This window comes from Corvus brachyrhynchos, unplaced genomic scaffold (genome assembly GCF_000691975.1).
Source record: "Corvus brachyrhynchos isolate BGI_N302 unplaced genomic scaffold, ASM69197v1 scaffold1, whole genome shotgun sequence".
NCBI lineage: Eukaryota > Metazoa > Chordata > Aves > Passeriformes > Corvidae > Corvus > Corvus brachyrhynchos.
In genome coordinates, this window is record NW_008237222.1 from 5,673,623 (window position 1) to 5,745,293 (window position 71,671).

Here is a 71,671-nt window from a genome sequence, read left to right on the forward strand (position 1 = left end):
TACTAGTGGAAAGTTTGTCCATGAAAAACTGTTACTGGTCCTAAGTAGTTATTTAATTTTTAATTTTTTTTTTTTATTAGTAATGATTGGCCTACAAGAGACTTTAAAAACAGCAATGTGAAATTCTTATATTAAGACATGCAAACACAGGCTCTGGATGCACTGAAATGTCTCTCAGTGATTTGCTTAATTTTTCTCAGCAGACTTGCTAAAGAAACATAATTTTGCTCTTAGCTCTAATGCAAACACAGTTTGTGTGCAAAGTCGTTCTGGTCTGATGCATTGTATTTACACTTTCAAGAGACACAGTCATGTTGATTTTTGTCATTGATATTAAAGAAAACTTTTCCCTCCCTCTCCTCTCATGTTTTCACTTGGCTAGGACTGTTAGCATTGCTGAATTTTTGTGAGCAGTTACACAGTGGCTGTTCAATGAGCCGTGCCTAACAAAGGAATAAGGTTTAATTAGCCCAACTTAATCTGACAGTGTGCTGTTGGCACACTATCTGTTTGTACAGCTGACTAATGATGCATGTATGCATACGAAATAAAGATCACTCCTTGAAATTTTTCTTTGCTTCTAGTATTGAGTAATTGAATTTCAAGTTGTCTTCTCCAACAGACTCTGCTTCCCTCTGTACAATTTAAAAACACGTCTCAGTTAAGAAGATTAATATATTCTTCAGTTTGAGTTTGATAAAAGGCTGTTTTCAAGCTACAGATTTCATATTCTTGTTTAATCACAGCAAAAGTTTGGATCACACAAGAAACCAAAATATCTCAAGATATCACAAGAAACCCAATCACACAGTGGACTTTTTATTTGCTGGCTGTCATTTACAAGATAGCAAGGAAGGGAACTGATGTCTGAGTGAGAAAGCATGATGAAAATTTCACATCTCTGCAAAGAAAGCCATCAATATTTGCTACAGAGGTTAACTTTGTGCTAGTTCAGATCTATGAACTCAAAGACCAGAATGAAAACAATGAGGAAAAATAGGGGTTTTAATTGATGTCTTTGAAATAGTTTCTAAAGAATGGAACACCCAAAAAATTCACAGAGTGCCAAAAATAATTCCTCATTTTTGCCCACAGAAATGAGATACAAGACTTAGGTCTCAGTGGTCAGTTCAGTGTTGCCAGACTCCATGAATACTGAAGTGTTTAGAGAGTCTGTTTTCCCCTTAAACTTCTCTTGACCTTTTGTCTTGGGGTGACTTTATGATGTGTATCCCATATCGCTGCCCTATGCCCAGAAATTAATTCCTGTGCCTTTCTATGCCTCTAAACTGAGCCTGAGAGGGGGAAGGAAAAGCTGAGCAAAACTTCTTCAAAGCAGTTTGCAGCTTGTTCAAGGTCACATAGATATAGGGACTTTTTTTTTGCCAGCTGCAGCAGGGGAGTGAGGAAGCACCCGGCTTGCTGCTCCCGGGTGAGTTTCTGGCCAGTTGTTTCAGTTTCTTGTTCTCTGGAGAGAGACTGAGAGTTGAACTCTTTTCCTTCCCTGGAATTTCTGATTTTCTCCCTTTTCTACTGGACTGCTTCAATATCAGAGCACATTCGGAGGACTTTCCACTGGGCACAGAGGGCCTGGCCCTGGGCCAAGCCCCAGCTCCGAGGAGACCAAAGGGAGGACTCTGACACTTTCCCAGGTTTTTTCTCCACAGTGAGAGATTTTTATTATTTAGCATTATTTTCCTTTTCCCATGTGTTTGTTAAATAAATAGTTTTTAGCTCTTTCACTTTCCTTTGAGGAAAATTTATTTTTTTTCCCAAACCTGGTGGGGGAGGGGTGGTGACCTGCCTTCTCTCAGAGGATATATTTCTAAATTTGGCCAAACAGGCACACCTTTCATCATCTTCCCCCAACCAAATTCCACCTCCATCCAAAGCACACGTCACATCCAACTGGACTGCTCCAAAGCACACGTCACATCCAACTGGAGTGCCTTAGAAAGAAAATGGAGCTGGGTTTCTTGGGGGATCAAGGGAAGAATATTTTAAGAAACAGTATCAGTAAGAAGGAAACTAGATAAACATAGATTTTGCTTTTAAATATAGAAATAGAAGATATATCTGACTGTTCTTACTGCCTCTGAACTAGCTGGCTCTTTTAATTTTGCTGTGTTGAATTAAATTAAAATTTATATCTGTGGTGCCTTCATCTTCTTTTCAAGAAACAAGAACTAAAACTCTGTGTGTTTATACCAGCTGTGTTTTTTGACTCCTCTTTTTCTTTATTTCTTTTTAGTAAAGAAACTGAATTATTTTTTAAAGAACCCCCATGTTTTACTATCCAAAAATTGGCCAAAAATTGAGTCATCTCAGATTGGAATAGGTCTCAGTTTCATTTATGATTCATAGCACTGTATTGAATGAATTGGAGCCTGAACTAAAGACTGGGTTTACCCCTATCCTACCAGATGAACAAAAATCAAAAAGAGAGAGCGACCCATCACCTCACTAAGCTTGGCAGGGAGCAGTCCTTGAACAGATAATGGTGTGGAAATTGCTGGCAGTTAGAACAGATATAAATGTCCAGGAAAGAAACTGTTGCAATGCTCTGCAAATGCTACCTGGCTCGGTATAGGGAGAGCCCCTTGTACTCCCAGAAAAAGGAAGAAGAAGCAAGAAGTGATTGTATCATATCAGCTGCCAGCTCCTGCATATGAGCTTGCCTTGAGGAAGCAGTTCAGGAAGCTAGTGCCAAAGACTCAAGGACCTGTGGGAGTCAAAAGCCTAAAGCCTTATGTATGCTCTGAAGTACATAGAAGACTACGCAAATGAAAGTGTCACAAAATGACACAGGAGTGAAAAGTTAACATGAGGGCAGAATCTTTATTCTGAGTGTTTCCAAGTTTTAAAGCCTTAAAGGCCCTGTGTGGCCAGCATATGACATCCAGGCAAACTCTGAACTCCAAGCAAGGGAGAAGCAGCAGTGCAGTTGCACTTGCCTGGGTCTGAGCCTGTGACTAAACATCTAACTGACAGAGGGGAAAAGTTTAGCGTTAAATCTTCTCTCCTACAATCATTTCCTTTTTTCTCTTTCCATTGGCATCACTTTCTGGCTTATTTATGCCAAAAACTGCGAATTAAGTTACAGTCAAGCCTTAGAAGGACTCAAAGTCTACATTGCATGACGGTCTGCCCAGGCAGAGGAGCTAATTAGCCCCAGTGTACTGTCAGGCTGCTCTTGCTTTCCTCCTTTCCTGTGTCATGGCGGCTGCAAGAGGCACCTCAGCTTAAGCCACTGCCTCTCACAGCAAAATGTGGCTGTCTTGGTAAATTCCTTCTTCCTCACACCTACTCCCCATGGACATCTGCCTTTTATTTGGGAAAGAACAGTGCTCTTCAAGACATAACATGTTTCTTCACAGAACCTCCAAGAATATTTCTATTTTCTCACCATTTCACAAGAGTAGCTAATTCCCCAGTCCTTCCTTTGCAGATAGGTAGGTGATGCCTTTTAGCATCACTATCAAACCCACCAGCTAAGAAACTGTACCACGAGTAACAGGCAACATCAGCTCTAATACAAGTCTTAGCTCATATTCACACCACTTGCAAGATTCCCCCTTAGCAAGGTGTCCTCTCTGCCCTTTCTTTTATTGCTTGCACTTCACACAGCATAAGGCAACAGAATGAAAATGTAAAAAAAATCTTGGAGGCTGTAAATAATCTTCTGAGGAAGATTACTTCCTTTTCATCTTTTTTCCAATGCAGGCAGCTAGTGGTTCAGGTTCTTTTAAAGGTATTGTGATAGAAGTCCAAGATGTGCTTGTCAATTAACACATAACAAACATTTGTCCATTTAAACTGGAGAAATCTCATAAGCACTGTCAAAGTCAGCTACTCAGAGTGAATGAGAAATCCAAAGAATGGGTTGGAAAGAAAACAGCCTCAGCTAGAGCATGCTTTGCATATAGAACCACCCACCTCTGATCGATTTGTGAACCTGTTTCTTTCCCGGCCCTGTTTCCCATATGAAATAGCAAAAATGACCAAACCATGTTGTATTTGAAGAAGAGAAATACAACTCTTTTCCAGGCCTTTGCAGGAGCAAAATAACCACAGATATTTTTTGTCTCCTGGCCAAATGACAGAGCACAAGCCAGGAATCTAATATATAGAAGAATTACTGAGTTAATATTATGGCTTTCAATTAAGAAGGCTTGGAAACATTTGAGTGAAAAGCATTCATTTGTTTTGTTCTGATTTTCAGCTTTTGCAGTCTCCTAGTAGCCAGTGCTACAATTAAATATGCCCCATTCCAGAGGCCTGCTTCTGGAAGAGAAGAGACTATCTAGCTTTGTTTCAGCTCCTCTAATACTTCAAGCCTGTTAACTATCTCTTGGAATTCATCTACCTGCCACAACAGGTCACCAACCTGTGCATACTTTGTGCAGGTACCAGTCTTTTCTCCAGTGGAAGCGTCTGGGCATCCATTGCAAGTTACCACCTGTACTGACATCTCCTTCCTTACCAGTCCCATCTGGGTGGAAGCACCTGGCTTCTCAGGGACCGTCTCAGTAGATACACTGGTTTTAGCCCACCTTTACAGCAGAGACCTAGAGCTCTTAGCACTTACCTGAGCTGTGGACCTCCTTGCAGACTGCAGTGCCCTCCCTGCACGCCCTACCCACACCAAATCCTGCACTACATCTGATGTGACACGCCCTGGTTACGCACTCACAGAGCCATTTAAATCTCCTGCAGATGGCCCAGCCACGTCCCCTCCTCATCAGATTCGCTCACAGGAGCTTACAGGTCCTGGCAGGCCCTCAGCTGCTGCTCAGGTGTCCCTGAGCACAGGTGATTCTGCTGCTGGTAACTCATTCTGATATGCCAGGAGTATGCATGGGGCATTTGGGGTTACCAATGCTCTTTGAAGGTTGCAGGAGAGCACTGCCTTGAGGAATATATCTCTCACATGGATTTCCTGAGCCTAGAGATTACTGTGATTAGCAGGTGACAGATGCTGGCTATGAGGAGGTTGGCCATGGCACCTTCATAGCTGCCAAGTTCCTGGTGGCAATAGAAGCCATGTTTTCAGCCCTGATTAATCACAAAGTTAGTTAAAAGCTGAGAAATTCACATAGTATTGCCCAGGAATATCTGTTAATTACTAACTGCGTGGAAATGGCTAGACTATTAGAAAACAAAATTAAAGACGTGACATCATAGAATCATAGAATGGTCTGGGTGAGAAGGGACCTTGAAGATCATCTAGTTCCAAGTCTATGCCATGGGCAGGGACACCTTCCACTACACCAGGTTTTCTCAGGGCCCCATCCAGCCAGGTCATTGACACTACCAGGGATGGGGCATCCACAACTTCTCTGGGCAACCTGTTTCAGTGCCTCACCACCCTCACAGTAAAAAATTCCGTCTTAATACTAATCTAACCTACTTTGTTTCCATTTGAAGTCACTCCCCTTTGTCCTGCTACTCCAGGCCTTGGTAAAAAGTCCCTCTCCATATTTCCTGGAGGATCTCTTCAGGTACTGCAAGGCTGCAATTAGGTCACCCCAAAGCCTTCTTTTCTCCAGGCTGAACAATTCCAATTCTCTCAGCATTTCTTCATAGGAGAGGTGTTCCATCCTTATTTTGTGCATTTAACAGAGTATTAGTAGGCCTTTCCAGCAGAATATGTAATTTGTCTTCAGCCCATGACATTTAAGGCTGTTGCTTCTGTCATGTGCTTTTAGCTTCTTCCTAGCAGGTGCTGTACAACACTGGGAACAATGATAGACCTGTGCACTGGCACTAACCACTGCCTGTTGGAAATGTTATTTTCTTTTATACCTCAAGCATACTATTTCTCTCTCTGCCCCCACAACAATATAAACTTTCCTGCTTTTGCTTGTTCCTTCTTTAATGGTCTTTAACACTGCTCAAAATTGCCTCTGGTTTTCTTCCAGTGTCTGTTAACTTCACATAATTTGTAGATAACAGTTAAATCTATCTCCATCTTGGGTTAGCCTGGGTTTCTGAGCTCCTCATTTATGTTAGTCTTTATTTCACTTCTAGTTCCTAAATATGACAACAAACACAGCTTACTGCTATTTCCACACTGCTTGTTCTCCTTTTCTCCTTATTTCAGGGAGTTGCTCAGTGTGTGCTGCTCCGAAGTTTCTGCCATGTTGGCAATTCTTCTTCTGTGGCTTTTAACCTACGGCAGAAGACTGCTTTCAGCCTTTACAGAGACTGCTTTCAGCCATACCATCCTAGATTTCCCTCAGGGTTCGTACAGGCAGTGCCGAGGCTGCAGCTCGCGCGTGCGCATGGTTGCATGCACTCCCACATCACATCTGTGTGTAGACACCAGTGCAGGCTGCATTAGAAGATGTCCTTTGCAATTTGTCCCTCATGTGGTTCATCTTACCAGCTCCATCCTCCAGCAATGTCCCTGCCCTGAAGTGGCCCATCACACACAGTACTTGCATGCAGCAGCAACTCTCTATTAGATAGGATGAAAGTCATTCCTTGGTTACACTGAGGTTTCTTGGTCACAAAACTCACAGTCAGAGAGCCAACCAAGAAACAAAAATCCATGAAAGGAGAAGCAAAACAGCAGACTGAAACAAGAAACACTGTCTTCAGCAAACCACGACGGCAGTGGGTTTGTGACAACCTTAATGCTGACATTTTTGGGGGGGGGGGGGGGCTGTGTGTGTGCAATACTTCTGTACTTTTTATTTACTACTCAAATTTGCTGCACATTTGCAGTGAGGAGCGTGCTCTGTTTTTTGCCAAAATAGAAAGAAAATCAAGGCAAGACATGTATGGTTCCTATACCGTAGGCATACCGTTCATCACCATGTCATTTTCTGGTCATCCTGTTCTTAAATCAGCTTTAGTTCTGTCTATCCAGTTTCCAACGAGTTAAGCAGCAAGGTTACTTTCAAAGTGAGATGTGGTTGGCAAAATAGAATTTAGGTATTTTTTTCCTACTAACAAACAGAGACTATTGATCTGAGGTCCATAAGGAACAACAAACAGTCTCTTGATATTTGCCGACAGAGTTATTTGTCATTGCAAAGCTGGACTTTGACAATGCATCCTGTGTTAGCCCTGAGATTTGGCAAGAACTTTTAAATGATTTTCTGTAGAATGAATTTACCTGTATAACACCAAGACTAAGTTCTTATATGTTTAGAGGCATGAAGCCAACTACTTGTTACTAAAGAGGGAGCATACTAAATAGTTATAAGTAAGGGACTTTTGTCATTGGTTTATGTGATTTTGAGGAGGACTTTGAAAGTGAATATCAACTGTTACCTGTCTGAAGATAGACATGGAATGCTTTTACTATTCCTTATTGGTATTCTTATGCTACAATTTACTCATATTGATAACATTGATTTAATGTGAAAGAAAATAAAGGTCCCCAAACCAAAAAAAGAATTGTGTTTTAAAAATATTCACCACAGTTTTTAAGTTATATTTTTCACAGACATCTTAAGAAACTAAGGTCTAAAACATTGCCATTTATATTTTTTTCCAACCAGTTTGAGATATTCTGTAAGAAAATATTTAATCAGTCTATAGTTTACATGCTTTCATTGCTTTTCTATATTTTAATAAGATGTGTTAGGGATGTTGATTTAAAAACTAAAGAAAATAAAATAATTTAAACATTTACTGCTTTGTGTTCTAGGGATGTTGATTTAAAAACTAAAGAAAAAATAATAAAATAATTTAAACATTTACTGCTTTGTGTTTCTTTCCTTTCATAACCATGCAACTATCTAGTGTAGCTGGATTCCAGAAACCTTAAGAAAAAGTACAAATATCAATTCCCAGTCAGTTTTTACTCTATAGATATAGAGTAAAATCTATAGCAGTAATCCACTGTTAACATTTAGAACAGTGACTTCTGAAATATTTTCTGCATTTTTATGCATGTTTATGTTAGCTTAAATCAAGTTAACAGTTCCTAGGAAAGCTCTGCTGTTCCTACTGAGGAAATACAAACTTTCTGGAGTTACAATTCTCATTCCTCCTTTTTTCTACCACAGTCTGTCAAGTCTAGCTGGAAAGTGAATACTGAAGGTGGCACCAATCGAAAGAAGTGACAGTGACAACAAATCCATGAAAAGGAAACTGGTGTTATGTCCTGGACTACTCCATCAGACTTTTGCCTGAAGGCATTAGCAACGATAGTTATATTAGTAGGATAAAACAGAACTCTTTTTTCTGCTATGGATTCCTTCCATAGTAGAATTAACATTATCTATAAAGTAAAAGCAGCCTTCTTGTCTCCATGGGGAGGGCTTCCACTGAGGAGGAGTCAGAGGAAGGCAAAGTAAAACAGCTGTACTCATCAGCCATTTACACTGGTGTCTCCTCCAGCATCCCAGTCACTGATCCTGCAGTGTCATGCCATACTTGGTTACAAAACCTAAAGAAATTAATGAAAATTCATTCCAATATTAAAGAAAACTGAATCTAAGAGTAGTCGTCAAGGGTTGGTGGATTAAACAGACAGGACTTACAACCTGCACCTCCTTTTTCCTGTTTCTCCTTTCACATGCACACCCTGTGACTGTACAGCAATACCAACATCAACTGGAGATTTTGGACCAACTGAGTACCCCACAGGAGCACATCAGAAAGGGCTTCTTATAAAACTGGTGAAAAATGACTTGTGTTTCATTAACACTACATACTATACTCAGGTGTGGGTTGTGGAAATCCTAGTAACTTTTGGACAAGGAGAAATAGTTATTGTGTTTTAAGGGGTTAATAATGTTTCTAAGGATAATGGTTGAAAGAGGAGCACTAGCACAGAGGGGTATGCATACTTAAGTGTTTCACTGAATCACAGGAATTTAGCCAGCGGTATGCGTAAGTCTCGTCAATCAGTCATTTTTCCGAGGGTTTACAATCTTCCCAATGAAGAGGACACTGCGGGTGAATTTATCCAGAATCATCAGGAGAAAGGGTCTGTTGAATCTGACTCGAGGCGGGCGAGGAAAATCCCCAGATCTCCAGGTAACCTCCTTCACTGTGGCCCCGGCCGCCTCAGTGCCATTCTCATGAACATTCAACATGGCTCTGTGGACCACCTGCAAAGAACAAAGCAAAACAGCCTCCAGCTGGCAATCCAGCAAGAAGAGAGCAGCCTGCCACCCTCTTCACTTTGTCCAGCCAAAGGGAGCCCTGCCTGGAGCAAGACTGAGCAGCAGCAGCTTCTGGGAAGGTCATCACCAGTTGCTCCCATTCCCACCGCAGCACCAACAGCCATCACACCACTCAAGCCATCCTCCTTCACTTCTTGTGCAGAGAGTAACCCTCAAACTGCAGGCAGCCAAAGAGCACTCAAGATGACTGATGACAAGAAACTCTGGAAGCAAAGAAACCTGGTAATTTAGCCTAGACTCAATTTTGTCTTTGGCAGCTTCATGTATTATTGTGAATTTACCCTGTCATCTAGCTGAAAAAAATAACTTTTCGAGAACACTAGAAGGGCAGGAATAACAGCCTTTTTCCCTCTGTAGGAGGAATTAGAGGAAATTTTACCAAAGCTAATGCACTACATTTAGATAATTTTGTTTAGTAGCCAAAAGAACATTTAATTATATGTATGTCTTCCTCATCCTTCAACCATGTCTTTCTAACCCCTTGTAAGCACATTTGGCTTCAGGTTTATGAAAGACAGGGCTTCCTTCGCCTTCAGACTGACAGCTCTTGATGATTGAGCGATGCTTCAGAGAGACTGGGATAAGATTTTCATGGGATATTAATGTCAGGTTCCTGGGAACAGGCAAATCCTGTGATTGCTTTCACATGCTGACTTACTTTTGAAACCATCAGTCCAGGCTCCTCAGTAATCCCCGACAAATCAGCTTGTTCAGTAAACAGATCGACCATACCCATTTGTTTGATGATCTTTTTCACATCATAGGTACCAGAAATAGAAAATTTTGGAATGTGCAGATGTATTTTTCTGTAACAAAACACAAATAGGGACAAATCATCATCTAGGCAACACTCCTCAATGGCTTCAGTATATTGACACTTGACATTTGTTTTTCTAAATGTTTATAGTCTTCTCTTAGGGTTCAGATAACATTTCTGATCAGGTTAGCTACTTAATGTGTAGGGTTGGAGCAGAAGAAGTCTGTGTTAGCCCCTGCCTCTGCAGTGGGTTTCAAGGAGTGGGGTGTAAGACACAGCTATACCAACTGAGTGGAAAACAAAGCTACTACTGCCAGGTAGGAGGGCTTTTTCAAAAGATTGTAGCTAGCTGACCTAAGGCTGTTCAAATACAGACCAGGGTCTAGGCTACCACAGAAATAGCTGCAGTAATGGTGAATGAATCCACTTTTACAAAGAATGCCCTCAACACCCTAGCACCCAACAGCTACTCCATTGTAGTTTCCCAATGATTATATGACACAATGATCTGTTGACTTCTTCATGGTGCTAAGTAATTTTTGGTTGAACCAGGAACTTAACCTAAGATGAATCCCAAGTTCAATTACCTATTTGTTCACTAGCCGTAGCTCTTTTTCATTTTCATTTTCCAACTAAGAAAAGAGAAGTCCAGCACAGAGGAACCATTAAGTGTATAGAGTTCAGTCAAATAACCTGTCTTCCAGTGTTTTGTCTTGGTGACATAAACACTATTAATCTGTAACATGGTCACCTCTCACCTTAGCAAAAAAAGCTTACCTGTCTTGGAGGGACTTTTCCCATTTAGTTACAGTCCTTTTCAAGAGGGCATCTTCCACCTGCTTCATCTTCCCTTCATCAGGCAAAACAAATAATGCCACAACATCTCCATTGTAAGGTATCTGAACCAGCCAACAGGACAGCTCTTCATCAAAGTAATTTCTGTAGTACCCTTTTCGATACATCATGTCAACTTGCAAAGATGTTTTCTGATCCACAAAAAAATCCTCCTGTTTTGTCTGTGATGTACTGAAGGGTTTCTCCCAATGGGCTTATGACAAAAAGAAAATGTATTCAGTGGAATATAAAGAGGAATGGTCACAGTGAATGTAACAGGACCTAGTCCCACAGCCTTCCTTTCATTAGGGCAAGTATCTTTTTCATGTTACTGCATCCTCAGGTGTTACAACATTGTATCTTTTTTTTAGGTGCTTAAAGACAATTACAGACAGACAATACTGAAAACACTATCTTTCACTAGACATGAGTCTATGATCACATGAAAGAACTTACCAAATTCAACAAAGATATTTGTTTTAAAACTCCATTAAACCAGGTGAGGACATATTTTTACTGGCAACAAATACATGGGTTTATAGCAACACCTTCCAGATACTGAACATGATTTCCTCCCTTTAAAATATTTAAACTACATTTTTTTCTCTTTTCATTCTCTCTAATAAGCATTAGCTTTGCACTCCTTGATATATCTTACCTTTAAAGAAGACATAGTTAACAAGGACCATTGCAGTCAGAGGATCAAGATTTTCCACCAGCTTAACAATTTTCCCATTTGTCTTTTCCTCAATATAACTGTTGATCTGATTCTCAGCGCCAACAGAGTTGTTAAAGTCAGTAGAAAAGACTTCAGATTCATAAAAGCTTTTGACATCATCCAAGAACGTCTGTAGTGGTTTTAGTGTCTCTTCTATAAAAAGGGCATTGCCCAGGCTCAGATGGAATTCACTGTCTGAACGGGTCAGCATGTGGAGGAGTTGGCAAAAACCTTCATGTATTTCCTGCTCCTGAGTCTTTTTCAGGTTAAAGGCAAGCCCTTCCAGAATCTGTGTCAGTGTCACAGCCTTGGCACCAAGTGCCAGCATTGCAAAGGAAGCAGAGATGCTTATGGGTGAAAAGAAGATATTTTTGTCCGTTGCTTCAGATGCGACCAGCTTGTAAAAGGAAAATGCAAAGTCAGCATTGCTGAAAACTAGTTTGACAAAAGTTTTGTTCTTATGTGGAGAAGCTCCTTCCCACTGAGAACTATGTCCTGGATAATATGTCCGTTTAGCATCATCCTGCTTATTTCGATAGCGGGGATGCTGATGATACAGGGCAACAGTATCCAAACCAACCAACAATAAACACAAGGAGATAGTGGGCTTCATTTTCCTTTCAGCTGTTTCTGGAAAAGAAAGAGACATACAGAACATGTCATGGAAACTAATTTGTTCATACTGTGTCCTCCAGTAAAGCAAAATGATGAGCTCAGAAAACACCTATTCTCCAAAATCCCACACAATTATAATTCACATTTCTGATGCATGTCAGTGTTTCCTGGAAAGGATATGCCTCCTGAGTCACTATTTATACATATATAGTCTAGCTCCCTTTCAAAAGAGGTAATTTTAAACTTCTAATAGTGTATTAAATTTAATATTAGCATATTCTTTTAAAATTTATAAATAGCTGGAAGCTTATGACCTTTTCCCCAGAGTAATTGACATGAGTTGGTTTTGTACTCAGTACCGCAGGATGGTTACTGCAGCTCTGTTAGCCTTCCTCAACTTATCAAATATTTAGAGAATTTGATCTGTATTAAACAAAAATGTGATTATAAACATAGATCATACTATCTAGAACCAAAATTACAAAATACTCTTACAGTTTCTTCAAAGATGAAAGACTAGATCACTAATCTTTTTAGTAAAAAAGTCTATAGGCATTTCTTTTGTTTCCAAACCAAATTTTTACTTAATTATGTGAAGTATCTTCTTTACTATCAGTTCTTTCTGGCTTTTGAAATGTATTGACTTTTTTCATAACAGGTATATTTCCTTTTTCCTATGTACAAAGGCACCACTCCCAGGCAACAACATAACCCCCCAAAATGAAGTGTCCAAATGATCCAAGGGAAAACTAAAAGGGTACTTACAGTGCTACAGTCTGGTCTTGTCTGCTCCTTCTTCTCTTCAGTACCATGAAACAGAGTTAAGCAGATCACCCTGTTAATCATTAATTAGTTCAAATAAAAATTGCCAGTGAGGATGCACAACAAGCAGTTACAGTGTCAGATATTTTGGACAATTTGTTGAACCCAGACAAACACTAACAGTGCTGGGTGATGGGGGCAAGAAGGAATGGAGCAGAGACTGTATCTCCTGTTGCTTCCATGCTTGTGGATTGACAGGAGAAACCTGCTGCTGTGTATGTCTGGCAAGAAAGCCACAGCCATACCCTCCATGTCCGGAGCTGAAAGCTGCGACTGGGTGTGAGGGCCATCCCTTGCCTGGGTCTGTCTGAGCCAGCACCACTCATGGTGGACCACAACGTCCCTGCCAGAATGTCTTCTTTGCTTCCTTCTGGAGCCATAACCTCTCTTGCAGGATTTCAAAACAGGGTTTGGATTTAGAAAGTCCTTCTGTCTTACTGTATACTTCAGTCACAACCTTCAACACCATGTTCAATGGTTTTGGGAATTTTCTTATGCAGAGCAGACTGTGTGTGATTGGTGAACAGCCTCTAAGTTTCTTAGGAGAATACCACGGGACATTACCACTCTAGAGAGACATTTACAATCTATACAGTTATTCACTCATTGCTGTTGGCCATCACCTGTGACTGAGTACTTGGGGAACTGGGGAAGAGTTTTCACCTGGCTATAGAACAAACCCACCACTGCTAAGAAGCAACACTGACTGCAAAGAGAAACATGTGGTCAGTGAATATCTTGTTTTCTCAGGTTAATCTTCTGTATCATATGCAACTGAAATGGACACCAGAAGGACACAGAACTGGCTGCCAATTCACCTTTCATCCAGTGCTAAAGAAGACATGCTGGCATCACTGGATGATATTCAGGGTTGAATATAAACAAATCACTAAAAGAAAAACTAAGTCAGAAAATGAACTTTTTTTAACAGATCTGGTTGCCAACATGTCCCTCTCTGAAAGCTCCTAAGCATTTGATTTCTGAGCAGGAGCCCCAGGCTATATCAGATATTGAAATACCCACACGAGGTGTTCAACATCTCTGAATGAGAGCACTGGTGGGGAGATGAGCTTAGGAAGTTGAAGGCAATGCTGGAAAGGGAACTGTACTTTCTTCCCCTCAATCTCAAATCAAGGTTTTTGTCCTGTGTTTGTTTTATATGGCCGCATAGTCAAGCAACCAAACAGGACAAGGCATACCTTCCTCATTTTGAATTCAGCAGTGCTAATCTTTTTGCACACTAACCTAGGGGCTGGAATACCTAATTACTTGATCTGGATACAAGACCCTCAAACCATTCTACTTGAGACAATCAGACCCAAGTCACTCACTTGGCTCATATTCAGGCTGCAAGAGGTTGACAAGAAAGTGACGGGAAAGACAATTCACAGCTTTCCTTCTGAGGATCTTCTGCTTAAAGATCAAATGAAATATAAAACTACTTCTGTGATGTGTAGGTAATTGTGTGTTTAACTGTATGTGTTTTCACCTATCTGTGAAAGACACATATGTAAATACACACATCTCTAAGTATTCATAGTAGTGGAAAAAGATCATCTAGTAAGTGTGATGTGTTAATGTAATAATACATGCACAAGTCTGGCAGACAGGAAACTTGGGTTGCCCTCCGAGAACAATTCAAATAGAAGAAGAAACAAAGGCCCTAGGAATTGTTTTTGAAAATGATAACTGATTGAAGAAGATGTGGAATTGTCATTAATTTTAGTCATTTGAGCAGTGTGTGAGTAGTTCCACTAAAGAGAATCATTACCTTTGTTAAATCAGAACCTGTGGCAATAATAATTTATATGTAATGATTTGAACTAAAAAAAAAAAAAAACAAGAAATGCTATCTCAAATTACTTGAGATATTTTGATAACACAACAATAACCTCAAAACATTTTTAAGAGCTTTGAAGAATTGCACATTTGGTAGATTTTATATGCAACTGTTTTAAACCTTTTTTTTTCTAAAACCTAGTAAAAATGAGGGTGTTCTTTTCCATCCTGATATGAAGTAATATAAAGGGGCATATACTTTTCTGATGACAGATTCTCTGAGAGAGTTAATGTCTCTCAGCCTGAGTATTTACAGCCTAATCAACTTATTTCATCGTCTTACTTTTAATATACTATTTTATCATTTAATTTATATCTGAAAGTGATTCTCAGGTTTACTATATTTTTACATCACTTAATATTAGAATGGAAAAAAAATTCGAATTGCACTTGTTCCTCATGCATGGAGAGCACTTTCTGGGGAGAATGCCAATGTAGTGGAAGTACACAACACGTTGCTTCCTGGAGCCCAAAACAGGGAGTCTGGCCATCTCACCTGGGTAAGCACAGGTCTTTTCCAACCTTTCCTATTGTATTAGCTCAATTTTCCCTCAATAGGAAAAGCCTGAGGGTGGCAGTGTAAGAGATGGTTGAGAGGTCAAGGACTTTTCTTTATTGTGTCTTGTCTTTATCCCATTAGGGTTGGGCCTAAACAGTCTCCACAGAAAGTGCTCTCAGCCCAGGTCTGTCATTCAGGGGAGCACCAGTATGAGATACATGAGGAACAAACACAAGTTGCTTCACCCTTCATCATCCACAGAGCATTTGAAATGCAAAACTTAGTCCCTTCTTCCTTGTGTCAAGAAAAGCATTGACAAAGAAAGATGAACATGCTGCGGAGGAACCCCCTTGCTCTTCCCTGTAAGTTCCCATTTCAAACTCTTCCCCATTCCCCATCTGCCTCCAAACAAGTGCCCTACATTTGCACCTTGGTCCTGCCTTTCCTTGGTCCACCAGCGATCTGGGTTCCCTGAAAGAGGGGTTGCTTAGCAGGGGTTACTCTTGAGGAATATATAACAGACACAGCATGAAATAGAAAAGTAATGTATCTACACAGGATGTTTATGGTTTATAGGCTGCATTGTGGATAAAAATACATCTTTTGACAAAAAGCCATACTGATCATCTGGAATTTGTGTCAGGAACACATGAGGAACAAGTAGCGTGCTGGTACACCTTTGGAATTGCAGCATCACCCTGCAATGTGCCACTCCACATACACTGTCTGTGTGTGCAGAACCATCGCTTTTTACTGGCGTAGAACTTGGCTCCTACATGCTTTGTGTGATGGTCTGTTGTCCTGGCACCAGATGTGGTAATAGAACACAATCTCCCTTTTGCCCAGTCTCTGACACAAATCAGTTTTGCCTTCTTTATGCTCTCTAAGTTGTCTCTTTTCAAGGCTGAAAATCTTTTACCTCCAACAGGAGTTGTTCCAGAGCTTTGATTAACCTGACCATTTCTTCTGAAGATGTAATAGTTCTCATTTATCCTTCTGTTATTATAGGACCATGTTTGGATGGCCCAGAGATTTAGATGATTTGCTATACAATTAGCTCTTTTATCTTTCCCAGTAATTCCTAATATTCAATTTCTAATATTTAATTTGCCTCCTCCCCCACCACTACTGAGCTGATCTGTATATGCAATACCCACCAGAACACCAAAACATCAATCCTATGAACAGCGGTCAGTTCAAGTGCAGCATTTCACCAAACCTGCAGCTAAAACTTAGCAAGAAAATCAGAGTCCATAACAACACAATAACAACCCAGAAAGCTGCTGTTCTTTTGGGTTTGAAAATGAGACAGAATTTGTCATGTCCATTCCATTATTTTACCAGGAGATGGTGGCACAGGGCTCCTTTTCCCATAATCCCCAGAACTCAGGGCTCCGCACATAACAGTTCTACTTGCAGAAAGCAGTAGAGAAGAATCACACTGAAAGGTTGGCTTCTTGCAAGGATCTCAGTCATAGCTGGGATACTGAAATAGTAACATTTTACTAGTAGACTTTGCCCTGTGGACCTTTTTCTTATTTTGAAATGAAGTTGTCTACCCAGAGAAACCTCTTGGTATGAAATTAAACTTAAATTGGTGTCTTACATTCTTTATTTTTGTGTTGCAAATATGGCTTTAATCAAGCACTAAGAAAATCCCTTATGTAGGTATTTTGGAATTACACTTGAAGTTTTTTGCTTGCAAAGCCAGATAGAAAGCATTAGGGCTAAACTTTGCAAAGTGTTATCATTTGTTATTGTACAACAAATTAATATTGTTGGCTTCAGTGAAGAACCAGAAGGAAGATCAACTAGCTGAATGAATATGTTCAATAAAATGAAATTTATTATATGATTCTATTGCTCACATCTCTTTTCTTAAACAAGTCTTTGAGACTCTAAGATTTTAGAATTTTGGGGATTCTGACAGATCACTGAGGTGGTTTACTGCAGTAACTCCCTTCCCATTTTCAAGGGAGGCAAAATAAGACATTATGCGGATCACAGCATGGCAGGTCAGCACAGTTCCATTTCTGTCAATGACTTACATTAACATGCCTTCACAGGACACTTTAGGATCTAGGATGTACGTACACAGGCTTTCTGTCATGGTTGCTGCACCATCGTTCCCAACATGCCAATCTAGGAGTGTACAGAAGTGCTAGAGCGTATTTGCTTCTATGTGATGCCTCTTCTCAGTCACTTTTGGTACCACTGTGAATATGTCAGGGCTATGACACCCAGCACAATCACAGGCATGGGCACGAGGTGGTAACCTTTGGCTGGGCCACTGATGTTGTGGTGAACCATGACCAACGCCAGGGCCAGGTGGATCAAGTGTACCAAAAGGTCCATTGGTTTGATGCTTCTACAGCCCAAAAGCCTTGAGCATTCAAAAGGCCATGAAAAATGTATAAATCTGTGCCTCACCATTGGCCGCAGTCCTCCCCTCCCCTTATTTCTCATATTTCCAGAGAGTTCTATGTTCTTTGGTTGTTAGTTGGTCCCTGTTATTCCTCCCCACCTACCCCTTCTCCCATTTGCTGTAATTCCTTCTCCCTGCCTCAGTAACACCCCCTGGCTGATGTCCCATTGGTTACTGTGTGTTTTCCATGCCCTGATCGTGGGAGTAAATGACTCCCTGCAAGCCACGTGGCTTCAGCTGCTCTCTGTGGATTTTTCCCTGCAGTAAACCCCTTCCTCCACGAAGGAGTCCCTCTGCTTTTTTCCTACCTCCTTGCACGCCTTCAACACCGGTGGGCAAGATGAACCCGAGCAGGTGCTTCGCCGGCCCTCCCACGCCACGGTCGGTCTCCGTCCGTCCTTGCTCAAGGCAGGCAGAAGATTGCTCGGTGCCCAGGACATCGTGCTAGCCCGCATGAGATCGTAGCACACTGAGACACGAAATGTCTTCAAATTTCACCTGTAAGATTTACCCAAGACTCACAGCCCTCACTTGAAAGATAGAGGAACAGAAAATAGATTCTAGTAACTGTCCCTTGAATATGTAAGTTATGGTATGGCTTTTTTGACGGCTAGAGAATCTGCATTTGTGAGAGCAGCAAACCTAACAGCATTCATACACCTTTTAGGACCTATTGCATCTTTCATATCCTCTGTGCACAGATGTTTTCTCCTGCTCTGATGTTCTTTCCTGGCTGCAACCATTGTATGATGACTATAACACTTAGGTTAGGACTATAACACTTAGGTTACGACTCGATAATCTTGGAGGTCTTTTCCATCCTTAATGATTCTATGATTCTGTGATCTTGTTTTATGTTGTTTTTTTCCTTCCAAACTTTTTGTTCATCAGAGCATCTTCCATGTGCTCTGTTTTTCCTATGTGAAACATAGTAAACAATACAGTCACTTTTCCTGATATTTGCCCAGTACAGACAAAGTCTTCTTCAGACCTTCCATATGAGAATCATATTGTTGTTAACAGTTTTCCAACAATAAAGAATACATTATTGTTTAGTAAAGTAATCAATTATAAGAATTTTTATCCATATGGCTTATGGAAAAGAAACTGAATGCAATAAAAAATAAGAGAAATAAGGACTAATTTGTATAAATAAGGTTCATTCACTTGCAGTAAATTTGTCTCCAGCAGCAGGACTGAACTGAAAAGGTACTTTCATCTTTGAAATTCTTTTTTGCAGGAAACCAGCAAAGTAATTTGCAGCAACATCAGTGTTGAGCTGAGTTTGTGTAACCAGGGTGTTAATCATAATCAAGGACATCTACGTGAAATGGATGAATCATAGTTTTCTTTAAAACTGTTAGTCTTAGGAAAGTTAAAACAGTTAGTGTTGGTAGAGGAAAGTACAATTACCAAATTGTTTAAAAATGGATTCACTTTTATACCTGGGACTGGGAACTTAATGAAGGATATTTCCAGGTCAGTCTTTTGTGGCTAAGAGTTTAAAGGGAATGAATGATATCATACACATGCTGTGTTTACATCTAATGAAAGCAGCCCCATGTGGGTAAGGGCAATGTGCAGAGGAATGTAGTATGAATGGGTAAGATTTGAAGGGTGTGCTACAGGACTCAGAGATACATGGCCCGTAGGTGGTCTTCATGCTTTATTTCCTCTTGATAATTTGCACTTGTTCTAATTCCCACTGCAGTGAATATTTAGAGTTTTCAAGTGAAATGTGCACTTAAGAATGTTTGTGTTTCTCTTGCACTTTTTCTGTGATTGGAAATCCCAGTGCCTCTGTGCTTTGGAGATGACTTGAATGCTGAATTAGGGATTAACACTGTTTTGAGTTTTTTCATACCTCCAAAAGGTAAAAAGACTCATGTCAAAGATGAGCAGCTGGGTTCTCAAAATCCCTGTTCAAAACCTACTCTGCCTGGGAACTATCAAAATCATCTGGTTTTTAAGAGCTTTGTGATTCTCTGCTTGAAATTAGTGTGAGTACAAGGAAAATGCCTGCAACTTTTTTTGCACTGAATCTACTGAAATGTTTAGAACAGGGTTGGTTTACAATCTGTGCGAATTCCCATTTCCTTGCAATAATAGCAGTGATCAAGGACTGTGCAGGGGGGGGAGGGTGGATGTGCCCATTTAAGGCATTCCAGAAACCAGGGCTGAGGCTCAAATTGCATAGCTGGGAAAAAGAAAGTCCAAAGTACTGGTAGCATCTGAATAGCAGAACTTATGTTAGCAATTGGTGGTGCTTCTGTAACTATCCAAATGCTCTGTGCCTTTTGACATTAAGTCAGCACCTCTCCTTACTGCTGAAAGGAATACACTGCATTAGCCCTGCAATCCCACTGCTTCATGATTTGTAACAACATTCTACGCGGACTCTGCCATGCGGCAAAGCAAACAGAGGATTACTGACAGAAGATATCCTGCTATCAAGCAGAGTCCCGCCAGACCATAAACAAGGTCAGACAGAACAAACTTACAGTCTCCCACATGGCTCATAGGCTGCCAGGAGAAGTTTGGCACTTGGGTCTACTAGGGCACAGGTAGGCTGCCTTTCAGGGACCCAGCCCTGTGGGTCTACCTTCCCTCACAGGGGTTCTCAGCTGAGTTACACCCTCTCTAGGCAAGTCCTTTTCCTCATAACTTCCTGTAAGTGTGTCACAGACCCACAGCAGGCCATTTATTTTGGATGTTTATGACAGGTGGTGATCTACTTCACTATAAGCTGTATTATCTCCTTCTGCTGACGGTCACTGCAGGCAGTCAGGTGGATTAGGTTATAAAGGTTACAACTGTTAGCTATAAAGAAGGTCTAGTTTTCTTTCAGGGCTTAGTTTGGATCCAGCTGCCCCATAGGTTGAGAGAATGCATGAGTGGTTACTTTAGAGGAATATGGAAGGGTGTTAATAAAAACATCTACAGATGTATGAGAGACACCATGAAATACACGTGTTTGCCACAGATTGAATACACAGTCCCTAAATGAATATTTTAGTTATTTATGCCTATCAGAATCCTTCCTTTTTGCTCTACCTTTACAACGCTAATAGAATGAGGAGGGTTCCCTATCACATATTAAGACAAAAAAAAGCTACAAGGACAAATGATGCAAAGTAGACCAAGATAGGTTTTCTTGGAATTAGGAAAAAATACTCCATCTCCCTACAAAAGCTTTGCAGAATTGTCCAGTTCCTAAAGAATATAATCAGAATTGTGCTGAGAGTAATATCAGTGAGGTCTGTTCAGTGCCCAGGCTCTATAGATCTTCATACTGTGAACTATAGTCATTTTTCTGATTTTGGTGTATGTTTGGCATAAGATTTATTAGTTTTCTGTTCCGGACCCATCGTCTCCTTCTAGAGGGATTTAGGATGATCCTTATTCCTACCCCTCGTCCCTGACACAACTCAGGTCAACCTGCTGGTCTGGAGCATGAAGTTGCTCAGCTGGAGGAAAACTGTTGAGATGCCCCACAGCTTGGTAGATAACTCCCAAACCAGCTTTCAGAGGTATCCCATTTTATACTTTTGCTAGTAGCAGCCATTCTTCACAGCCCAGTATGGAAACTACCAATGAAGCTCTCATCCTGCCATCTCAAAACCAGAGGCCAGGGAGGTAGATGGGGCAGGAAGTTGCTCCGTGTGTGATTTCCCAAAACTTTTGCTCTGTTCTAGCAACCATGGGATTTTTCCTAAGTTCTTTCCCTTTAGCAACAGGCCAAGAACCTGTTTTTCTGACACCACACTCTGATAAAAATCTTGTGGCTCTGATAAAAATCTCACCATCCTACCTTCTAATCAATCCTGGTGCACAGATTAATCAGGATGAGATCTCACGGGAACTGCTCCCAGGTCCTGTTGAGTTTGTAGAGGCACCACAGGGCAGGCAGCCTCACACCACAGCAAGTTATCTCTGATCTTAACTCTGCAAAAGCCTCTGCTTTGCACAGAGGTGTGGTCTCTCCCAGTCCCCTGAGTGATGCCATCTTGCCTCATGAGGAGCAATAGCTCAGGGCTTCCACCGAGTTCTCGCCACTTGGAGCAAAGGGACTCATACAAGGCAGCAATCTCCAAGTCCCCTGAGTCAGAAGCACAGCTCCCCATACCAATCCATTCTACAAAGACCAGTGGGCCACTGTAAAGCACCTCTGTGTGAGGTGGGCCAAGTTTGGGAGAGCAGGTCAGAAGGCCAGAGAGATGTCAGGGGTGGGGAGCTGGTTTGTTGATTTGGGGCTTGCATTACCTTTGCAGTGCTCACAACACACTGACAGGATCACTGTAGAAATGAGAAGTGTGCATTCAGAAGCCTCATCTTCCTAGGGATGGGGACTCAACTCCACTTGCAAAAAATGTTTCCAGGATCAATACGCAATGGCATGAAAGCAGTGCAGTGAGAGAGCAGCTGTCAAAGTAAGCCTCTCCTTGAGGCAGCAGCTGTGCAATAAATGGTTTGCTATAGAGTTTAGCCCCAGTGCTCCACTGCAGTAAGAGTGGGTGATCTACAGACCCACAACAACAAGAAAGTATTTAGGTATTTCTTGAAAACAGGTTTTACCCAAATAGGCACATAAACAGAGAATGTGAAGAATCACAATTTCTGTATGAGAAAAGTTGTACTCATTTAACAGCATTAAAGACATATTTTACATATATCTATGTTAGTAAAATGGAATGAAAGTGTTTGGTTTTTTAAGAGATTTATAGAATGATACAAGAGACTGGAGTAATTCCGTAATTGATACACTAAAATTACATTATGTATTTTATTGATCAGCCACAATAATTATTCATGAATGACATTTGTCACAGACAATTCTTTGACATTTTATGCTATGCCTAATGTCACTGTCTCTTAAAGTGTTTTTGCTGACCTTGCGGAGTGCAAAGAGGCACTCACAGTAAGAGCTACATCTGAATAAGTCTATTTTTTCAGGGATAATTCTCTTTTTTTTGGTCAATGATTTCTTAAGAGTCCTAGGCAAAGAGTTGGAACATATGAGAAAGAACAGGCTGGTTGAGGGTAAACAACAGCCTAGGCAGCAAAGAGTGATGTAAGGAGGAAAAGACTCTGTAGGGACCAGCTCAGGCGAATACTGGAGAAGATATAGTAGAATTACAAGACTTTATCCCTATTGGGATAAAGCTTTTGGTGAATAACCTGGAACTGAAAGCAGGACAAAACTCCTTAACAGAGAGAATTCACTTTTAAATATAACAAAATACTTTAAGAAAAAGTTATCTTCTGTGGAAAATATGGAAAATGTATTAATAAGTTGAATTGTTGTGGTGGTTTGACCCTGGTTAGATGACAAATGCCCACTAAAGTCATTCCATCACTCCTTTCCTCAACTGGACAATGCAGAGAAAATAAAATGAAAGGTTCATGAGTTGAGATGAGGATAGGGAGAGATCACAAACTGATTACTGTCACAGGCAAAATAGACTTGACTTGGAGAAACTATTTGAATTTATTACCAATCAAAATCAGAGCAGGATAATGAGAAGTAAAAAAAAATCTTAAAAACATCTTTGTCCCAGCTCAGGGAGATGGGCAATAGAGGTTATGGTCAGTTCATCACATGTTGTTTCTGCTGCTGCAGGGAGACGAATCTTTGCCCTGCTCCAGTGTGGGGTCCCTCACACAGGAGACAGTCCTCCACAAACTTCTCCAATGTGAGCCCTTCCCATGGACTACAGTTCTCCATGAACTGCTCCAGTGTGGGTCCCTTCCATAGGATGCAGTCCTTCAGGCACAGGCTGCTTCACCATGGGTCCCCCACGGGGTCACAAGTCCAGCCAGCAAACCTGCTCTAGAGTGGGCTTCTCTCTTCATAGGTCTACAGGCCCTGCCAGGAGCCTGCTCCAGGGTGGGCTTCTCATGGGGTCACAACCTTCTTTTGGACATCCACCTCCTCCATGGGCTGCAGGTGGATCTTTGCTTTGGCACATGAAGCACCTCCTCTCCCTGCTTCTTTGCTGACCTGAGCACCTGCAGAGATGTTCATCTCACAGATTCTCACTCTGCATTCCTCTGGCCTCAATTACTTCTGTGAAATAACTTTATTCCTTTCTTAAATATGTTACCACAGAGGTGTTACTATCATTTCTGATTGGCTCACCCTTCAGCAGCAGCAGATCCATCTTGGAGCCTGCTGGCAATGGCTCTGTCAGATACGGGGGAAGCTTCTGGCAACTTCTTAGTGAAGCCACCCCTAAAGGCCCCCCACAGGCCCCCACTACCAAAACCTTGCCATGCAAACCCAATACAATTATTCAGCTGGGGAAAATGTTACATTTAAAAAGTGTCAGTTGATGGTGATATTTTACAATGCTTTTTGCTTATTAATTTGATAAGGAAATTTCTAATTTACATCTGAATATCCCTCAATCAGAGACTAGTAAGTAGCACTAACTAGCCCAAAACTGCAAACACTGTAACAATTATAACTCATGCCCAACATCATTATGCCAGATAACCGAGCAATTACTCCTTAGTAGGATCAACAATTTTCCCCATGAAAAGTGTGATGCCGGTTTGTTTGTCAGAGATCAAAATAATGAAGGGCCTGTTGACTTTGATGGTACGAGAAGTATAGGAAACTCTGGTAAGGATTATGGCAGTGGCTCCTGCAGCTTCAGTTCCAGACTCATCAACTTCCAGCAGGGCCTTGTGAATTGCCTGCATGGAATAGGAGAAAACACTGTGGTTTATACATGGAACTGGAAGCAGAAGTAAAATAAATTCTGTTCTTATGGAATATTTAGGAGAAGAAAGGAGTAATAGATCCAGTAGATGAAAGTTGATTTTATGATAAATCTCCAACAGTTTGAAACAGGAATATTTTCTATGCCAGGACTGAGCAAGCAGGGGCAAAAATTAGCGTGGACACACTGTAAATGCATTCTCACCAGTGCTGAGTAAAGTGGGATAAAAATACCCCACGTGCAAGCTGGTATATTTTCTTAAATGGTTTGGACTTCTACTAGCAACACTTTCTCTTATTTCAAGGTTAATTAAAGACTTCTATTTAAATGCTAATATGGGGCAGTATTTGACATCTTTAGCATTAAATCATAGCTTAAACTGACACAGTCAAATTCTGCTTCTGCAAACTGAAGATTTCCTGAAAACTTTGAGAATAATCAAAAATGAGGTATTAATCAACACAAATATCATAATGAACTCCTCATTTGTAGTTTACTTGACACCATTTCATTAAACTATTATATTCCAGTGCCAAGAAGTCATTTAAAATGTTGTCCAATTTTTCTATATATTTAATAGCCAGCTTTTTAATAACAGTATTAAAGTAATAAAAAAGTGAGCCAGCAGATTCTTTCTGCAAAAAAAGTGCAGTTACTGACCAAGCCCCTACATATCATTGTGAGATTTACATATAACTTCAGTAATATAAAGAGGAAAATAAAATCTTTAAAAATCCCAGACACAAATGATCAAAACAACCAACCACCTTCCCATCACCAGCTCTGTCTACTTACTTGTGAAACCTGGAGATCTTGATTGCCACTAATTCCAGACAGATCAGCATTACCTGAGAACACTTCAGTGATGCCCATTTGCTCAAACAGGGTTTTAACATCGTAAGACCCACTAATAGAAAACTTTGGTAACTGCAGATTTAATCTCCTGTTGGTCAAAGGAAACAGAAGAGCAGTGAGCCCTTGCAGCCTCGTTTCAGCCAGCAGGGTGGATAGCACACAACTCAGCGACACTTGAAAGCATTCTTTTGATTGCGAATTTGTTTGATGGTAGCCTTTGTATTCCTTGAGCAATTCTGGCATCCTGAGAGATGCACCATCTTCTTGTATCTACATTCTCTATTTGATTTTGGGAAAAGGAGCAAATTTCTTCATTGTCGCTCTTTCATCCCAGTGCCACATACGCAGCTAGTAGAGGTTTTGGCTAGAGGGTTACAGAGAGTAAGGAGACTACTAGTGGAAAGCCTAAAGTAAGGGAAAAGGAGGATAAAATCTAAGACACGGTGAAGGAAATGAATCATGTTAACACCATGAAAGAAGAGGAGTCAAAAAGTAGCCAAGCAAGTCTTGAGGCAGCTGTTACAATGCTGTGACCCCTTGTCAGGTCACAGAGCCTGCAGTTTCTTAGTGACTATGCTCTGCTCTGACTCATTTGGAGAATTGCTTAAAACTTCCCTTTATGAAATCAGGACATTATGTCCAGTAGGAGGTGATCTGAAATTGGCATTTTCTCTTAAAAGCAGCGATGTGTCCTCAAATATAGCAATCCATATACCTAGAGTTACCTGGTCACAAGTTTGCTATCCCATTTACAAATAGTTTCCTTGGAGAGAGCATCTTCCACTTGCTTCATCTTTCCATCATCGGGCAGAATAAGCAATGCTCGTGCAGTGCCCTGGTAAGGCAGCTCTACCACCACACAGGAGAGATCCTGGTCATAGTAGCTGTTTGAGATACCATCACGCTGCATCATGTTGACTCTAACAGATGCATTTGTGCTCACAAAAAAATCATCCTCATATGTACGCAAAGGATCAAAAGACTTTTCCCAGGCAGCTAATGGGGAAAAAGAGATGTTGTTGCACTCAAACGTGAAGATCATAAAGAATGACTCATCTATATTAGACCAGAATTAATGTAGGACACTGGAGGTATATTGATGGGAGAAGAGGCTCACTAAATCACTTCAACCTCCTCCATCACACACGGTAAAGCATTTTAGGTGTGCAGTAAGCTCATCATAGTTAGTGTGAGCATGTCATGTCTTGCTGAAGAACAACCAAAGGCTGATGACCATTTGAGAGTCCTTCTTCTACTGTAACCCTGTGTAATGCCTTTTATGCCATTTAAATGCAATCATGTAAGCAATTGGTCACAGGACCTTCTGATGCCTTTTCTGTTAGGCCATGCAAGCTGACTGCACTCAGCCTGGTGGGGAATTCATCAGCAGTTAAAGCGTTTGAGCATATATCACATTTGAGCAAGGCTCCAGAAGCACAGGCCCTCAAGATACTATGTCCCAGGTTTTCATGCAGAGCACCTAGCAGATCTACCATAAAGCTGGGGTCCTTGTGCAAGGATGTCAGTCCACCAAGTCTGACTGTCATGTACAGTCAGCATAGAGATCTTGGACACATCTTTAGTCATTATGGCCTCAGACCAGTGAGACTATGTGGATCCTTGTCTCTGAGGCATCCACTAGTGTGGAACTTCTCTGTCCACAGCTTTCAAGCAAATTGGATCAAAACCAAGAAATCAGTATTTCTCAACAATCAGATACTCTGATCCTGGCCAGATCTAATCTTTACTTCAAAGGTCCTGCATGGTTTAGCTCTTTCCTAAATAGTCATTCTGGTAATAAATCATCAGAAGTTCCCTAAAATTTTATTTTGTATCAAAAAATCTATTGAAATAGTATGTTAAATATCTTACCTTTAAAATAAATATAGTTAACAAGAACCAGTACAGTATTTGGATCAAGATGACCAACTAATTCAGGAATTTTACCCTTGGTTTTCTCCTCTACATATTTATTGATTTGCTTCTTAGCTTCTTCTGGTTTATGAAAATCACTAGGAAAAAAATCTGCTTCATAAAATTGTTTGGTATTTTGTAAAAATGATTCCTGTGGTTCATACCCAGTAGCTGTAAAAAGGGCATTCCCTATATTTAATGTGATATTAACATCAGCACAGTTCAGTACTGACAAAACTTTGTGAAAACTTTCATGTACATCATGTATGCGAGTCTCAGTCAGGTCATCAAAGCCCAGTCCTTCAAAAATCTGAGACAGAGTGGTTGACTTAGCACCAACAGCCAGCATGGCAAAGGCAGTGGAGATGCTCATGGGAGAAAAGAAAACATTTTTATCAGCTTCTTTTGATGTAGCCTGCCTGTAAAATCTAAATACAAAATCGGCATAGTTAGAGCTTTTCTTGTCACAGCTATATGCTAATAAATTTTCTCTTCCATCACGCAGATTAGTATTGTTGACTTCATGGCAAATATCTTCAGGGCAGCAATGGGTTACAGCACAAAGAACAGCAAGGAGTAAACACAGGCACAGGAGACACTTCATCTTCTTTTCAAATTATTCTGTCACAAAATAAACAGTCATTAAATGAGCAGATGGTAATGATTTGCTTGGTAGTAAGAAATAATGAATAGTTTTTTAGCATAAGTGTTACATAGTTCAACTATAAATATCTAATGTACTTAGGATGCTTAAAGTTCTCATGGGCACAATGTCAAATTTATTTAACAAATTCAACCAAATTATAGATTAAAATATCAGGCATAATAAGACCATAATATTTCATGGTAACTGCTCTGAAAAGACAATACTTTTTTCCATTGGCAATGAAAATATAAAGCTACAGTCCATAATAATCTTTATTAACAATGACATTATCTTCCCAAAACACTGTCTCTTATAGGGTACATCTAAACAAACAAATTATTGCGAGGCAAGACAGGGTGTGGGTTTCAAAGACAAATACTCCACAGCATCTGCCCAAACACAATTTGCTAAATGTAAGGAAATATGAGGCAGCTCATTATTCAGTGGAACTGGGGTAAATTCCCTCACTTTCCTCAGGGAAGCAGCTCATGGACAGACAGCTATCATGGATTATCCAGTTCTTGTTAAATTCACATCCCTGTCTGCTTTGTGGTTACTTACTCACATGGCCAGTTACCGGCCACAGCTGCTAAGTGATGGAAGAAGGTCATCTATATGAACTTCAAGGCAAAATTCAAGGCAAAAGCCTGGAGCATCCTGTGTCATGACAGCAGTGCACACAAAGGTGGGCACAATGACATGTGGCAAGCAGCAGGTTTGCATCAGATAATGAGGTGCATGTTTGGAATGAAGGAATCCTCCTTTTGGGGGAGCTGCAACAAGTGCTTGTAACTTCTTAAATGGTGGTTTGCCCCTCACTGTGGGTTAACCTGCATGGGATGTGGGAAGGACCTGGGTCAAAGAGAAAGAGGAGCAGTGATCCCATTTGGAAATCAAAGGACACAGATTAATTCCCTTGGAGATGACAAGTTTCTTCATTATGCTTGTTCTCTTAAAGCTGACATGATATATTTCACACGAGCCCCCTGCTCTCCATAGGAGCTGGGACAAGTCTCTGGTTTACTGAATTCGGTTCCCTGCAGTTCTGGGGAGACATCTCATATAAACCCTCTTCAGAACTGTAACAAGCAATCAATGAAAATAAGCTTTTTGCTCTGGCAGCTTCTGTGTGAAAACATTTCTAGAACTTTTCTACTATCATGGCTCCTCTTCTGGTTTCCAGCCAATACAACCTGTTTGTATTCTTTTCTTTCAGGAATGTATTTTCCCTTGTCCTGCCACAGTAAAATTCTCTTGGTCCTATATTCATTCCTAGATGTGAAAGATGACTGTACATACTATCTAAAGATTTAGAGTTTCTGAGGGCAGCCCAAGTTCAAGGATTCTTAGTGATTAACCAGTTGTTTTGTTTTTGTGTTGATGGTCTTGTTTCCATAACAAACATGTAGATAGCTGTGTGTTCTCATATTTGCTAGGATCTGAGTATGCTGAGTCTGCCTGAGATCAGCCAGGGCCCACTGCAGTGACCCGCAGTAACAAGTGATAACACTAAATTTGAATTTCCTTAAACCAAAAGATGGAGTATGGCCCTAGATAGGCATAAGAGTCAACTATTTGCATCTCTTTTGAGCAGAACTCTGCCTCTTCTTCAGAGACAAAAAAAAAAAAAAAAGGAAAACCCAAACAACACATATGTACTTTGGAAAAAGAGAAGAAATTATATAGTACAAAAGGTGTCTCAAAAGTATTTGATGTTTAATATGTCATAGTCTGTTTTGTTTTAGTTGTTTGAGATATTGCAAACTTACGTGAAAAAGAAAAAAATAATTTTTTCTATCCATGATTACTTCCTATGTCCATACAGAGCTTAATGTAAATTTTAAAGAATTTCTGAAGTAAAGAGTATGGTTTGGAGTTTTTTTCTGCAGCAAGTTTATATTAGGCATGGCTCTGTTTTTAACTTCTGCTGTAACAGATCAGTTAAAAAATTTCTCCTGGTATCATAGCTCTCTACAGAAATCTAAATTAAGTACTTCCATCAAAAACATTGAATATTGTCATCAGGCTTTCCTCACATAATCTTCCCTTTAGAGATGAAAATCACAGTAATTTCAACATTTTGAGATTAGAAAATTTCTGACACCAATATTTTTATTAACATTTCAAAGCTGAAAAAATTGGAGGGGCTTTGTTAAATCTGGAAGTACTTTTTATGCAAAATGGAAGTTCAGAAAATAATTCTCTTCCAGAACACATATTAGTTTGTCTATGGGAATAAAAGGGGCGATTAAATTTAAATTGTGACCTTCCACCCACCCCCTACACTCACCCCAGTCCTAATTAGAGAACCTGGCCTTAGCAATTCAATTGTTGCTTTATAAATTAAGTCACCAGAAGAGTTTTTAAATTGGACCTGGTTGTTCAGTCACTAGTGGGATTATTGTAATTTTAAAATTTTAAGTCACTGTGAAGGCTGTTTCCAACCTGAAAGGTGGTTACATCAGTATTCTCTTTTAACAAGTACTTAATAAGTCCCCATGACTTCAAAGGGTTTTTTAGTTTGATTTCAGTCTAAGCATATTCCCCCAGAACAGCAGGTCCCACTGGTCCCTTGAACGTCTGCTTGGTTAATATTTCATTGCAACATCCAGAACCAAATCACAAGCAGACAAATGAAATTAACCTAATATTAAAATTCCACTGACTGCAGAAAGCATTATTTGCAAGTCTGTAAGAAAAATGCATGTGTAGTACTTACAAAACCAGAAGCCCTGTTGCATTCAGCTGACCATGGTGTTCCCCACGCTGTTACTTATACTGCTACATCATCTTCTGCTTAAGTAGAGATGTTAAACATTACACAGACCTGATAAAAATTAGAGCCAACCAGAAAAAAGGAGGAAACAAAGCAAATATTGATGAAACAGGGTTCGCAAGCATCATCTCTGTTACTCAGCCAAAGAAGCTGATGATCTTCAGCCATTTTGATAGCAGCTGTGACATCCTCTCTGTTGCCTCTGCCCGTGCGGAGGAGCTTAAGTGCAAACGTTATGTGATTAGGACCCTACTGGAAACCGGGAGGTTGTGCCTGGAATCACTGGAAACAGATGCTAACTCTCAATGCCAGAAGTCAGGCTTTCTGTGCCGTGAAGCACACATGGAGCTCACAGCCACATATCACATCAGCTTGGTGCTCTTCCAAAATCTATCCAGAGACAAATCTGCATGATCCTCAGCCTGTATATGGATGACAAAGTAATTGCCTGTACCTTCTCACTCTGTAGCTTAATACCACTGAGAGGGTATATGATAGATACATTTCCATGATGGGTTTTCCACCCTGGCTGATGTGGTCCCTTCATCTATCTCAGTTCTGTGTGCATCTCAGTTACTGCCTCGGGCAGGTGGCGGGAATACAAGTAGCAGGCTGTTTACTCCCACGTGTTTGCATACTGCATGTGTGCACCCACTTCTCATTCTCCTTGCCCTCTCACACACTTTTAAATTGTTCAAAGGAAAACAAGAGCTGCTTCTGTCTTAACTTTTCCCAATAGGAATGAAATGCTGATGGATCAAGATGACTGAATTTTTCCAGTTAACAACAAAGACCGTGATTGAGTGGTGACATGAAAGACATTTCCCCATTAGTGATGACTCTTTTCTTTGTACTTGTTTACTCACATGTGTAATTTTGTTGTTATAAACATAGATAAACATGGAGACAGAACATAGATAAATGTTGTCTGGACACTCCCCTTCTTTGTTTTCCTCTATATTTCTCCCCCTCTCCCCCTTCCCCCCTTCCCTTTTTACTTGTTCCATCTAACTTCGGCTGTAAACGTCACAAACACAGAGATTATTTTACTAATCAAAGCCCAGGTGAATAACAGGTCATTGTGGTCAAGGGCAAACTGTGTTACAAAATGGTTATAAGCCTCTTGTTTTCTCTTTCATTTGTGTGCCTTGTAATTACTGTTTTGTTTTTAATAATGTTAAGCTAACCTTTAACAAGGCATTTCCTTATTATTTCACTATAGCAGCAGAAATAAGGTGCTACAGCAGCTTGAAACTAAACTGAGGAGCAGACAGACACACGCATGCCCGGTTTTTCCACACACTGCCATGAGCCATTACAGTCCCACCTCCCTACTGACCACAGTTTCAACTCTAAGTCATGAAACCATGTCAACCAGCTTCATACTAATCATTTATCTACAGAGCTAGATCTTTTCCTATCCTATTTATTTTTTATAGGAATAAAAGTACAGAATATGGAAATAACCAAACAGATGTGGTTTTTTCCTTCTGATAAAATCACTACGAAGTCTACATTGCCCGAGTCCATGTTACTGTTGTATAGTTCATGCAGATCAGTTTCTATACCACACCCCAGATCACATTTTGACATCTTTAGAAGAAATAGAGCCATATATATATTTCAATTTCATGTATTTGCTAACATCTTGCAAACATCTTATTGACAGTTTGTTTTGTTTTGAGTAGAACATTCCAAAGCAGGTTTAAAGAGTTCTTAATTAACCAGTAGCTGGTATATTCAATGACAAGAGAACCACTCAACTTTCTTGTTATCCTTCTTGTTCTTGTTATCCTTCTACACCTTAGGTAAGGAAATTAGAGTTTTTGTGTCAATTTAGCAACAATAAAAGCTCTTCTGGGATTATGGCTCATAGACACACAAGTTACTTCAAATATCAAAAAAATTTTATACCTATAAACCTATTATGTCATATCTTACACAAAGACTTTTTAGTGTAAAGAATATAGACCACAAGTATATTGACAGAGCAGCAATAAGAAGGAAATGGAGTATGGAATTAGGAAGGAAATGGACATTGCCTTCCCCTCCATTTCCTTGCTGATAGTCTTATGTAATAGTCATTGGGAAGGATCAGGCATTCAGAGTGCAGGGAAAATTGCTAAGATTGGGGATGTATGCATGTCTGGTGAACTATGTTTTTTCTAGTAGGATGAGCTATATAATGAAGAATAAAGGCACAATCTGCTCACGGGGTCATGCCATGCTTTCAATACTTCTTGAAGAATCTCCTCCACTGTCTTGTCAGAAAGACAAAATTCAGTAGTTTGGAAAGGGACTGTGAAATTAGGATGAAATATAGTGTATATGTAGTGAGGAAAACATGCACAAGGAGGAGTAAGTTCTGCTCACAATATGTTTTTTCATTTGAATTAACATCATTCATATGAACTAAGTAGATAACAAGGACGAGAATTTTAAAAAAATTACCAACGGCAATGACCAATAGTGAACATTCATCATAATTCTTCAGCTGGAAAACCAATTCCAGTTGCAAATTATACACAAAATGTAGCAGGTGTGTTACATGTATGGTGCACCAATAACAACTGAACAACTGAACCCCCTATTGCTGCTTCAGTGTGTGCAGGTTGGTGGGTATGACACAGGAACCACAGCCTCCTATAAAAGGGGCAGGAGAGTAGGCAGGTTGCTCCTTAATAACATTAGAAACCTTTATTTAGGCTCCAGAATCTTTCAAAAGAAAGCCAATTTTTCATTATTTCTGCATGCAACAGCTTTACCATGGATTTTCTTTTCAGAATACTTATGTAAGACTAATATTAATAATGAAAGAGCTACCAAGGTTTTAATATCTGGATGATTTCTATCTGGGATATTGTGAAAAAATAGTATGCATTCTACTTTCTTTTCCTTCTAACCACCAAGATAGATGACAAAATAATCTTATTGACCATAAAGATCTCCAATAATATCTTTCACTGGCCAAGTACTGCTCAGGATACTGGACTGATTTCAGGTTGGGATGGACCGCCTAATGAGGGAACTGCTGGACTGAAAATTCGGGATAGATGGCTATTTCTGTTGAGCAGCTTAGTTTTAACCTTGGGAATATCACTAACACTAATAGGCTTCAGTTTTCTCATCTGTAAGATAAAAAAGGCACATCTAACTTCCTCACTGAGATTAGATGGTGTGAAAATAGAAAATTACTTTTAAAGGTCTTAAGCATTGTTTTAGTTCTTTATTGAGTTTAAGGAAGACAGGATACCTGCCTTGGTAACAGTGATACACAATTTGAAAATCTGTGGTCTGTAGAATGCAGCTTTATACAACTTCAAAGTGAAGTTTGAAAGTTTCCTCAATTGCAAGCTTCCATAAAAAGTCCTCTGGACTTTACAGAAAGTGTCTTCTTTCCTGGTATGCTTAGCACTTGTATTCAAGGGGTGGTAGTTACTGAGGTGCATTAAAGCATGGGGACAGGTGATTAAGCACACCCAAGTATTGCAAGTATTACTAACCAGTATGCACCACATGACACTGCACATGCCAATCCTTATACCAGACATTTTTCTTTCATGTCTAGAAAATGCAAATATCTGTTGCCAGCACCTACAGCATAAGAATCTTATACAGGAAAATAGAGAAGGATAAGACCACTGTGCTCGCTGAAATTTTTTTCACCTTTCCGTTTGACCCAAGCATCATGCCAGCAGGGATTGTTTCACCTGAACCTCTTAATCTATTACCCATCCAGTATTGTGCTTTTAAAATCATATCGCTTACCTATGGTAAGGCACCTAACTCCTGCTCTGACTATGTAAGCTAAGAGAGGAAGGATGGTCAGTCCTAGTGGGTAGCTGTAAGCAGCCCAGAAGATAGGTTTCTGCAATGTGAACCTCTGACTGAGTTGGGAAGGGAAGCAGAAACTCCCAAGTCCCAACCCAATGCTTTGTAACTACTGGTCTGTCCTTCTTTCCTAATAATGTTCTTGCGTTAAAGAAAGAAAGGAATTAATCAATTAATTATGGGTTTCCAACAGCAATATAGTACTTAAAATTTTAATAAATGTGTGTCTATACAACATGAAAATATAGTTAACAAGAACCATCCCAATGAGTAATTCAAGACTTAAGCAACTAACATTATTCTGAAAGCCTTCATTAAAAAGTTCTTCACCTTCCCATTTGGTCCATTGACCCTGCTATCTGGGACCATCTCATTTGAATTCTTTACCTCCTGTGTACTCCTGAGTGATACTGAATCAAATTTCTACCTTTAATAATGCAGCTGATCAAGTAAGGCTGATCAAAGTGGATTGAAGTAAACACTAATGACATTATTGTGTGACTCAGAAGCTCAGCTGTCCAAGCACACCATATGGATTTTGGCTAACACTCAAAAAAAGGATGCAGAAAGTGGTCTTGCAAGCCACAGAGTCAATTTGTCTTGTTTATTACACCTTGTCAGTCTCCCTACTCATACAGAACAGCTCTGCTGAAAATGAGGCTACAAACACAGGAATTCACCAGGGAACAAGTGCAGAAGGGAGGCGGGTCTCAATTTTATTTTGAATTGATATCGAGTAGATTAAATTTTTCTGTGGCCACTGCTTTTAACCATGTTGGGAGAAGATTTACACCAACTCCAAGTAGCTTTTAAAAATCATACTCTAGATCAATATGCAGACAAATTAAACAAAGCCATTTTTCTATGTAATCAACCACAAGCATCTCAAATCTGTTACTTTTAACAGCAAAACTGATGGAAATGTGACAAAACTTCCCTAATCCAAACCTGACAATACCCTGTCTAGTGTTGTCTCCTATATACTAATATCTCCTCTGACATTCTTTTCCTGCCTTTCCTCACATCACACACAGGGTCACCTGCAGAGCACTCTCATCTTGGCACACCATTCCTCTACCCCTGCTCCCTCCATTAGCTTGGAGAGAAATGGCAAATAGACCCTGTTGAAGAATTATAGAGAAAGGCATTCCCAAAGGAGACACAGCAAGACCCTTCATTGAAACTCAGCCTTTGGGGACCAGGGAAAGCCCAGACCGATTTTCACAGAATACCCAGGCGTCTTCTTGCATAGAGCAGCAGAGCATTATGACACTCCTAGGGATGGGGTCAGCAAGAATGGGGCTCAGCTGTAGAGAGCAAAAAGGTTAATCAGGTCACAAGAGCTTCTAGGTGATGATGTCCTGCTCTTAGGTTCATTGATCATCCAGTGAGAGTATTTTTTTTCCTTGATGTTGCAATGTTTTTAAATTAATGCCTTTGGTAGAACTTAGGTGGGTGGGGATTATGAAAACCAGTTTGAACCAGTCTCTGGCCTTTGTGACTGCTCCGACTCTCCAACTAATGATGATTGAATTAATCTCTTAACAAACACGTTTGTTTTTCTAATTCGCCTCCACACACATAATTAATATAGCTCCAAACCCAACACCCAAATATTACAGCAGAGATGGCACTTAGTCTTCCCTGATCTCCGGAAATCTCTGAACTATTGGGATCCTTCCTGAAGTAACTTCTGAAGCACAGTGAATAGGGTCTTCTCACCAGAAACAGAATCCTGGAAGCCAAGACTATGTCTAAGAGGATTCACTGTCTACAAAGGAGGAAATTATCTACCAGCATTCTCTAAACATTTCCGTTCACAGTTTAGTGTAAAAGTAATTATTTTTATTACTGCTCTGTAGGCATTCAGTGGCCAGCCAAAGCTAAGAAGTCCCTAAATCCTTTGGGCTGGAGGTCCCTATTTATCTTTGATGGTAGTAGGGTTATATACAAGCTATAATTTCAGTGTTCTGCTTGCTCGTTCTACTACTTACAACCTGCTTCACAAATGCACAATGCTTTCCACACCTGAGAAACTTTCCTAGATTGCACAAGTACCCAGATTCTTCCTGTAACTGTTAATGTTCCACTTAAAAATCCTTTCTCGGAAAAACTTCTTGGAAGTTTTCTGAGAGAGTAATTTCCATGTGAGAAAGCAAAGTCAGAGAAACCTTAACATTTTCATGGATATTTGACTTTGTCAGTGTTTTGAAAGAGAAATGATGAAAATTTTCCGTGCTAATTTTTATTTTATAAGATAATATGAAGTGATCGTTTTTTCTGTTATTTAACAATAAAATGGAAAACAAAATTCAAAACAATTTTTAGTCAATTTACTGAGAATTTAAATTTTTATCACAACTTGTGGAAAATTCAATGTATTGAAATTTCTCTTGGGAGAGAAAGGCGATTTATTTTATGTGAAGATAATACAAATAAGGGACTATGGACATTATTTAAAGTCAACTGTAGAAAAGTTTGACTGGAAAGAAAACAATTGTTTACAAGAAAGTTTCGATCGTGCACTCAGTTCTTCAAGTCAGGATGGAAAATCCTCTGCATCAGTTGTAGAGGACCCGAGGAATGAGGATATCATTATTTTGCCACTCATAGTTTTATTCTTATTTGCCTTTTATTGTGAACTAAAAACAGATTTATCATATACTCTAAGGTAATAGATGTCAAGGAAAAACAGTTTAGAACTGGTATACTGAGAGCTAATTCACATTAAAAAGTAAATTTTATTCAAGTTTGCTATGAATCTTACGGGAAAAACCAACAACCAATGAGATTTCCTGTTTAAAAAAATATACATACATTTGATGGAGAAATAAAAGAACAAGACACAGAAACATTAAATAAGGGATATAATAGATCTGGTTAGAATCTTTGTGAAGGTTCACTGGTAAATAGCAAGACATTCATGTGGTTGTAAGAAGTATAATTAATGGTTGTAAAAAGACCAAAACTGCAAATATGAAGGCAAATGTAAATTCACCTACTTCAACCAATCAAAGTGATGAAAAGACCCTTTAAAACTCTCAAAAAAACCCACACTTCTTTTTTTTATATAATGAATGCTCCTAAACTACTGAATCATATAAGTTGACTTAGATTTTTAGTAATTTCCTACTGAACCGTTGAGCTGAGACAAGTGTTGCTGTTAACTGAGGAAATAAAAATGCCCTAAAAGGTCTTGGACTCGCTCGGGCAAAGTAAAAGGAAAAAAACCCACTTAGGCTTTGGCTGTAAGTAGAGCCTATAGATGCACAGTAGAATACATATATAGTGTATATATACACATAACCCATCCTATAAGCCACATAAAATGGGTACCTTCAGCTTAGACTAAAGATTCATGTAGTTCAGTATCCAGCATGCCTTGTGGGCATATCATGGAACAGGGGCACATGGAGGTTTCCTTTCTCTCTCTCCCTTTCTCTGCATCTCCCACTGTTTGGTTTCCTTTTTCCTTGTCACTGAGCACAGGAAAGACATATTCAGGGGCCTATCCAGCATCACTGCAAAATCGCTGTCCTGAGTGGCATCATGCCAAGTATAAACCAAGGGCTTTTTTCCTTGTGTTCTTTGTCTCGTATTTAGTGACAGTGATTCTCCTCTGATCAGCCAGCCACTGCGTACTGTGGGAGCCTTCCCAATGAACAAGGTGAAACCATGAGCAAAATGTGTCATGCCACAATTTATTAAAGTCCCACATCATCTCTGACTTCTCTGAATAATGCACACCTGAACTCATTGCTTATAAAGGTTATTCCCTCCCTGCTAGTGTACGATTGTTTTTAGCTCCTGTCCTGAGGAACCTTATAAGTTTTCGGAAGTATGTAACATATACCAACCCAACCATTATAATACGTGGACATATCAACTCTTTCAAAGAATTCTTTGGCAAAGGATTCTGGCTACTGCTGTAAAAGACAATAAAATGTTTCTATAAATACATTAGCAATAAGCAGCTAAAGAGAATCTCCATCCTTTATTGGATGCAAGAGGGAAGATTGTGACAATGGATGAAGAAAAGGCTGAGATTCTGAGTGCCTTCTTTGCCCCAGTTGTTAATATTCATACCAGTTGTTCGCAGGGTACCCAGACCCCTGAGCTGCAAGGCAGGCACAGGGGAAGAATGAAGCCCCTATAATCCAAGAGTCAGCAACCTCTTGCACCACTTAGACACACACAAGGGTACTGAGGGAGCTGGTGGAAGAGCTCACCAAACCACTTTCAATCATTTCAGCAGTTCTGGCTCTCAAGGGAGGTCCCAGACAAATGGAGGTTGGCAAATGTGCTGCCCATCTACAGAAAGGGCCAGAAGGAGGATCTGGGGCATTACAGGACAGTCAGCCTGACCTCATTGCCAGGGAAGGTTATGGAGCAGATCCTCCTGAGTGCCATGACATGGAGAGGACAACTGGGTGATCAGGCCTGGCCAGCACGGGTTTATGAAAGGCAGGTCCTGCTTGACTGACCTGACCTCCTTCTCTGACAAGGTGACCAGCTGAGTGAATGAGGAATGGCTGTGGATGTTGTGTACCTGGAATTTAGTAAAGCCTTTGAAACTGTGTCCCAAAGCATCAAGTCAAAACAACCACCTGCAAAGCTACAGGCTGGGGGCAGAGTGGCTGGAAAGCTGCCTGATGGAAAAGGACCTGGGGATGCCATTTGACAGCAGTTGAACATGAGCCAGCTGTGCCCAGGTGGCCAAGAAGGCCAGTGGCATCCTGGCATTCTGTGTCAGCAATAGTATGGCCACCAGGCCCAGGGAAGTGATTGTCCCCCTGTGCTTGGCACTGGTGAGGCTGCACCTTGAATCTTGCATTCAGTTCTGGGCCCCTCATGACAAGAAAGACATTGAGGGGCTGGAGCATGTCCAGAGAAGGGCAAAGGAGCCAGTGAAGGGTCTAGAGAGTCATATGGGGAGTGGCTGAGGGGGCTGGGGTGTTTAGCTTGGAGAAAAGAAGGCTGAGGGGGGACCTTATCACTCTCTGCAACACTAAAAGGAGGAAGGAAGGTGTAGCCAGGTGGGGTCAGTTTCTTATCCTAAGTTACAAGCGATAGGACAAGAGAAATGGCCTCAAGTTGCTCTGGTGGGGGGGTTTAAATTGAGTATTAGGAAAAAATTCTTCATGGAAAGGGTTGTCAAACATGGGAAAAGGCTACCCAGGGAAGCGATTGAGTCACGACCCCTGGTAGTATTTTGAAGATGTGTGGATGTGTCACTTAGTGACAGGGTTGGACTTGACAGTCCTAGATTAAGGGCTAGAGTTGATCCTTAAGGGTCTTTTCCAAACTAGAAGATTCTATGTTAAGATTCTATGTCTCTATGACAGTCATGTTTGTTATTCAATATTTTGTCATACTTAGTCATAGAACTACAAATTCAGCAGTTTCACAAAAACTGAATTTGAACTAACTGTTCTGCACTTCAGATGCTCACCTGCATACTTTTGAAAAAATTGAACATTGAACTTGTCACTTCCTATTACTGTGGTATGGAGACAATTTAACTGTTGCATCAGTGTGGAAAGCTTAACATTTTCCTTGAGACAGATAAGTGCTCTTGCACACATACTAAACAATCAGAGTAATATGTTGTTACTTGTTCTTTGACTACACTTTTTCCCCCTGAATACTCTTCTATTGTTAGTTCAACTTGGAATAGGGGTTTAAGCCCAACCACTGCAAAGGAAGGACATGTGCAATGGATTGAACTTTTCTGTTTTGCCAGTGCCCCCCTTGAACATTTCTTTTACACTTCGAACATCTACTGGCCCCTCAGGCTCTTTGAAATAATCTTTCTGAAAAAGAGTATATTATTTTGTGGCATGACTTCTGCAAGTTTCTTTCCCTCAAAGTTGTCCTTGTCCTTTCTAATTACAGTTTTAAATTTAATGCTCTGGGATTGTTCTTTTTGGCAAGGGGGCATTCCTTGATCTGATAATGACTTCTATTTCTGAAATGTTTCTTTTTAATTCTAGTTTAGTTTTCTGTGTGAATGTGCTTTTTTCCCCCCCCTTTTCAAGTTAGGGTTTCTTGGATTTACTTCCAAATGCATTGTTGTACATTTTTACAGGAAAGCGAGCTGCAAGATCTGGTTATGTCAGAAAACTATCTGTGACCTAGGAAAATCTGCAGTGCCTTTAGATTGGTGTGGATTACAAATATCTGTAAGAAACTGTAGAAAAGTACCCTGTCTTGGTTTGCTGTGGACCCAGTGATATAGGCAAATTTAGTACATCTCATTTTCAGTTTGGAAAATACAAAATTTATTATTGCCTTATTTGAATGCCATAGAGATGAGTTTTTTTCACTGGGATTTTAACTTGGAAGTGGGTTCCTCCTCAGAAAGCTGACAGCTTCCAAGCACTTTTCTTGTTTCCCTGCTGTAATCTATTAAAACCCAAAAAGGTACGATACAGATGGCCTGTAGTTTTTTATGGAATAACAGAAACTACAACTCAAAACACATGCCAAGACTGATAAAGTAGCTATTAGAGGGAGTCAAGAGAGAGCTTTTTAGAAGAGAGCTGAGAAGAAGCTACACAGAAGCTACACACCTGATCAAGTAGAAGCAGCACACTTTCTAAAGGCTTTGAAATAAACATCTTTGCATGAAATGAATGCCCAGCCTTCCCAAAAGGTTCTCTGCCTAGCAGAGATAACTTACTGTTTATTGCTCAGGCTAAAGGCAGAGGACTTTCTGAAACTCCTTACTGGCATTACTGTGCCAATCTAATGTATATGAGCAGTAAATTAATAATTATTTGTTGACACACTAAAAAAAAAGGTGTTTGAACCATACTTAAGTCTTAACTCTGAATTATAGAAGTAACATAGCAAAATTAGAAACTTTTTAATGTCATGTTTATTCATTGTTGTTGTTCTACCATAGTATATTTGTCTGCATATTTCAAGGCTGTACAAAGACTGGTGTAAGTGCTTAATATCTATTAACAGACTAACCCACTTTAGTCAATAATTTACCCCTCCTGCAACCAGAGATCAGATATATACCAGGAATGTGAGCAAAGAAATAAAATAATGATAGATATTGTAAAAACCAGAAGAAAAAAAATAGATAAGAAAGTGAACAAAGAAATAAAATAAGCATGTTCATTATGAGTGTGACTGATTATAGTGTCTCTTAATAGTGAAAACAGCTCTTTATAATATTGTGGCTATACTAACCATGAAGCGGATGAGAAAAGGAGTACCAATGTTGTATTACTGGACAGTCTGGACACAGAAGGGGTTATATCAAGAGACATGGCAAGTGCCACTGATGGGATATGGGTGTTATTGGTAGGGTGCTTGATCCTACAAACAATACTGGAATGGCGCTTACTAACATGGGTAATCTCCAACGTGAAGGCCAGTGGCATCCTGGCATTCTGTGTCAGCAATAGTATGGCCACCAGGCCCAGGGAAGTGATTGTCCCCCTGTGCTTGGCACTGGTGAGGCTGCACCTTGAATCTTGCATTCAGTTCTGGGCCCCTCATGACAAGAAAGACATTATCACTCTCTGCAACACTAAAAGGAGGAAGGAAGGTGTAGCCAGGTGGGGTCAGTTTCTTATCCTAAGTTACAAGCGATAGGACAAGAGAAATGGCCTCAAGTTGCTCTGGTGGGGGGGTTTAAATTGAGTATTAGGAAAAAATTCTTCATGGAAAGGGTTGTCAAACATGGGAAAAGGCTACCCAGGGAAGCGATTGAGTCACGACCCCTGGTAGTATTTTGAAGATGTGTGGATGTGTCACTTAGTGACAGGGTTGGACTTGACAGTCCTAGATTAAGGGCTAGAGTTGATCCTTAAGGGTCTTTTCCAAACTAGAAGATTCTATGTTTCTATGACAGTCATGTTTGTTATTCAATATTTTGTCATACTTATTCATAGAACTACAAATTCAGCAGTTTCACAAAAACTGAATTTGAACTAACTGTTCTGCACTTCAGATGCTCACCTGCATACTTTTGAAAAAATTGAACATTGAACTTGTCACTTCCTATTACTGTGGTATGGAGACAATTTAACTGTTGCATCAGTGTGGAAAGCTTAACATTTTCCTTGAGACAGATAAGTGCTCTTGCACACATACTAAACAATCAGAGTAATATGTTGTTACTTGTTCTTTGACTACACTTTTTCCCCCTGAATACTCTTCTATTGTTAGTTCAACTTGGAATAGGGGTTTAAGCCCAACCACTGCAAAGGAAGGACATGTGCAATGGATTGAACTTTTCTGTTTTGCCAGTGCCCCCCTTGAACATTTCTTTTACACTTCGAACATCTACTGGCCCCTCAGGCTCTTTGAAATAATCTTTCTGAAAAAGAGTATATTATTTTGTGGCATGACTTCTGCAAGTTTCTTTCCCTCAAAGTTGTCCTTGTCCTTTCTAATTACAGTTTTAAATTTAATGCTCTGGGATTGTTCTTTTTGGCAAGGGGGCATTCCTTGATCTGATAATGACTTCTATTTCTGAAATGTTTCTTTTTAATTCTAGTTTAGTTTTCTGTGTGAATGTGCTTTTTTCCCCCCCCTTTTCAAGTTAGGGTTTCTTGGATTTACTTCCAAATGCACTGTTGTACATTTTTACAGGAAAGCGAGCTGCAAGATCTGGTTATGTCAGAAAACTATCTGTGACCTAGGAAAATCTGCAGTGCCTTTAGATTGGTGTGGATTACAAATATCTGTAAGAAACTGTAGAAAAGTACCCTGTCTTGGTTTGCTGTGGACCCAGTGATATAGGCAAATTTAGTACATCTCATTTTCAGTTTGGAAAATACAAAATTTATTATTGCCTTATTTGAATGCCATAGAGATGAGTTTTTTTCACTGGGATTTTAACTTGGAAGTGGGTTCCTCCTCAGAAAGCTGACAGCTTCCAAGCACTTTTCTTGTTTCCCTGCTGTAATCTATTAAAACCCAAAAAGGTACGATACAGATGGCCTGTAGTTTTTTATGGAATAACAGAAACTACAACTCAAAACACATGCCAAGACTGATAAAGTAGCTATTAGAGGGAGTCAAGAGAGAGCTTTTTAGAAGAGAGCTGAGAAGAAGCTACACAGAAGCTACACACCTGATCAAGTAGAAGCAGCACACTTTCTAAAGGCTTTGAAATAAACATCTTTGCATGAAATGAATGCCCAGCCTTCCCAAAAGGTTCTCTGCCTAGCAGAGATAACTTACTGTTTATTGCTCAGGCTAAAGGCAGAGGACTTTCTGAAACTCCTTACTGGCATTACTGTGCCAATCTAATGTATATGAGCAGTAAATTAATAATTATTTGTTGACACACTAAAAAAAAAGGTGTTTGAACCATACTTAAGTCTTAACTCTGAATTATAGAAGTAACATAGCAAAATTAGAAACTTTTTAATGTCATGTTTATTCATTGTTGTTGTTCTACCATAGTATATTTGTCTGCATATTTCAAGGCTGTACAAAGACTGGTGTAAGTGCTTAATATCTATTAACAGACTAACCCACTTTAGTCAATAATTTACCCCTCCTGCAACCAGAGATCAGATATATACCAGGAATGTGAGCAAAGAAATAAAATAATGATAGATATTGTAAAAACCAGAAGAAAAAAAATAGATAAGAAAGTGAACAAAGAAATAAAATAAGCATGTTCATTATGAGTGTGACTGATTATAGTGTCTCTTAATAGTGAAAACAGCTCTTTATAATATTGTGGCTATACTAACCATGAAGCGGATGAGAAAAGGAGTACCAATGTTGTATTACTGGACAGTCTGGACACAGAAGGGGTTATATCAAGAGACATGGCAAGTGCCCCTGATGGGATATGGGTGTTATTGGTAGGGTGCTTGATCCTACAAACAATACTGGAATGGCGCTTACTAACATGGGTAATCTCCAACGTGCAGAGAGTAATGGTGCAGACACTGGCACCAGGGGGAGATTGCTTGTGCTTCCTGCTGCCTGGGAACTTCTAGAAGCTACTTTAGGTGCAGGCATAAGCTAGAAGCAGTCTTCTGGCTTCTCTGAGCTATATTGATTCACAATGGTTGGCTCCAGGGTACCAAACTGCAGAGATCAGATCTACCTCTTCTTTTCTTAGATCAAATTCTTAGAACCTTTAAAGTTTGCCATGGAATGAGTCTAGACTGTAGATTTCACAGAAATGGTAGGCAGGGGAGTATATATCTGCAGGGGAAAAACACACCTTCTTTGAGACCCCTTTGCAGCAGCCAAGTTGGGACAACAGCTGGCAGGCAAGGGTGTAAGAGACTCACGGGACAACAATGGTACTATGCAAGGTAATAAGCATTATGCATGTTAAGGTCTATGCTAGTTATGAACTTCATGTTGGTAGGAGAATGGACACAAATAGTAAAGTGACATAACTTATACCTATTTGTCAGTCAACATGAAAAAAATAGGAGAGAAGGCAGCCATGAGGGAAGAAGCAGACATACACAACCCTCTCCACCCACATGCTCCTCATCTTCCCTGCTAGAGGATGTATCAATGCTGTCAGTATCACACAGGCCTATTTTGTCCCAGAGCGAACGACAGTTCTGCATGAATGCAACCTTCTTAAAAAAAAAAAAAAGCAGCAAGGCCTAACCAAACATGCAACTATGACAACTTAAATTGATGAAGAATCTCATCTACAAAAAACAGTGAATAACATCAGTTAAGAGGTGGAGAGCCTCTCTGTAGCCATGCCATACTCATCAGGTCTAATACTTGATTTAAGAGTGGTCATCACCACATAGCTAACTTGTACATTAACTTAATCTTTTTTCAGAGGATTCACGATTTTTCCCATGAAGAGCAGAGTGTTTTCCATAATTATGGCCATTACGAAGGGCCTGTCGAATTTAACCATAACTGGAACGGACATAGGCACTATTTCCATGCCTGTTGCAGCTGCTGCTTCGGTGCCAGTCTCATCCACCTTTACCACAGCCTTATGAATAGCCTGTGAAGAAACAGACATTTTACAAATCAAGGGAGTACAAAACTAGTCATCTAAATAAGAATGAGAGTTAAAAGTGCCTGAAGAAGTTACTGGTAATGACACCATGATGATTTTTTGCCTTTTCTTTTATACCCCTTTTAGATACCTCTTTATAGCTTTTGTATTCTTAGTGTTTTTTGGCCTACATTCTTAGACTTCTTTTGTGAAGCTAGGAGACTAAACATTTTAGAAGCTTCGTAGTTAGGGATCAGTGTGCCCCAGACCCCAAGGTCCTCTCCAGAACACATTCTGTAAACTAAGAGAGAACCATCCAGGGGAAGGTTCCTTGAGGAGGGGGGCTCATTCAAGCCTCTGAGTGGGGAATTTTTGATAGATATGCTAATTAGTAAGACCTATAATGTTATACCAGATCTTCTGGGGGTGGGCACTGTGGTGTGCATTTCAACGCATTCCACCTGGACGTGGTGCACCTAAGGATCCTTAAAATATATACACTGGTAAAATCCCTTTTTCCCTTCTAACCATGTTTGATTCTTGATTTTAAGACCAGGAAAAGGCATCAGTAAGAAATAAGCATCAGATGGACAGGTGTGAGTCCACTGCTTAAAGACAGCAAAGTTAGGGGGGAAAAAAAATTTAGCAAGCTACATGCAGCACAGTTTTCTATGCCCAGAGAGGAAACCTTGCACTCCAGTGGAGGGGCATGTCCCTGCCAGTGAAAATATTTGCTTTGTTTCTTTTCTTATTCCTTGCATCCAACTCATGGAGATCTGTACAGCTAGACCAAATGTTAACAGAGTAAGATCATATTTAACTGTGTATTTGAAGTTCATATTAGTTGAAGAAATAGCATGCAGATTAGCCCATTGAATAGAAATTTGAAATTATGTTTCCTATGTTTCTTCATGTTTTGGGAAAAATGGGGGCAAAGATGAAGGGCCAGAAATGGAGGGTTAAAGCAGAGAAACAAAAAAGTTTTACCTTTCAATATCAAGACACTGACAGATCCTGAATCACTAATGTCCACTTGAGGTCATGAGGGCAGTTGTTTTCTTCATTAGACAGTTAAGTTTGCACTGATTGTCAGCTTTAAACTCTAGGTTTATTGAAGCATGACCTATCTGTAGCTTTTGCCTAGACCTGGCAGTTATTGTTCATATGCTTGAAGCCAAATGTTTGCAATAACTGCATTTTCCTTTCCCCCAAACAGTTTAAAAGCAAGCAGTGTTTTTCCTGTCCCCTTACCTCCATAAAATACAAGCAGTGATACACCCTACAGCTCTCTACTTGCACACAAGCAGGCTAAAGAAGTCAGACACAAACAGAGGCGGCCATGCAGTGACTGTAACAACACCCTGCAGGAGGGTACCAAGGTGTGGATAGATGATGATTTGGTCATATCTATTTTATAAGGTTGCCCCATGCAGGTCAAAATAACCTAGATTGAAAATTACAGACTTGCAAATTGCTCCAACCCGATTGCACACACAGTGCAAGTAACGTGGACAAAATACTCTGTATGCCAACAACTGCCTTTTCATGTGAAGCAAAGCCTCTTTATATGAGTTTTGCACCATGAATAGCTGTACAGAAGTGATGCAAGTATCTGTAACCATGACCCCATAAAACTAAAAGCAGTATGACTTACCTGGGAAATTCTGTGCTGGGGCTGCCCAGTGATCCCAGAGAGGTCAGCCTTATCAGTGAATAGATCCATAATGCCCATTTTATATAAGGTATCTTTTAGGTCATATGTCCCATAAAGCGTGAATTTCGGAAGATATAAATTTACTGAGCTGCCAGAAAAGAAGTGCAAGAATATGGTGAAACATTTGGTCAGTTATCACAGAATAACATAGACTCACAAGAGACAAATTGATTTTGCTTTCTCCCTGAAGACATTTTGCCTGCAGGCCCTCTCTTGCCTACATAGGAGATGTACATTTTCAGAAGTTAGTGATCTTAGTGCAATCTGCTGGAAGCATCTTAGTCATGAGCCATTACTGAGGATGCAGAGGATTCACCTTGTGAACAAGAGATTCCTTTAGGTGTCTCAAGCTGAGCACAAAAAAACTGAACACATTCAAGTTAACTGGTTACTTTTGGGGAAAAATATTGGCCTTGTGTATTTATCATATAAAACAGGACAGAGAATACAAAACTATATCCACTGAAGAAGCAGGACAATTGTAAGCAGTGATAGAAGGCATGGCAAAATAAAATACAAAAGCACATTTACAGGATGTAGTTAGTCAATAGATAATTATTTTTCTGTGTCAAGCCCAGTGTCTGACTTACTCAATTTTAAGTGACTAGATTGCTGCTTTCCATAAATTAACCAAAGCTCTATGCTTCTGACTCATTTCTTCCTTGTTTTTCCCATAAGTGTCTAGCAATTACTTTTCAGAAGTAAAGCCCAACATTTACAGCTAGAAACAGCATAATGAGACACAGGTTAGTGATAGTGCTGACATTAGGTTCTATTTTCTGGTGAGAAACCAGGGCAACTCTTCAGGGCTCTAGGTCAGGGAGATGTGGAGCACTTAATGAAGCTAGCCAAAGAGAAAGTCATCCAGTGGGCAGGTGGGAAGGAAAAGGCCCATACTTCCAGCATTGCACCTGCATCTAATGCAACTGTGGCTGTATCCAGAAACAAGAGTGCTGGTGGATTGATAACAGGTTGCTGATCTCTTACTTCTCTCTGATTTCTGTCTGTGCTGATTGCTGTCCTGAATGAGGATGCAGCTATCACTGAATCATCTGCCTTCCTATTTCCTAAAGACACTCCTTCAGAACCCCCCACTTGCTTCCAATGTAGCGGAAAGGGAAAGCCACAGACAGACAGTAGCAATGCAACCAGCTAAGGGAAGCAAACAGCGGGATACACTTTCCAGAAGTGAAAGTGATGTTTTCTCTACAGTTCAGCCATTTAAAAGATCTCAGCTGTCTGTACTGGTGACACTTCAGCACTATCCTTTTTGTCAGCCAACAGTAATGAAAGATGTCCTTCACAATACTTCTGCCACTAATAACAACGTCAGTTTGCAGGCAAAGAAGTGACAAACATAGGTAGTCCACAGCCTTTAAATTATTCCATAGAATACTTTCCTTTATTAAGACCTCCCAGAGACTCCAAATAATAGCAGATGCAATTAATTGCTTTAAAAACTAGAGGGGAAAGGAGGAGTTTGTGTCATTATTTTGTAGGAGACTTATTATGGTGAAAAACAGGAAGGAGCATGAAACAAACTTGTCTTTGACAGTGATTCTTTTTCATATTGTAAGATGGAGAGAAGGAATACAAATCCCTCCAGTTGTATTTAGTATTCATCTTGATGATTGTAAAGGCAATTCTTTGGCAAAAATTATTCATAAGGATCTTGATTCGTCATCTTATTTGTCCTGTAGTCACAAACCACATAGCTACTCCCAGAAGTTTCAAAACTGTAAAGGTGCACAGAGAATGACACAGTTCTTCCTGGTTTTGTTGTTGTTGTTTTTTACCCCCATATGAAAAAGAAGTTAGATTCCTTTAAAAATATTTAACAGTGAATCAGAGTTTTGGGTTCCTGCATTCAGACGTAATTTTTGTCTTGAGAAGGGACCATCTAAAACATGATTTTCAAATGTCTATGTGTGAAGGTCACTAATGTGACACATCAAACTCATGAATGAATACAAGGGCTTGATACTGTAAAGGTGTTGTACCTATGCTTATACACATATTTTAAGAAAGACTATTGCCATACACAACACTGAATGTAAGGACTCAAATTTTTGAAAGCATATACACTTTCTGCCTTCTAGTCCCAAAGCTACCTTGAATTGAGTGTAGCTTACTGCAATTTTGCCTTCCTAAGTCCACAGAGAGCCTGGATAAATGGCTCTGCTCTATACCCTTATCATTGATCTTTGCCCTCACAACTGCAGAATGGAAGTTGTTATTTCAGCATTAACTGTACAATTACTGTTAATTTTAATAGGCAGAAATTAAGAAAGAGACAAGAAAAAAGGCTGGAGGGGTAGGCATTTACTTGTAAATAGGAGAAGGCAGAAGACCTCCCCACAAAAAAGTGAGATGAGGTCTAAGTCCAAAAACTTGGGCCTATTGAGGGTTGAAGATGGAAAAAAAATGCAGAAATAGCAAAAGTCCTAATCTGTGAAGGTTTTCAGTGTGTGCAGTACCGAATGTGAAAACACAGTAAAGAGCCAGATTCAACTTTGGTCAGGGGATTTCTTCTGTAGATTAAAGCAGAACTAAAAATGACATACTGACCCTGTGTTATACCCCAGCTCCTTTGTTTCCTTGCCTACCATCTGAACCAAGAACTGCAGAATTTTACCTTTTTGTGACTAATGTCCTCCACCTCAACATACGTTCGCAAGACAATCTTTTCTCCAGCTTACTCATTCTTCCTCTATCAGGCAGAATAAAAAATGCTGAAGCACCTCCTTTGTAATCCATTTGCACCACAGTGGAAGACAGCTGCTCATCATAGCCGTGCTTGAACAGGCCCATTCCAAACATCATCGGGACTTCAACAGCCTTGTTTCCATCCACAAAAAATTTGCTCATTTTAGTGTATTTTGGATCAAAAGGTTTTTCCCATTCAGCTTGAAATATAAGAGAAAAAGTTACAGGATATTTTGAGGACATGAAATCATAGGACATATTAACACAGGACACATTCTTAGATGACAGAAACTGGTACAGTTGGATCAGCTTCAAAGACAAACCGATTTGCAATGATCACAATCTTACTAAATACGCAGAATAATTCAATAGCAACACATAGTAGGTAGAATGTGAAGTAAAAACACTCCCTCGGATCTTACAGCAGGCTGCAAAATCCTTCATTTAGATGAGTTATCAAGGGTTCTACCTTGCACTTTTCCTCCATGATAACAGGGTTTTTTTATATGTAAAGCCCTCATATAATGCAGCCTTTATCTAAGCTCAAAAGAAGATTCTCTCTTAGGAACCAAAGACAGGCTTGTAAAGGGTGGCACGAGGGATGAATTCCCCAGAGAAATTAAGGGATTTGAGTTACTTGCAGAGAAGTGTTGATACCTCACATTAGCTGATGATGTATAGAGTCATAAAGAACTTAATTTTACCAGACTGCTGAGTTAAAAGACAAAACAGCAACAGCAGAAACCTTTTCCGCTGTCATCTTCACCATATTAAACTTTCAAAGGTTTCTCACTTAGTCATGGTCAAACAAACTGTCTACATTGAAACTCTGAAAGATTCTTATCCCTAGTAGAGAGGAATTTCTAAGCCAAATTTCAGGTATTCACATCATACGTTTAAGAGGCTGAGCAAATTTTTTAAAAGGGGGAAAATTGTGGTGTTTTGGAAGGGTTTCTTTGTTTTTATTTTAATTTTTAAGAAATCTTGCTCTTCTGTAGTAAATTTTGCCTTCTAGAGCAAAACCAATGTATTATCAAATGTAGTGGGCAAAAGTAGAGCAGCGATGCTAAGTAAGATAAGTGGCATCAAGAAAACAATGGAACAAGATGCAACCCCTTTTGACTTCTGATTTCTATTTGAACATTGATTACTATGCAGCTTGTTACAAATGAAATAATTATCATCTGCTGTTTCCACCATCTGACATAGCCTGCACTATTAAATAGCTTTTGAAAAAGTGAAATGAGACTTTAGTGCATGTCTTGGTCTCTGAAAGCATACATTGACAACTGCAATACTCTGAACAGGGAAAAGTTGCTACTTTTATATACTTCATACACTTTTATATACTTCATTAATAGTGACTTCTATCATCAGATAGATTACACACAGGACTTTTACATTTTTATGCTTAAGGGGGGAAAAAAGCACAATAACAGGAGTGACACCAGTCCTGAAATTTTAAACAACATTTATCTAGTGATCAACTCAGGGAAAACTAACTGATTTCAAAAAAAACTTTGTTTGAAAACTAAGTAGGATGTTAGGACCACTAGTCTGGGCTTCAGGAGAGCAAACTTTAGCCTCTTCAGAGATCTGCTTGGGATAAACCCATGGAGGGAAGAGGGCTCCAAGAAAGCTTGTTTGTCACAACCATCTCAAACAGCACTACAGGCTGGGGGCAGAGTGGCTGGAAAGTGGCCCTGTGGAAAAGCAGCTGGGGTGCTGGTTGACAGCAGCTGAACATGAGCCAGCTGTGCCCATGTGGCCAAGAAGGCCAAGAATGGCACCTGGCATTCTGTGTCAGCAATAGTGTGGCCAGCAGGACCAAGGCAGTGATTTTCCCCCTGTACTTGGCACTGGTGTTGCCACACCTCGAATCCTGTGTTCAGTTCTGGGCCCCTGATGACAAGAAAGACATTGAGGGGCTGGAGCATGTCCAGAGAAGGGCAATGGAGCTGGGGAAGGGTCTAGAGAGTCAGTCATATGAGGACCAGCTGAGGGAGATGGGGTTTTTTAAGCAGGAGAAATGGAGGCTGAGGGGGGAACCTCATTGCTCTCTACAGCTGCCTGAAAGGAGGCTGTAGCCAGGTCAGGGTCAGGCTCTTCTCCTGGGCAACAAGTGACCAGATAAGAGGAAATGGCCTCAGACTGTTCCAGGGGCAGTTCAGATTGGACACCAGGAAGAATTTCTGCACTGAAAGCATTGTCAAACATTTTAACAGGCTGACCAGGGATATGGTAGATTCATGGTCACTGGACATGTTCAAGAAATGACTGGACTTGTCACTTAGTGCTATAGTTTATTTGACATGGTGGTATTCAGTCAAAGGTTGGACTCAAATATATTGGAGGTCTTTTCCAACCTTCTATGATTCTATTAATATTCAAGGATGACCTCCACCAAGCACAGGAGTGATCCATCCTAACAAAGAAGAAGTCAGGTAAAAATGACAGGAGGCCTGTGTGGACGAGCAAGGAGCTCCTCGGTGAACTCAAACACAGACAGGTAGCCTACAGAGGGTGGAAGCAAGGACAGGTAACCTGGGAGGTATAAAAAGAGATTTTCTGAGCCTCCAGGGATTAGGTTAGAAAAATTAAAGGTGTGATAGAATTAAATCTGGCCAGGGACATCGAGGGCAACAAGAAAAGCTTCTATAGGTATGACAGTGATAAAAGGAAGACTAGGGAAAACATGAAACCCCTCCAGAAGAAAATGGGAAACCTGGTTACTCAGAATATGGAGAAGGTTGAGGTACCTGATGAAATTTTTTGCCTCAGTCTTTACTGGCAAGTGCAGGGACTGGGAGAATGAAAAACTGTCCACTGTAGAAGAAGATCAGGTTCAAGACCATAAAGAGAACCTGAAGATGAACGTGTTAATGGACCTGATGAAATGCATCTGCAGATCCTGAGAGAAATAGATGAAACAGCTAAACCCCTATCCATCATATTTGAGAAGTTACAGCAGTCCGGTGAAATTCCCACTGACTGAAAAAGAGATATGAGAGCTCTTATTTTTAAAAAGTGAAGAAAAAGAAGAGCTAGGAAACTATCAGGCTTTCTCACCTCTTTCAGTGGCAAGCTCATGCAGCAGATCCTCCTGGGAACTATGCTAAGACACATGGAAAATTAGGAAGTGATTGGTGACAGACAACCTGACTTCCCTAAGGGTAAACTGTGCTAAAGGAAGAGTAATTGATGTCATCTACCTGGAGCTGCGCAAAGCATTTCACACTGTCCCGCGTGACATCCTTGACTCTAAACTGGAGAAATGGGTGTGACAGATGGTCTACTCGGTGGATAAGGAATTGTCTGGATGGTTGCATTTGAAGGGTTGAAGACAATGGCTTGTTGTCCAAGAGGAGATCAGAGATAACCGGTGCTCCTCGGGGGTTGATGTTAGGACTAGTGCTGTTCAATATCTTTATTGGTGACACGAACAGCAGAATTGAGTGCACCCTCAGCAAGTTTGCCATTGACACCAAGATGGCATCATTTTGTTGATATGCTGTAAGGAAAGGATGCCCTCCAGAGGGAAGGGATGCCATCCAGGGAGAGTGAGACAGTCTTGAGAGGTGGCCGCATTAGAACATCATGAAGTTCAACAAGGCCAAGTTCAAGGTCCTGCATGTGGGTTGGGACAATACCACGCGCGAATGCAAGCTGGACAAATAGTGGACTGAGCTGAAAGCAGACCTGAGGAGAAGGACTTGGTGCTGGTGGTTGATGAAGATCTCAACATGGCCCAGCAATGTGTGCTCGCAGCCCAGAAAGCCAAACACATCCTGATCTGCATCAAAAAAAGTGAGGCCAGCCGGTCAAGGGAGAGGATTCTCCACCTCTGCTTCACTCTGGCGAGATCCCATCTGGAGTACTGCATTCAGCTCTGGGGTGACCAATAAAAAAAGGACGTGCACCTGTTGGAGTAACTCCAGATGAGGGCCATCAAAATGATCAGAGGGCTGGAGCACCTCTCCTGTGAAGGCAGGCTGAGAGAGTTGGGGTTGTTCAGCCTGGGAAGAGAAGGTTCCAGGGAGATCTTAGAGCCCCTTCCAGTACCTAAGGGAGGCCTATAGATGTGGAAAGACTTTTTATACAGGCAGATAGTGATAGGACAAAGGGGAATGACGGTAAACAGAAAGGGGGCAAATTTAAATTTAGATTAGATTTAAGGAATAAATCCTTCACTATGAGGGTGGTGAGGCTGGAACAGAGAAATTGTAGATGTCCCATCCCTGGCAGTGATCAAGGCCAGGCTGGACAGTTCTTTGAGCACTCTGATGTAGTAGAAGGTATCCCTGCCCATCTCAGGGAGGTTGGAACTAGATGATTATTAAAGTCCCAAACCATGACTATCAGTTAACACACATATTAGACAGATATGATATTCATTAATATTTTCCTCCTATTTCAAAGGGACTCTTATTCCTGTTTTCACCTCTGTCATAGGTGGCTACCTTCTAGGCACCTTCCTTCAAGAGTTTCACAGTGCTCAAGTGGCAAAATGAAATTTGAAGTATTCTTTATTGTTGCCAGCTTGACTAAGGCATGAAAAGGGACTGGTGTATAATAGTGGAATAACATGTCCAGTAGCTCAGAGTCAGGAAAATATTGCCAGACTTTTGTCCTTGGAGAAGGACTTCTGTACTATGCTAGACCACAAAAAAAGCCACCAGTACTGTGCAAGAAGTTTGTAATGCACAAGAAGTGGACAAGCACCTAAAAGTATAGACCAGTTATACAGCTAACTGAGGTTTAAAAATCCTCTCCAGATTAATCCCAGCTCTAGATCGTTAACCTACTCTTGATTTCAAGATTAAAATTGTTATTATATTATTGCTATTAATGCTATTCTTTAATCCATTTGCTTTAAAATTGGAGATCTTAAACTGAAACTCCACCACCTTTGGAGGAATTAGGAAATCTTTGCAGTAGTAAACTGAACATCTAATAAAAAACCCCAACAACTCTTATTGTTAGAACATGTAAAAGTAACCTGTAATACAAAGTTATTTTAATACAAGGTTTCTCAGGTGTGTGTCTCCATTGTGCTACTAAATGTATTGCTCATTCTTCAAACACCTTTCAGTAAAAGAAAAATAGACAGGTTTTTTCCTGTTTTGAAAGATGAACCTGATGCTTAATAAAAGCCTAAATAAAAACACTATTTGAAACAAAGAAGTGTGTTTTCAAGAGAACTAAGAAACATCAGTCATCTGTATTTCAATTAGCTCCATTAAGCTGTGGCCAAATCATCAGGCATTAATGCAAGGAGCAGAGACACAGATGGAAAGCAAAACAAAACAGAAATATAGTTCTTAATTATTTTCAGGGGAAGCCTCATATTGGAAAGTACAAGCATCCAGGTTAACAGTTCTAAAAGGATAACATTTCTTTAAAAAATTATCTAATATGCCATCTCCCCTTCAATGAAAAGCTTGATGATATTTTTATCAGGTAAATTACAGAATATTATTTTCCTGACTACAAATACTTTGCTTTCAGCATGTAATCAGTAAGAAAGAGAAAGTTTGAAATAAGATGCAATATCTGTTAATAGACCACTGATTGAGCCTTACAGCCTTGATCATCCTCTTCTCATTAGATCAGAAGTCTGAAAAGCTCTGGGAAGATCTGTAGACTGTATCTAAGCAGACTGCACAAGTTAATTAAGAAAAACAAGCTTATTGTGAATAGGCTTGTATTTGATACTGGTGGGTCCATCTCTTCACTGGAAAATATTAGAATCTGCAAATTAAAAAAAAAAGGTTGAAACCTATGTCTCTAGGCACACCAGGACTACAGACATGCGATCGGCAAAGGCATAGTTAGTAAAAAAATAAGGAGAACATGAGTGTGAAACTAAAGCTATTGTTGCATGTTTAGTTTTGAATACATAAATATACACAGTAACAGCAAAGCTGTAGATGAAACATATTTTCTATTTGATAAGATGACAAGTTTTCCTTTTATAAAATTCTTTGCATTTAACTCTGAACTAGTTGAACAAAAGTAACAGCTGGATTGAAATTCACAGAAATGAATTTCAACCAAGCATTTAAGAAAGTGTTTGAATCCCACTAGATTGTATAGGATTAGATGCTTTACTGCCTAGAAATGCCTTCCTCAACATATAGCTCACTTAATCTTCTGAAGGAAAGAAGGTTATATATTAAAAGATATGGGAAAATTTGCCATACATTTTGCTACAAGTTATCAGTGTCAAGTAGAACCTAACCTCCAATAGCTTTGTTTCTAATTAAATATAAGTGAGGACCAAAAGGAAAACAAGGTATGAGCCCATCTGCAAAGCCATATTGCAAAAACAGGTGAAGTCCAAGACTGACCTGAGGAAATAATTTATGGAATAGAAGAATATGATATGTATATCTTACCGTTAAAATAAATATAGCTAATAAGGAGAATTTCAGTAAGTGGATCAAGGTTATTTATAAGGTCCTTGATTTTCCCATTGGTTCTTCTTGCTACATATTCATTGATCTTTAGCTGGGCTTGATCAGACTTCTTGAAGTTCATTGGATAAGCTTCTCCTTCATAGAAGGTTCTGAGATTACTTAAAAATTTTTCTTGTGGCTTCAGTCGATCAAGCACAAACAGAACATTTCCCATATTCAACTGTAACCCCCCATTCCTTCTGTTTACCATTTGCATGAGTTGATGATAACCTTCATGTATGTCATTTTCAGAAATCTCACGAGGGTTAAAGCTAAGGACCCTAAGAATCTGGGTCAGGGTGTCTGATCTGGCACCCAGAGTCAGCATTGCAAAGGCAGTAGAGATGCTCAAAGGAGAGAAGAAAACATTCCCATTGTTTTCACGAGAAGAAATCTCTTTGTAGAAACAACATGCAAATCGACAAACACTGTTCTTTACACTCTGCAATGGCATGTTTCGGTTTCCTCGTCCTCTTTGATTCTGGTTTCTTACCCCTTGTTGATAGGGCTCATAGCAATAACTGTTGGAATGGATTCCAACAAGTAAAAGACACAGGAAAAGCAACTTCTTCATATTTTTGTGATTCTGTAAGAGAAGAAAAATTACATTTGGTTTACAAATCTTTTCACCTTGTGTTTAGCACTACGTCAATCCCTTCACTATACAGAGTTAGCTTGGCACTAGTGACTCTGAGATGTTTAAATTGAGGGAAACAAGCTTTCTATTTCAAGGAAGCAGACTCTGGAAAATTACTCAACGTGCTGAAGAGGTTATGAAATAATAAAAATTAAAGTCCAAGAGGGATGAGGTAATTCCAAAGATGCCCTCATTAAAGTTAAGCTACAATTCATTTTAAACTGGTTTTTTTCCAATATTCTGTTTTCAATGTGGCTTTAAGTGATAAAAGAGTCAAAAATACAGGTCTATAGAGCAGAAAGTAAGGGAGCCAGTCAAGAATAACCAGTTAAATTTGGAAATTTAACAGTTGAAAAATCAAAGCAGAAAAAAGGCACAATAGTCCTCTTCTGTGAAAGTTAAAACATAACATTTTTGAATGGACTGCATGTAAACACATATGCAGGCACTTAAGAGAAAGCAAAAGCACTTGTTAATAAGGAAGTCATGAACATTTACGGTGATTTCATAAAGCTTGAGCAATTGAGCACAAATAAAGGAAAAAAACAACTTCCACAAAAATAACAAAAGAAAGAAACAGAAATTAGGATGTTACCAAGACCCTGGAAATACAGTGTTGCCTATTAAGAAAGGGAAAATGCACATATACATAGAGCAACAAAAGGAAATAAGTGTGCCTGCTGCCTGCAAAGGCATGTCCAGCCCAGTGACCGAATCAAATCGCCTAAAAATAAAATTTAAAAAAATTAAAAAAAAAAAAAAAAAAAAAATTAGAGAAACTCTAGAGCAATCACAGTTTTTATCATCAGAAAGATAGAAAAGAGTGATTTGGCAGAGAAGCCTGCATTGGTTGAAAGTGAAGATGAGTGAGTAAATTCTGGAGGACCAAAGATACTAAAAAATACAGATAGAACAGGAAAGCCTTTTCCAGAGCAGCATGGAAACCATTCATTCCACATCTGTGGCAATACTTTTACCTCTAGAAATTAATACTGTATCACAATTGGTTCAGTAACTTCTGTCAATAGAGAGAAGTAAAGATGTGGAATAGCTGGAAATCCAAAACATCCTCTTGTGGTATGTGACCATTTTACCTATAGAACCTTTTATAAAACAAAGTTTGCTCTAGGGGAAAAATATCTAAGGTTTTTTACTTGCACTGAGAAATGCAGACTCTGCCTTGTAAAAGCTTTGAATCCTTATCAGCTCCCACCATGATCCCACATTTCTGTTCTCCACTATCCATCATCTTGCTTCTCCCAAACCCAGTGAACTCAGAATGCTGATCTCTGCTTTAATAATAGATGCTCTAAATATTCCTTAATTCACACTCTGAATATATGGTCATAGAAATACTGTTATGGCTAGGAAGGGCCTGAACCACATGACAAACCACTTTCAGATTGCACTTTCATATCTAGAACACATTTATATTTAAGCTCTGATTTTTTTGTGACTTGTCCCACCATCACTCTAATTCTTTTAGCCACAGTTTCTTTTTTTTTTCAAATTCTCTAGATGCTTTAGAGAGCAATCCTTAAGTCCCCACTTCCATTTCATTTCACGCCCTACATTTGTTATTATCATCAATTTACTTAATTTAAAACACTTAGAAATGAGTGTTTTTCCTAAGGAGAGTTATGCCTTATGGATATGGCAATATCACAGAGGAGTTACCTTTTATATTTTAAAAAAAACAGCATCATAATTAAACAATACAAGAAGCTTTAAACCAAAACTTGAATATGAACAAGATAATTTCTCAATTGATTATTTGAAAATTTTTGTCCTGAATATAGTTTTTGACAATTTTTCCACATTAAAAAAACCAAAAACGTTACTTACAGTGAATTCAAAAGGGTTCTGTTGTATTCACCACGTCTGCACAGGTCCCTGCTCAGTTGTTTATGCTGCTGAACACAAAGCACGGTATCCTCTAGTAAAGGTTAAGATCATCTAAGGGCTGTGACTCACACATTATAATTCTAGAGATTAGTATGATGTCAAAACTAGTTTTACTGGACACTTAACTTTACTGAATATGTTTCACACGTGACTTCTTATTATTCATGACTATCTGATCACTCTGGTTAGATTCAAACCCATTTTCCTCAAACTGAATCTACTGTTTCTTAATATCAGACATTCATATACATCTCAAGTGCCTGAATCTACTATTTTATGAACAAGTCAAGTAGTACAAGAAGAAGTAACTACAGAGAAATATTTTGAATATAATTTGCATAATTTCCAGAATTTCCAATAGCATTGCTGCCACTAAGGCAGGAGGACAAGGCTTGATGTACCATGACAATCAGAATTTTTGTGATCTAGCCTGGTTTGTCTCCTGCTTATCCATGGCTGGGATTGATTGCCTCCAGGTGAAGCCAGTGATGATTCTAATGGGTGCAGGGCTTAAAAGGCTGTTGTGCTGCAGTAGTAAGTGCTGTCATATGTGTACCTGGCTGTCCGCTCCCAGATGGGGCATCCACTGGCAGCAAGAGCTGTGATATTGACTCCTGGGTGACTTGTATGGCTCTGTGCCCAGAGAAGAAGAATGCAGCTGGGATGCCATTGAATGCAGGTGATCCCAGTTACAAGCATGGCCCGGGGACAGGGGGTGGAAACCTAGGAACACGGGTGTTAAATAGAGCAAGTCTTTAGATCAGCTTACTATCTTATGATCTGGGATGTGGGGAGCAATCCCCTCTGATCGTGTGCCAAGTTCAGCTGGGTCAGATCAGACAGCCTGCTATTCTGTGCTAAGCTTTACTCCTGGGTACAGAATGACCGAAGCGTCGTAGAAGGGAACTCTGGGGACCACACAGTTCAAACCCTTGCTCAAACCAGGACATATACAGAGTTGCTCAGGATGGTCTCCTGCTGGGTTTTGACTACCTCAACAATCGAGACTCCACAAGCTCTCTGAGCAATCTCTCTATTGCAGTGTTTGACAACACTGACACTAAAACAGGTTTTCTCTACATTTAAATAGAATTTCTTGTATTTTAATTTGTGCTCATTGCTTCTTGTCTTGTCACTAGATGCTACTGAGCAGAGGCTATCTCTCTCTTTACTCATCTCATCAAAAATTGGGTGGTTATACATACTCTTGAGACCCACACAGGTCTTTTTTTTCTCTGGGCTAAACATTTCTAGCTCTCTTAGCCTCTCCTCATATGTAAGATGCTGCAATTCTTCAATGACAATTCTGGCACTTCAATGGAATCATTCTGGTATGTCCATGTCCTCCTTGCACTGTGGAGCCCAGCAGTGGTTGCAGCTCTCCAGATGTATATAGCAGGGATGAGTAGAGAGAAAGGATTACTTGTGGTGACCTGCTGGCAATGCTCTTCTTAATGCAGCTCAAGTACATACTCATAGAATAATGGAATGGTTTGAGTTGGAAGGGACCTCAAAGATCATCTAGTTCCAACCCCCTTGCCGTGGGCAAGGACACCTTCCAGTAGACCAGGTGGGTCAAAGCCCAACCCAACCCCACCGGGAGCACTTCCAGGGATGGGGCTCCCACAGCTTCTGTGGGCAACCTTTTTCTGACCAGTCTCATAGTGAATAATTTCTTCCTTATGTCTGACCTAAATCTACTCTCCTTTGTTTAAAGCCTTGTCCTATCATGACAAATCTTTGTAAAAAGCCCCTCTGCAGCTCTCCTGTAGGATCCTTTTAGGTATTAGAAGGCCACAATATGGTCACCATGGAGCCATCTCAACCTCAACTCTTCCAGCTTGTCTTCACAGGAGAGTTGCCCCAGTCCTCTGACAATCTTTGTGGACAGGTTCTCTTCTGGACAGATCCACATCCTTCTTATCCTGGGGACCCCAGAGCTGGATGCAGCACTCCAGGTGGGATCTCAGAAGAGTAGAACAGAAGGACAGAATCCCCTCCCTTGCCCTACTGACCACGCTGCTTTGCATGCAACCCAGGGCACAGTTGGCTTTCTGGGCTCCTAGTGCACATTGCCAGGTCATGTTCAGGCTCTCATCCACCAGCACCCCAAAGTCTTTCTCAGGAGGGCTGCTCTTGATCTATTCATCCCCCAGCCTGTGTTGATACTGAGGGTTGCCCTGACATGGGTGCAGCACCTTGAACTTGGTCTTGTTAAACCTCATGAGGTTCCCATGGGCCCATTGCTTGAGCTTGCCCAGGTCCCTTTGGATGGCATCCATCCTTCAGGCGTGGCAACCGTGCCACTCAGCTTGGTGGTGTTGTCTGCATTCCCTGCAAGAGCTTACTGATGGCTCCTGGTCAACTTGGAGCCTCTGATCCCTGTGCACAGCATCTCACTTTCTAAAACTAGGGTAATATTTTCTCTCATTTTCCCTTCAAAATGCAACCATTTCCAGGGAGGGACCAACCTGACTATACACAAATAGAGTGCTGATCTCAATGCTGTTTCTAAGGACAATTGAAATACTAACCACAAAAATAATTCAGCAATATTTTCTGTGAGGCAAAGATACAACCAGTGAAAGCGTTGATGATTATGACCTATCAAGGAGCTCAACAGATTGCAAAAACCCCTCTTAAACAAGTTGCTTATGAGGTAAAACCTGAGAAATAGGCGGCTTTTAGGCAGGATACAGGACTCACACATAGTGTGTTCTTCACACACACCACTTACCTGAAGGAGTACTTGAGATATTATTTTCACTGCTTCTTGTATAAATGAGAGCCAAGAATCTTGCTTAGAGCTGGCTTTTAATAATGGGCTGCAGTTTTCATGGTATATAAAAACTGAATTCTGATGAAGAAGGAAGCCCAATTAAATACAGACGCCATGCTAATGACAAGGTGACGGATGAATGACTAAGATAGATTTGAACACACCCAGGCCACACCTCAGGACACTTGCAGGAGAAAGCCTGCTGCTGAACATGGGAAAGCTACCCTATGATTGGAAAGAAAGCAGAGAAAATCAACACAGTTTCAATTTCCATGAATAATGTGAATGTCTGGACACTGAGAAGAAAGTCCAAATTTTTCTTTCATATGTTTCCAGTTTCAAGCCATGACAGGAAGGAAGGTAAATGAAAGGGTAACAGGTCTAGACCCAGCTGTATAATATCTGTATTTGATGAAAAATCTTCAACAACCATAAACAAGGACTTATATTGTAATTATAAGCAGAATATTGATTTACAAATAGTTTAGCCTTTTTTTGAGTTTTGAAGATTGGACTATTTCTATGTTGCATGTGTTGAAGATATGATATGGATAGTGAACAGGGAATTTTCTCACTTACATTGGGGACTTTTCTAAAGTTTCCACAGCTCTTACACTACTAACACTGAACTGTTCATAGGTATTTAAGCCCCAGCTGGCAAAATTTAATGTAAATACATCTGCTTTGGGCCAAGAAATTGAAAGAAGTTTATTTGTGTAAGGTTCCTCTCTCTGCTATAGTAACCACTGATGGTACAAACAGGGTGTTCTACTGCATGAACACCTCAGAGACTCTCCTTAGCCTGTGCTAAACCCCAGATGCCAGGTGTGTATATACCTTCAAAGAGACAGAGGAATTTCTTAATTTGTTGTCTCATTGAAACTAAAGTACTTCCTCATAACCATAATTAAAAGGGAGGCAACAGAGACTGGAAAACAAATTTATATTAAGTTGTTATTTTCTGAACCTAGCAATACTTTCTCCTGAAACCGTAATAGGGGAGAGTGTGCAGCCTATGTAAACTGTAGGGTGTGATCAATGTGATTTAGGGCATCTGTTTCCTTATAATACTGTAAATATGATCTTTTATAAACAGTTCAGGTCTTGAGGAATCTCAAAAATTATTGTCTATTAAGTAGAGCACTGTTAGAGATGACCTACAGAGATAGTAAGCACTGCAAGACCTCTCCATTTAGTTACGGAACTTTTCACAGTTCTTTTAGTCCCAGGATTTCCTACCTACTATTACACTGCACAACAAGCAGGTTGAAGAATTCACCAAACTATTAAAGTTTGGGATAGCTTGGAGCTGGCTGGCATGCCCACAATTTCTGTTCCCACAACTATCTGAAGCATTCCTCCACCTGAGAGCCTCACCCTGACAGCATTTGTTTGGACAAGATTCTCACAGGCCCACAGTGTTTGAGTTAAATAGAACAGATTTGCTTATTTTAAGCTCCCTTAAAAAGACATTATAGGGGAACATAAACTCAAATAATTGTCAATCACCATCCCCAACACTCCAAAGGCTGAAGTGTTCTCTTCCTTCAATGTCTTTTTTTTTTCCCCAAGATCTTTCTCAATCTCTCAATCCTCTCTTTCATCACTCAACAAAACAGAGAATATGTTGTCCCCAGAATTCTGGTCAATGGTTCCATAACTTCCAGTCTTTCCCTTCTCCTTAGGCAGCAGATTAAAAGTCACATTTTGTCTACATTCGCTCTTCAAGGACCTGTGCTATATAAATGAATAAACACACTTTACTCTTCAGCATTTCCTGGATACACTTAGTGATACCTCACCTACTATGGGAAATCCATGGCTGTATGTAAATACATGCAACACTCTTGTAACTCCACAGCAAGCTTTTCTTGAATTAGGTCACTATTTGCAAACCCAGCAGTCGTTTGTCAGAAAATAAAATACTTTATTTAAGGAACAAGGCCAAAGTCGCTGTGACTTGGCAGCTCTTCTCTCTCCTGCCCAGATCCCCACCTTTCTTTCCATGAAGAGGATATAGGGAAGGATCCCACCCAACTTCTGTTTCTTCTTCTGCAGAGGATTCAACAGAGCCATACAGTATAGAAACATAGAATCATAGAGTCATAGAATGGTTTGGGTTGGAAGAAATCTCAAAGATCATCTAGTTGCAGCCCTCCTGCCATGGACAGGGGCACCTTTCACTACACCAGATTGCTCAGAGCCCCATCCAACCTGGCCTTGAATACTTTCAGGGATGGGGCATCCACAACTTCTCTGAGCAACAGGTTTCAGTGCTTCACCACCCTCACAGTAAAGAATTTCTTCCTAGTACCTAATCCAAATCCACTCTCTTTTAGTTTGAATTGGTTTACTTATTGCTTCTCCTCAAAGCCCAGGGATTTATTTCTCCCATGAAATTAGCTGCTTTTCTCCTCAGCAAATCCTTTGGTTAAATACAACTGTCCTGCTCCAAAAAAAAACCTCCAAAAAATCCCTTCATTTTCCTCTTCCCAAGAGGTCTGTGAAACGCTGTCCCACAATTAATATCTTTGGCAATTTCAATGGCTTGCTCTTGCAAATTTTCTTTGATTTACCTTTGGTGACATTTTACAGCTTTTAAGTTTATGTCTGCTAAGAAAAATTGCGTGTTATTTTTTCTTCCTAGTTTAAACAATCTCATTGTCCTGTAGACAGACACTAAGGCTGTTGGCTTTCTAGTGTCAGTCCTTACTCCAGCTCTTGACATTTTAAGTAAATGTGGAGGCAAAAATACTGCAGAGAAATCCCCTACATTCAAAGTGAGATGGCCACCAAGAGAAAAGTCCCTATATTAAATTAATAAACCATACATAGACAATCATTTCAAGAATACCTTAATTCCTTTTTCTTACTTCCTCTCTCCAGCTTTGACTTCCCTTTTGAATGGCTTTCTCAAAATAAACAAAACTAAAGAGTTTTTTGTCCTTCACAGATACTCAGACTGGTGGAAATTCCAAAGTTTTCAATTACATTAGAAACATGCACCTGAAAAAAGTGCTTACTCAGGCACCAGACACTAGCAATAAATCTCAAGGCATCTCATGTCAAAGAAACATCAACAGCTGTTTTTTAAAGAACGTGCAGACAACATGTTCTTTACAGCATTGCTCTGTCAGCACAAAAAAACCAGAAACCAAGGAAGAGGATGACAGTCATCATAAGAGGTCCTTTTTTTTTTTTTTTTTGTGAGGGGCACGATCAAGTGCTGAAGGGCTTGGTTAAATGTTATCTGAATACCATTAAGTATCAATTATCTAATTACTTTGGAATCAGGTGTAAGAATTTAGTTACCAACTATTTCTCTTGCAGTGTACTTGAAGTTGTTTGATCCATTAGCACTTGCCATGGGGGCAGGTGGGAAACATAAGAGATTAATCTGGACTTCAGCATCATACTTCCTGGAACTACTTCTACTAGACATGCAGTGACACCTCAGAGATTACCAGCTGATGAGGGCAATTAAGAAGCTGTGCCTCACAAAGCAAGTACTGCTTTCCATGTAGGACTGAAACATGAAAAGGAGACTTTTTACTGTGGGATCAAAGGGAAAATAAAACTAAGAAAACATCTGTGAGAAAGAAGGGCTGAATCTTCCCACTTGGGAATTAACCCTAGATAGCCATGTTGTGCAACAGATCACTTCTTGATGCCAGAACTGAAAGCAAGACAACTGGGGCAGTGAAATGCTGAGAGGTGCAGGCCTCTAGACTTCAGGCTAATTATCATGGTGTGGCTGTGCTACTGCTCAAACGTGGTGATTGAGCTCTACACAGCATGCTGGTTGCTCCCTTAGAAGTCCCTGCAAACAGCTATTTTACAGAGTAAACATACTCTGGGAAGTAAGCAAATCTAACTCATGATGCCTTGTGTGACAGCCAGCCCAGGGCAATGCAGACCTTACAATATGAAGAAAGAAGCAGAAATGTAATTGATTATATGACTTTGGAAGAATTTACAAACCACAGCAGCTGTATTAGCATAGTAAGGTCCTCGTCCTTTCTGACTTCTAATGCAAAAGATTTTTTTGTAGAAGCACTACACAGTGTTGCACCAGGAGATGAATTACTGATAATTAGAAAACAGAGAGGTCTTTGCTTGTTGTAAATTGGATCCTGGTGCATAGACCCATTTGATGATTAAAACTCTAAAATTGCAACTAAAAAACTTTGGGGAGTGGAAATCACACAAGTGAAATTCAATAAACTGATGCACAGGGAAGAAATATGTGAATTACATGTATAGATAAATAAATTGAGGAGAAAAAGTGTATTCCTTCCTGAAAGCAGGGTCTGTAAAAATACGTTATACCCTTGATCTTCAGTCTCAGGGCAATGAACTCATTGGAAAGGGAAATGAAACAAAACAACTGAGCAAAAGCTTGAGCATGTGTCCTTGAGCGAAACACTCCATGGAATGCAGATTATATCTGAGAGTTGACCTCTCGATAGGACATACTTTGGACTTAAGTGAACATACGTCTTAGCAAGGCACACTTTACACTTCACAAGAAGCAGCTTCTTCCCTTTGAAAGGATCCATTTGAACATTTAATCACACTTGTTGAAAAAATAATGTGGGTTTTTTTCCCAAAGTATTATTGTCACTCCTGTGAAATAGCCTTAGGATGAAATATTACAGCTACACGTGGTTGTGGTACTGGTCCATTACACCAACTGTATCAGGAGTTATGCTATTTCCAGCTGTGCTTTTTCAACTATTTGCCATTGTAGTCAGAAGACTGAACTCCATTATATCAGCTCAGACAGACTGAAAAGTTTAATTCTCATCTGGACTTTGCACTGTTTAGCAATCAGCAAGCAAACGAGCAAAATGGGATTTGTCAGGTGCAGATATTTAATTTAGCAGAAAACAAACAATCTGAATACTTTTAATGTCTTTAAGCTGTAGCCAAGGAAACATTAGTCCTCTAAAGAAATAAAATTGTTTATTTGGGATGTTGAGTGCATCCCTCACTTCAAGATCATGATGAAAATCACACTTAGAAATTAATGATCATAATGAGCACATGTTCAGTGGTACATGGAGATCATAATTGAAGGACACACATATATGCTGAGGTTTAAACAACAACCCCAAATTCTGAAAGAAAAAGAAAAACTATATAGGATTTGCTGCTCTGCCTAAAAATGTTTCTGTTAGGCAATGTTGACAGTAGCAAAGAAAATGAGCTCTAGGACAATAAACAATAGGAATAAATAGTAATGATATTGGAAGAGGGAGCTACATGTCCAGAAGACAAAGGACCTCAAAGGTGCACTGAACTTGGCTAGTCAGGTAACTAGTAAACTCTTTCTGGGTGACTGGATCTGTTTGCAGCATGGCTAATATGTCTGAGGGGGGAAGAATAGGTCTAGTGATGAAAATTGTACTTATAATAGTCCAACTCAGTGGACACAGAAAATGTGGGGTAACACCAAACAAGTAATGTGAGTTATAACTGTGGTACTAAATGAAACGGGAATTACCTTCATCATAATTGCCATGTAACAAACACTAGATGATGTATGTCCCAAATGATTCAGCTCAATTATTTAAAAAATGCTTTTTTTTTTACAGTTATCTGTGAATATCTTCATAGATTAAATATGCCTTTAAACCTGTTTGGAAGCAGAGAGATTATAACTGCATTGACACTGGGCATGGGAAAGCTGAGTGAGTGACTTAGGATGCTCAGTAGAGACATGATCAGCAGCACAGCATGGCTGCTGTGCTTCCCACCACACTGCTGGGAGGAGGACTCAGTATCCTTACTCTGGACATATCCATTGCTCCACAAACAGTATTTCAGATCTATGCATAGGCACCACTTTTTCTTGCTGGGCACTTTCCTCTGTCACCTCCCCTATGTGCCAAGTGTGTTCCTGAGCACATGGGAATATGTGGGATTACCAGAAAGGTGAATGGGCTAGGAAAATTCTGAAATATCAGAAGGGGAGAGACATACCTTCTAGAGAAAGAGAACAGTAAGAAAATATAGTAAATTTGTTTTCCTCAGGTCACAGTAAGACTGAAACCTCCCACAGACACGTGCCCCTTCTTCTCCTTCAATCAATGTATAAGCCAGTCATTGAAGAATGTATATATTTTAGATCTATGTATATATGTATTTTAAAAGTTGCTTAATAATGGGCTGTGGCCCATTGAAAGGAAAGGAAAAATGCAACAGTTGCTCAAGAGCTGTTAAGTGAAGAGACACTTCAACAGCTACTAAAGCAGGAGGAGCTTTGGCAAATGCAGAACAGAAAAAGAAATAAAGAAAATTGCATTTTGGACTCATCTGGTGGTGGCTGCTGCTTCCTGGAGACGTTCTCATTCAAGCAACCTGCTGACAGTAAGTGCCCTCCCTCATCCCAGATTTCAGCAGGCTCTGGACTGGGTCCCTGCTGCAGCTCCTCCTGCACTCCCCCTGGCTGCCTGGCTGTCTGCAGGGCAAACTGCAGGATCCCAAACGCTTTGCAGGATACCAAAAAGATGTTGAGATTTTACAATTTGCCTCAGCTGTTCACAGCCTGAAAGCCTGCAAGGCTGCATCACCTCTACTTTTGCTGCTGAAGGACAAAATCAAAGGCAAGTTCGTTGAAGTCAGCAGTGAAAACACCTATTGTTACTGTTCTCGAGCCTTTTCAAGGGAATCAAGTTGCAATCTCAGGAGTTTCCATCATGTAACACAAGTTTTATTTACAGTTTTGCCCATTGCAATAGTTTCCAGAGCCTATGGGATTTAGAACAGGTTACTGCAAGATAAGCAAGGCAGGAAGTTTGTAGGCACCAGCTACTCTCCGATAAGCTCTGATAAGTATACATGCTCAAGTCCTGCCGTAAAAATGCACTAATCTCCTTTTCTTTCATTTTGGTGCAGGTTACCTTTCATTTATTGCAGGATAACAGTGGTCACTCATACAAATATAAATATGACAGATTCCAATGAAGCAGATCCCATACTCCAGTGCAAACAGTGCAACACAGAAAAAAAGCAGACGGCAGATCCTGTTTTTGTGGTGAGATCAGTTCCAAGATTACTGTATTAGTTTTTACAGGCTCCTTGAGGAAATGGGCTGTATATTACATATAAAAAGGTATGGCTGTGCTATTCTTCACATCATGTCATTATTAATATGTATTTCTAAATAACTCCAAATACTAAAAGACACATTTTGTTCTTGTCCTCTGCCAGTTTTAAGGTACTTATCCAATGGTTTTGGAAGCTTAAATGGATTCCCTTCATACTTCCTCTAAAAATACCCTTCCATTTTTTGCGCTTTTTAAAAAGAAAACCTGAGCTTGCCAAAAAACACATTCTCCAGATAGAGCAGCCATTGTCAGCAGTCTCTGCAGTTTGGCTCAACATGACAAATGTTGGTGGTAAGGTATAATGCAAGAATGTAATAATGTTTTCAGAGCCTATGTCCCATTTTCAAATGTGAATGAAGTTTTAAATGTCAGATTTTCAAAGGTATTTAGCATACAAAGAAATTTAAGTTTTCATCAGCATATATGCAGGCTTGTAACCAATTTGAGCCATTAGAAGCAAAGAACTGCTATTTTTATATGCATAAACATTTTCAATACCCCATTCCCTGAAAACTACAGTTCTAATGCTTTCAAAAAATGGATTCACAAACATGAAAATATTTTAATTGAGATTTTTCTTTCTATTTTTCAGAAGTAAAGGAGAAAAAAATAAAAGAGAAAGGAAATCTGAAGTTACAAGTACAGTTCAGTAATTAGGTACCCACAGATGATAGGGTTTAAGGATTAAGCCATAGTTACAGATATTTCAGCACTAACAATGGGTTTGATTGGATTTCTTTTACTATATTATATAATTTCTGCTGTCCTGTTTCACAAACCAAATAATATTGGGCAAGTGTAATAAATATATGCTAAGGGGAAACAAAGTGAAACCACTGAAAAGCTGAGTGGCAACAAGTTAGAGTGAACAACAGAAAAATAAGGTAAAAGAAGGAGGGGAGAAATAGAAAAAACAAGGGTCTTTTGAAAAATAGAGTTAAATATGTTAGCTAATTCACACAGTCCATTTTATATCTCTACAAAAGAACTTAAAACCATTCATAGTCCTGTTATTTTCTTTCTTAAAATCTAATGCAGAACTTTGAAGAAGGAGATAAAAAATCAACCTCTGTTTTAGATGAAGTTTCTCCAAATCTCTCATTAATTCATGAAGTATAATAATAACTGCATTCCTTGTCTTCTTGCAATAACTGAATAACTCAATGTCTCTAAAACATGTAGAAAAATATTTTAGTAAAATGTGAACATAAAATACTATTTGTCTAAAATCTCTTCCTAAAATTCTTGTGGACATTTCACCCCACGAGGGAGTTTCACAATAACAAATATGCTACACTACACGCAAATGCAAATAGACTTTGCCTCTTACTAAGACGATACTGAGTTCTGGGTTGCCAGTAATACCCTTCTAAGCTCCCTTTCTCTTTGTTGCAACCCATGGCAAGAGTGTACCACACAAACAAGTTGCTAAGAGATAACACTGATTGTGAAATTACAGTACATAGCAGCAACTTCTCTCAGATGCCCATGTGATTCCAGCCCCACTGAGGATAATGCAGTTTGCACCTCAACAGATGGGTGGCAAAGACCTTACATACACCATAAAGAGAAGCCATTGGGTGGAGTAGGTAACATGCTGTAAATCCACACCCTCACTTGCTTTGTGGTAATTTGTCCATGAAGGTATCCTTTGGGTTGCCTGGAGATGGATGTTCTTTTCCTGTTCAAAGAAAACAAGGAAACTATGCCTGATGAATGACAAAATGAAATGTTTATAGAAAGTGCAAGACACTTCACTTGCTAATAAGTGAAAAGTTAGAAGCTATAAGTGAAAATTTAGCTCTAGGCAGGCAGCTACTTATAACTAACTTATATCAGTATATTCTCTTCCATTCTTGTAAAATTGAAAACCTATTTTAATATCTTCTACTAGAAAGCCACATTCTGATTTTCAAAAATAGTTGTTAGATTACGAAACAGTTGTGGACTCAGAAGTCCCTAGCACGAAAGAGAACATATGAGGCCCATGATGCTCTCCCCCCCAAAAAATGAAACAAAGTATACCCTGAACAACCAAGCACTACCCTCTGTAGTAAACCAAGTTTATGATACTGGAACTCTGTTAACTAGGCAGGCTATATTTTATTTTTCTTATGATTTATACTTATATTTATCATATAAATGAGTCAGCACAAATAAATGAGAGAGTACTTTTTATTTGCTTGGGATTTGAGAGCTATGTTTTTATACTAAATCTCACAGTTCTAAAAAAAGGCTTTGTTTTCCAAACATAGTTGTATTTGTAAGTGAAAGATTACCAAATTAATATTGCCATGCACAAAATTAGTATGTTTATCAGCATAGATGTTCATGCATCTGTGGACTAAACTCACTTTGCACTGAACTTACCTGCAGCCATGTTTTGCTGATACACACAGTTCAAGTTACATTTAGTTGATATTTATTTATAAAAACAGACCAGATTTAAAGATCAAAATCCAGTGGCCAGGCTTTTGACAGCATGATTCTTTAGATACCTTTTACCCTTGAAACAGCAATTACCTCATCTCAGTAAGTGTTGCTGGAATCATCTTAAATTTTAAAGGATATTTTTATGTAGAAAATAGAGTAGAATCATAGAAAGAAACCTCTCCACATGGTTTTGGAGCGATGTCTTACTTTGCTTTAGCTACTCTTCTTACTTAAGATGTCTCAGATCAAAGATATACCCTGTAGAGTATTACATCAATTAGTAGCTCAAAGGAAGAGGAAGTCAGGGGAAAAAAGTAAGAGGGAGCAGAGAGGGATTAGCAGAAAAGTAAAAGAGTATTTATTTGAATACCTGAATCTTCCAGCCCACACAGTCTTAAACTGGCTGACTAACTACATCAGTACCTTCACCTGCTACCTTGAATTTTTTCATGAAGATTAGCTTTTTATGCTCCAAGAACGCTCCCATTTTGTGACTTGAAAAGCAAACAGATGTCTGGTCATTCAGGAAAAATCATTATGCAACAATGCAGTGCAAAAT

General features: G+C 39.8%; 3 protein-coding genes across 4 annotated transcripts; all 3 read right to left on the minus strand.

Annotated features, from left to right (window-relative positions):
- Nucleotides 1–7,692: 7,692 nt before the first annotated feature.
- On the minus strand, nucleotides 7,693–12,939 carry LOC103612135 (alpha-1-antitrypsin). 2 transcript variants are annotated; one of them, XM_017729040.1, is made up of 6 exons: nucleotides 12,836–12,897; nucleotides 12,761–12,762; nucleotides 11,396–12,079; nucleotides 10,681–10,951; nucleotides 9,805–9,952; nucleotides 7,693–9,071 (listed from the first exon to the last, which is right to left on the minus strand). In XM_017729040.1, exons 1-6 carry the CDS (start codon nucleotides 12,880–12,882, stop codon nucleotides 8,865–8,867), a joined length of 1,359 nt encoding a protein of 452 aa, XP_017584529.1. In that variant the 5' UTR covers nucleotides 12,883–12,897; the 3' UTR covers nucleotides 7,693–8,864. The 2 variants fall into 2 exon arrangements, with proteins under 2 accessions (XP_017584529.1, XP_008627952.1); XM_008629730.2 differs by lacking the exon at nucleotides 12,761–12,762 and having other exon boundaries at nucleotides 11,396–12,085; nucleotides 12,836–12,939.
- Nucleotides 12,940–23,785: 10,846 nt separating this feature from the next.
- Nucleotides 23,786–30,618, minus strand: LOC103612137 (serine protease inhibitor 2.1). Its single transcript, XM_008629731.2, has 5 exons — nucleotides 30,515–30,618; nucleotides 27,108–27,770; nucleotides 25,961–26,231; nucleotides 25,176–25,323; nucleotides 23,786–24,354 (listed from the first exon to the last, which is right to left on the minus strand). Exons 2-5 carry the CDS (start codon nucleotides 27,751–27,753, stop codon nucleotides 24,160–24,162), a joined length of 1,260 nt encoding a protein of 419 aa, XP_008627953.1. The 5' UTR covers nucleotides 27,754–27,770; nucleotides 30,515–30,618; the 3' UTR covers nucleotides 23,786–24,159.
- A 13,171-nt stretch (nucleotides 30,619–43,789) lies between these two features.
- LOC103612138 (serpin A3-4) lies at nucleotides 43,790–58,849 on the minus strand. The gene is made up of 5 exons (XM_008629732.2): nucleotides 58,729–58,849; nucleotides 56,187–56,832; nucleotides 49,718–49,988; nucleotides 47,023–47,170; nucleotides 43,790–45,374 (listed from the first exon to the last, which is right to left on the minus strand). Exons 2-5 carry the CDS (start codon nucleotides 56,818–56,820, stop codon nucleotides 45,186–45,188), a joined length of 1,242 nt encoding a protein of 413 aa, XP_008627954.2. The 5' UTR covers nucleotides 56,821–56,832; nucleotides 58,729–58,849; the 3' UTR covers nucleotides 43,790–45,185.
- Nucleotides 58,850–71,671: the final 12,822 nt, after the last annotated feature.

Excerpts from the sequence above, each read along its gene's own strand:
- LOC103612135 (XM_017729040.1), bottom strand. The coding sequence starts at position 12,882 with ATGGTACTGAAGAGAAGAAGGAGCAGACAAGACCAGACTGTAGCACT. Across the intron at positions 10,952-11,395 it reads TAACTATGTCTTCTTTAAAG|CCCATTGGGAGAAACCCTTC; the intron begins GTAAGATATATC and ends TTTTGTCATAAG. Across the intron at positions 9,953-10,680 it reads GAAAAGTCCCTCCAAGACAG|AAAAATACATCTGCACATTC; the intron begins GTAAGCTTTTTT and ends GTTTTGTTACAG.
- LOC103612137 (XM_008629731.2), bottom strand. The coding sequence starts at position 27,753 with ATGAAGTGTCTCCTGTGCCTGTGTTTACTCCTTGCTGTTCTTTGTGCT. Across the intron at positions 26,232-27,107 it reads TAACTATATTTATTTTAAAG|CTGCCTGGGAAAAGTCTTTT; the intron begins GTAAGATATTTA and ends TTTCCCCATTAG. Across the intron at positions 24,355-25,175 it reads AAGATCTCCAGGTTTCACAA|GCAATTCACAAGGCCCTGCT; the intron begins GTAAGTAGACAG and ends TATTCCATGCAG.
- LOC103612138 (XM_008629732.2), bottom strand. The coding sequence starts at position 56,820 with ATGAAGAAGTTGCTTTTCCTGTGTCTTTTACTTGTTGGAATCCATTCC. Across the intron at positions 47,171-49,717 it reads AGGACATTAGTCACAAAAAG|CTCAGTAAATTTATATCTTC; the intron begins GTAAAATTCTGC and ends CTTTTCTGGCAG. Across the intron at positions 45,375-47,022 it reads CCCAGCACAGAATTTCCCAG|GCTATTCATAAGGCTGTGGT; the intron begins GTAAGTCATACT and ends GTTTCTTCACAG.